The 66301-nt window shown below is 39.3% G+C and overlaps 1 long non-coding RNA gene across 1 annotated transcript; it reads left to right on the top strand.

The window, feature by feature from the left end:
- Window positions 1–9022: 9022 nt before the first annotated feature.
- LOC139164942 (uncharacterized) lies at window positions 9023–39337 on the top strand. The gene is made up of 3 exons (XR_011558716.1): window positions 9023–9181; window positions 37773–37889; window positions 38391–39337. It is a non-coding gene; the product is annotated as an uncharacterized lncRNA (long non-coding RNA).
- The last annotated feature ends 26964 nt before the right edge of the window (window positions 39338–66301 follow it).

Genomic DNA, 66301 nt, shown 5'->3' with positions numbered 1-66301 from the left:
GATTGTGGCCTGGGGGCATCCCTGATGGCACGAATCTTTTCAGGAGTGGGGTGTATTCCCTGCCCATCCACCGTGAAACCTAGGAACTCGACCCTGGGCACCCCAAACACGCATTTCTTAGCTTTCAGTTTAAGCCCAGCTTCCTTAAATTTAGCCAAAACCCTCCTTACTCGAGTCATTAATTCGTCTGTGGAACTCCCCGACACCAGAACATCGTCGAAATACGGCACAGTTCCTTCCAGTCCATATAACAGGCGCTCCATCAAACCTTGGAAGATGCCGGGGGCGATGGAAACCCCGAATTGCAGTCTGTGGCACTTAAATACCCCCCTATGGGTGATGATCGCCTGGGCCTCGGCTGTCAGGGGGTCTACGGGGAGCTGCTGGTAAGCTTGGGATAGATCGAGCTTGGCAAACACCCGACCCTCCCCCAGAGTATGTAGCAGCTGTTGCACCACTGGCAAGGGGTATGAATGGTGGGCCAATGCACGATTCACAGAGCACTTATAATCCCCACACAATCTGATTCCCCCATCCCCCTTGAAAGCAATCACCACAGGGGTCTCCCATGCAGCCTGATCTACCGGCTCTAAAACCCCCTGGGCAATTAATCTGTCCAACTCTGCATCTACCTTAGGACGGAGGGGAATAGGGACACGGCGGGCCTTTAAACGAACTGCTGGAACCTTAGGATCTAAATTGAACGAGATGGGGGTGCCAGTATACCGACCCAAATTGCTGTCAAAAACGGCAGGGAACTCCCGTGCCAGCTGTTCAAATCCCGACTCCCCCACGATAGCATTAACCCCCTCCACGGAGAGTCCCAGAGAAGAGAACCAGTCCAGTCCGAGCAGGCTGGCAAAGGGTCCATCCACCACTACGAGAGGCAGTCTACCAGCGAAAGTCTTGAAGCGGACTGCAAAACGGCCTTCTCCAATGATAGGAATTGCAGCTCCTTGGTAATCCCTCAGGCTCAAAGCGCAGGGCAGCAGGCGACTCTTCCTCCATGCAGGGAAACAGCGCTTGAGGGTGGCCCACGAAATTAATGAATGAGCAGATCCGGTGTCTACTTGCATGTTACAACGAGAACCCCCCAATTGAACCACCACAGAAATTTTCTCAGCCGAGCCGGCGGTCCTCCTGACATAAGACGAAACCGGACGAGGGCAGCTGTACACCGCGTTGCAGTCATCTCTTCTAGGGGGGGGAAACCGTCTTTGACCCCGAGAATTGAAGCCAGAAAACTCACGCTGCTCCCGGAACGGGGCAGCCGGGGATCTACGAGACCGGCAAACTCTGGCGATGTGACCTTTGGCACCACACCGCCAACATGCCACATCTCGGGACGGGCAATTTGAACGATAATGACCCCCCCCACAGCCACGGCACGGCGACAAAGGAGGACGAGGACGTCCCGTCGGTGCTTCCCTAGCCCGATTAGTAGCCAATCTGCAGACCTCTTCATCTTCTTCGCCCCCTAAATCGCCCACCTCCTCCGGGGCCAGCTTGGGTTTATTCGAGACAGTGGCTGCCTTTTGCGTGGCATTAACTGAGCTGTCCATAGAAGCCAAAGATTGTGTAGATAACTCGAAAGCACGAGCCTCCGCCACTGCAGCTTGAAAGGTTAAATCCCGGATTGCCAGGAGACGCCGCTTGAGGCGACCGTCTCTGACTCCGAAAACTAGTCTATCCAAAAGGTAGTCATTAAGGTCCCCAAACTCACAATATAATGCCGCTCTACGGAGAGCAGCCAGAAAGTCATTAATAGACTCCCCTTCGGCTTGATTTCGCTGATAAAAAGTGTAGCGACGAGCACACCTCGAAGGGGCAGGGGCATAATGATCTTGTAACGTTTTCAAGAAATCATCCCAAGTCACATCATGGATGGAAACTGGGGCAAACAGGGCACGAGCTGTTTCAAACATATCGGGTCCACAAAACCCCCAAAAATAGGACCTCTTTCTATCCCCAGAAATGTCCTGGTATCCATTTGAGATCAGGAAACAATCAAAACGGGCGACATAGGAGTCCCACGTCTCCCCTTGAGGATCAAAGGGGGGGAATGTTAAATGCACAGACATCCTGACTTACTGTCTCCACTGTCAATCTTCAGCATAGGCTCGCTACCTCATCGCCAATGTAATGGAGGCCACAGTTAACTCAGAAGTTTATTACAGAACTCATGCCAGGCCTGGCAGGTACAGACTTAAGCAATAATACACACACAGGCTTATATATAACAAGCTGCCTGAGGCAGCACCCAATCCCGCAGAGAGAAACTTCCCGCTTACATTGTAACTACGGGCTGGCGGCCAATCAGCACCCTGGATAGGGACGCCTATCGCCCGGCTCTAATCTGCGGCTGTAACTGAGCAGATACAACAGTACCCATCTTATGAACTTAATTAGTTCTGTGACCAGTTTCCTAAGTAGAAAAGTTCGTAAGAAGAAGCAATTTTCCCCATAAGAATTAATGTGAAAGCAAATAATGTATGCAACCCCATACCAAAAGTCACCACTTTTGCTATGCGCCTCTGGGAATCCCACCTCCGGACTTCCATTGCCAGATGAAGCACCCATTTTTGTGTTGCTAGGATTTCCCCTCGCCTCACCTCGCTGGGAATCTGCACCTCCGAACTTCCGTTGCCAAACGAAGCGCCCGTTCTTGCATTGCTTGGATTTCCCCGAGCCTCCCCTCACTGGGAATATTCACCGCCGAACTTCCGTTGCCTGCTGAAGCGCCCATTCTTGTGTTGGTGGGATTTCCCTGAGCCTCCCCTTGCTTGGAATCCACACCTCCGAACTTCCGTTGCCAGCCAAAGCACCCATTCTTGCATTGCTGACATTTCCCTGAGCCTCCCCTCGCTGGGAATCCCCACCTCTGAACTTCCGTTGCCAGCCAAAGAGCCTGTTCTTGCATTGCTGGGATTTCCCTGAGCCTCCCCTTGCTGGGATTCAAAGCAGCGCCGGCAAAAATGAAGGGAATCCCAGAGAGGGGAGCCTCAGGGGAATCCCAACGCTTCGGCTGGCAACGGAAGTCCGGAAGTGGGGCACTCCAGCAGCGGCGGCTTGGGTTTGTACAGTGAAAATACTGTAGTTCGGAAGAAGAGGCAAAAAAATCTTAAACACCGGGTTCGTTTCCTGAAAAGTTTGTATGAAGAGGCGTTCGTAAGACGAGGTACCACTGTACTTACTTTTCTTTCCAGAAAAAGCCTATTTGGAACCATGACAACAGGGAAAAAAAATCTTTTTAGACCTTTCTGATATTGTACAATCCACCCACCTCACCCAGTGGTCCTCTTTGAAGGAATTGGGCAGTAAAAATAGGAAATACAGTAGTACCCCTAGATACAAGCATAATCCGTTCCAGAAGGGAGCTTGTGTCTCGAGCAAACTTGTATCTGGAACAAATTGCATTAGACTTTGTTTTACCCTCCAAGATAACCAAAAGCAAGGATTCTTGCGCCACCTAGTGGACGCTCGGCTCGTATCCCGAATTTCAGCTCGGAACTTGAACAGAAATGTCTCTCCCCTCCTGGCTCGTATCTTGAAATACTTGCATGTAGTGCAGCTCGTATCTAGAGGTACCACTGTATATATAAATAAAAGGGCTCAGAGCATGAAAAAATGCATTATCATTCCTGAAATCCATATATTTCCATGCTGGCAGTAGTGAGTTCTTATCAGAACAGATAAGGATGCCGCACTAGTAACAAAAGTTGAACTGTGCGCACAGCTTCAGGTGTCTTGTGTGCGCGCATGCACATCCCAGTTTTTGCTTCTGCATATGTGCAGGAAACAAAATCTTGTGAGGGGACATGTGTGTGTGTGTGTGTAAGAGAGAGATTTCAGCAATTTTTCCTCCTGCACATGCGCAGAAACAAAAAACCCAAAATCTCCCTCATGTACTTGCAAGATTGTGCTTCCTGTGCATGCACAGAAGCAAAAACATGCTGGGATGCGCACACATAAGCTAATCAAAGCTGCAGGTGCAGCGCACTGGTAACAGCGATAATAGGAATCCACTCCTGCATGCTGGGTATGAATACTTAATGAATGCAAACCAGAAATGTGTTCATGTGAACGCAAACAGACTTCTCCAAAGGAGCAATGATAAAGCAGTAAAACACCCTCCTTCCCCAAACCCTTCATATTTACTGAGGAAGTTTTGGGACACTAATAAAGGGCAAATTATTTATACAGCCCCATCCTTTGTCATGTGCATGAGACTGGTTGGCATGAGGGGAAAATGCAGTTTGTCTTTAAACAATGAAACAAAAATGATCCAAGTTAGATGCAGCATATTATAGTGTTTATTGGAACATGTTTTAGTGCAGCTTTGCTGGCTGAGGAATTCTGGGAATTGAAGCCCACAAGTCTTAAAGTTGCCAAGGTTGGAGACTCCTGTTCTACTTGCCAAGAAACTGTGGGAGACAAAGAGCTGCAGTTGAAGCAACTGAGGGTTATTTATGTTTGGTTTGTTGCCCTTAGAAAGATAAAAGAAAGTGACTCTTACACTTCTGATAAACTATTAGAACCTTTCTGTTTCTTTTCACACTAGCAGAACACTTAGATAATATCAGCACATACCATCAACAAAGCACTGTTTATTGTATGCCTCTCCTTTTAGACCATTCCATTCTCACTTGGAAAGAAAGACAGCTGTCTGGTTTCTATTAACTGCCTCTTTTCCAAGGTTGTGGCTCTGAGCCCTGCCTTTTTAAGAAACTTCCAAGGCATAAAAACAAGCTAGGACCCCAGGAGAATGTTTGAATAAGATGAATGAGTTATTACCTATCCTGCCCAATTAAGCCAGTCTGCTTGCTTAAGAGTTTTGGACTTCATGAATGGACCTGGACTGGGATATTTAGTTTGTAATTATAATCAGAACTTCCACTATTTTTCTTGGCAGTAATTGTCCTACTTTTGTTAAGTAAGCTGCAAATGGTCTTTTATGGTATCCATACCCACAAAACACACAGAGAGAGATTTTCATTTACCTTTCTTTAATCATTTATTTAATTTAAAACTCTAAAAAAGGATTTAAATCCTTTTTAAGTTGCCCCTTAACTGCAATTGTGGTATATAGGGGGTTGTACAGTATTAGCTTTAACTATTAGCTCACATTACTCATAGTAATTACACAGATTCCATTGTGTTTACTGTGGCACTAATTTCATTATTAATGCTAGGAGTTATTGTGATAAAATATTAATTTGCATGTAATGCCATTAGCAAAAGCATAATTATACTAGAACTTCATAACTTGGTATGAGCCAACACAAAATCACTGTAGTATAGAAGTGTGCCCAAAGTAAGTACACACTAGATTTAACTTTTGAGGATAAAAATAAACAATGATGTAGCCATTCATACACCAAGAATTTATATCCAATATGCCATCAGCAAATTTGCCAAAAATCATATGAGAATCTACCTTTCCAAGTAGAGATATATGGATTAGTCTCATATCAGTAGAACTTTTAAAATTGATTTTGCTTCATATTTCTTTACATACTATAGGTAGGCAATCATTGCTCATTATCTTTTGAAAGTTTATATTTATTTACATAGTTTTAAATACAACTTTCATTTCCACTTAGTTTTCTGTACACTACTCCCTAATATATCTAGTTTTGTATCTGTAACTTAGAAACATAGAAGATGGAATGCAGAAAAAGACCTCATGGTCCATCTAGTCTGCATTTATTTATTTATTTATTTATTTATTTATTTATTTATTTATTTATTTATTTATTTATTTATTTATTTATTTATTTATTTATTTATTTATTTATTTATTTATTTATTTATTTATTTATTTATTTATTTATTTATTTATTTATTTATTTATTTATTTATTTATTTATTTATTTATTTATTTATTTATTTATTTATTTATTTATTTATTTATTTATTTATTTATTTATTCACTCACTCACTCACTCACTCACTCACTCACTCACTCATTCATTCATTTATTGGATTTGTATGCTGCCCCTCTCCGCAGACTTGGGGCGGCTAACAACAATGATAAAAAACAACATGTAACAATCCAATTTAATAAAACAACTAAAAACCCTTATTATAAAAACAAAACATACACACAAGCATACCGTGCATAACTTGTAATGGCCTAGGGGAAGGAATATCTTAACTCCCCCATGCCTGGCAACAAAGGTGGTTCTTGAGTAATTTATGAAAGACAAGGAGGGTGGGGGCCGTTCTAATCTCTGGGGGGAGTTGATTCCAGAGGGCCGTGGCTGTCACAGAGAAGGCTCTTCCCCTGGGGCCCGCCAAACGACATTATACTATTTCCTTTATTTTAACTTTTCCAATGTATATTCTAAATAAATATTGCAACCTGTAACACATTGTAACCAGGGGTGGGTTCTTGTTTTCTTTGCTGCCGGTTCGTTCCTTGATATGCTGCATGCCTGCACCGGCATGCACAGTGCTAAAAAAACAGTTGCTGTGCATGCACAGAAGCAAAACTCAAGATGTTGGTGCCACAGGTGCGAGAGAGCTGCTTTGGGGGCATGGCAAGCCTGGGTCACTGCCAGTGAAGGGCTACAAAAAGTTTTACTACCACACTGTGGGCATGACTTATTTTGTGGGTGGGGCTTGCCGGCCATGTGACCAGGTGGAGTGGCTTGATGATCATGTGATGGGGTAATGGCTTAAAGGGAATGTGACTGGCTTAAAAATGGCCAACTTGATGTCACTCACGTCAAGGGTTAGGGTTAGGGTACCTGGCTTCTTCTTGCCTCAAAGAGATACAATTTACTATTACTGAACATCCAAAATATACTATTTAATTCTATGTATATACGCCATATGTGTACATACATATTACACACAGGCACACAAAAATATACATTATCTATTATATAAACTGTATATGTATGTACCCCCCCCACACACGCACGCACAGCTCTTCTAAAATTATACACATTCAACCTCATTTACTGTGATAAGAAAAACATACTCAGAGTCCAGAAGGGGGGGAGGGGATTCAAAAATTTTCTACCGGTTCTGCATACCTGACTAAATTCTTTCTACCAGTACTGTACCCGTAGGAGCCCATCACTAGTCGCTGCTGATTCTAGCAACCCAGGCTGCAAAATTACTACTGGTTTCGTAGAAACGGTCTGAACTGGTCGAAACCCACCTCTGATTGTAAAGTATGCATTTTTTTTAAAAAAAGAAGTAAATGTTTTCACATAACCTTCTCTAAAGTAGATTTGTTTAAAAAGCTGAAATTCTTTATATATCCTAATAAATGCTCTTTAAAAAATCTCAACACCTAAAGACCCACCCATGCGCACACCCACCCACAGAAGGAGAAGCAGAGGAAGGGAGGGAGACAGAGAACGAGAAAGAGAAGCAGAAAGAGAAAGAACATCGAATATTATCAGGCTGTTTCTTTTTAGCTCCACCTTTTAAGGGCTGGCTGATATGAGCTGACAAAATAGCAAAGCTAGAAAAAGTTAGGTATACTCACTCATCCATGTTTCCTCCAAAAATGGCAAATGTCTTATAGCATCAACAAATAAAATCTGACTTTTTTCCATAGCAGGGGTGTGGAAATGGATTTCTTCAAGGGCTGGATCAGCGTTGTATTTTTCCTGTGCAGGCTGGCGGCTGGGGGCAGCGCAGCGGTTGGGGGGGAAGACAGATGCCTCCTACAGTATTCTGCCGGCTAAAAATTGGCCTCGTGACCCATTTTTGGGCCCATTTTTCAGCTGAGTTTTGGCCAGCAGAGTACTGCAGGAGACCATGGAGGGTTAAAATGAGGCATGGGGAGGGTTTTAGCCACCAGAGGCACCGTAAGCAGTCTCTTCATATTTCCAGGCCTGTCCTATGGAGTGGAATTACGTATGCCATGGGCCGGAAATGGCCTGCGGGCCTTGAGTTTGACATCCTTGCAGTAGAGGGAAAAATTTATTCACAGGGAGATAATTCTTCCCTCAATTATGGATCTAAGCACATTTCATTGCCAGTTCTTTAACCTTGTTGTGGATAGTCTCCTGGGATGCCAAAATAGAAAGTGTTTCCCCAGCGTGGATAGCGTAACAAGAAAACCAGCTGGGATATAAACAACATATTGCATTCCTAAACCTGACATTCCCCACAGATTATCTGGTGAGCTATTCCTGAATTCCTCCATTACTTCCCAGTTTTTTCTTTTTGCTGACAAGCCCTCTATCCCCATTCTCCATCAGGCTGTTCGAAAGATAGTAGGCTTTTCTAGGAAAATTTCAGGCTAAGACATAATAAAACAATTTCTTCCAGGTTCCCAACCTTGCCCTTTGTCAAGGCTGCTGAATACTGCCTTCACAATAAACAATATGGTTTTAGACTTAATATAGGACTGTTGCCTCAAAACATTTGTGCTCCAGTTATCACTAAATAATTAGCCATTATTAATTATTAGCAAAAATACGCAGGTTAAGGAAAACAGCCCAATAGCCACATTCTAATGGACTGCTAATTTGCCCATGCTCATCAAGTCACATGACCTCCTAGCCACCCCTATCCAGCCGGTCTGCCACCCCCCTCAACTGTTTGACCGACCATAAATTGCCACCTGTTTAAAAAGTTTCCCAACACCATCAGGCAACTATATCAGATTTTAAATTAAATCTTCCCAGAAAATTAGCCTGCTTAATTTATTTCCTGAAAAAGGTAGCTGGAATATATTCATCTTGAAGTGGTCCCCCCCCCTTATAATAAGTTAAAATTCTGGAAGTTGGGGCTCATCACAGATACAGTGTTATCCTGCAGTGTTTCCCAACACAATCATGCAACAACATGATATTATAGGTTTACATGGTCACTTCCAGAAAGCACTGTGGAAGAAACAGTGTTTTTGTGGATAGTGTATGTGCTGCCATGGTTACTTTACAAATGAATGAAATAAATCCACTCCCATTCATCAGTGCCATAGCAACTTCAAATGCAAGCTTGATTATTCTTGTAGTGTTGTTCATGTCACCATGGATTCACAAAAGACTGAAATGTCTCATTATTCCCAGTGGAATCTGTAGCAGAATGTCATATATTATGTGGTCCACCTTTCAGGGATCCGTTGCCTTGGGTGACAGAGCATGTATGTGCATCTTTGAGCCTACTTTAGTAAATATATAGTTAATGATCAAGCCCATGTACAGATATACCGGTAAGTGATATTCTTGAACTTTCAAAGTGCTGCACTTTGAAGCATCTTTTTTTCTTTTGAAAAACTAGTGGCAAGAGCAATGGATGGGTCAGATTAAGAATAGCTTTCTGAGTTAAAAGTCTTATAATGTAGTACTTAAAGAAAGTATCTTGTAATAGTTTTCTTCTTTTGTTGAAAACAACTCTCACCCCTTCCCAATTTATCTATTTTTTCAGCAAATATCAGTTAGTCTGCTACTCCAAATCCCCCCCAACCAAATTATTTTCTATCTCCACTTTTTTTAAAATTGTAGAATTATTACCATGCAGACCCTGAAAAATTTGCATGCTAATATTCAGCAGTGAAATTGGCAGTACTATTTTCCTAAATTTCTCTATGGATTTCAGTTGGGATTTACTATTAGCACAGCTTCTGCTTTTCCTCCCATTGAAACTCTATTTTTATAAGATGACAAAGAGTTCTGTTGCACTGGGGAACAATTTGTAACAGAATATCGGTTGAGTTTGATTTTTAAGCTTTTTTATAGTTACTTAGGCATGCTGTTTTCAAAACTGTAGTTAGTTTTCTTCTATCACATCAAGTTTTTTTAATCTATATCTTATGAGAATTATGAGGTTATGAGGTTGCAACATGAGCATCAAATTGCATTTTTTGCATAGCCAATGTCAAGGTAAAAGGCTTTTGCAGATTTTTTTGTTCAGCCCAGCTTCGAATTTTGTTGATTCGAAGCTGGGCTTTACATTTCTCCAATGCTCTCAGCCTCCACCCAAGCACTGGGTACTAATTAGTCCTGATATTAGCTTTGCAAGACGTGAATTGCAGAACAGAAAATGCAAAACAGAAGTCTTTATAAGACCAGGGAACTTTCGATCTTCTTAATAGTTCCAAGCAGCCTGGTGAGGAATTCTGGAAAGTGTAGATTGATTGGCACTCCTGCAAAGCCAGAGTTTCTCCACTGTGTCCTAACATTTGATTTGCCCTTGACATATTGTAATGATGTAACATATGGCTTGTGCCTTGATATGTGGTAAGCTTCTTGCCCTACTCATTTTAGGTATTTTTGTCTCTTATTTCACACGAAAAGGGAAGCTACTTGCTTAAAAGCAGCAATCTGAAGCCTAACCTATATTTCTAACAAGGATTCCAAGATTCACATAGATTTTATGGGCACTCTTAGGAAATAAAATGGTGGATGGCTGTTTCCTGATTCTTGGGTTGCTTTTGTCAGGATCAGGGCCCTACTTGACATAATTTTCGAGATTGCAGGCAGAAGAATTGTAATCAATGTAATGACTTAATTTTATTTATTTATTTATTCCACTTCTATGCCGTCCAACACGGAAGGACTCAGGGCAGCTTACAACAATTATACAAATACAATAAGAATAAATACAAAACAGTAAAAGAAGTCAAAGAGTTAACTGTGGTTAAAACATAACAAACTAACCCCCCCCCCCCATAAAAGGTTATTATAAAAAGAAAACATATACACAATTCTTACAGTTGGCTATCAAGCTGTGAATTTATGGCTCCCAGGCCTGTTGGCAAAGCCAGGCCTTCATAGCTTTGTGAAAGGCCAACAGGGTGGGAGCAGTATGGATATCGGGGAGGGGATGGTTTCATTGAGCCCACGATCCTGCCAACCTGCATTGCTTAGTCGATGGGATCCGGAGGAGGCCAACTCTGGGAGCTCTTATTGGTCTCTGGGAGGTATGCGGCAGGAGACGGTCCCGTAAATAGTCTGGCCATGAGCCATGTAGGGCTTTATAGGTAATAACCAACACCTTGAATGGTGCCCGGAGACTAATAAGAAGCCAGTGCAGCTCACGGAGCAAAGGTGTTATATGGGTGTACAGAGGTACACCCATAATAGCTCTCGTGCCTGCATTCTGGACTATTTGCAGTCTCGGAACACTTTTCAAGGGTAGCCCCATGTAGAGCGCATTGCAATAATCAAGATGGGAGATGATGAGGGCCTGAGTGACTATGTGGAGAGCCTCCTGGTCCAAGTAAGACCACAACTGGTGTACCAGGGGAACCTGGGCAAAGGTCCCCCTGGCCACAGCTGAAATGTGATGGTCAAAACTCAGCCCTAGGTCCAGGAGGACACCCAAGTTGCGGACCCTATCTGAGGGGGACAGTATCTCCCCCCGCCAGAACAATGGATGGACAGATCGAAAAGTCCTTAGGAAGGAGAGCCTACAGCCACTTGGTCTTGTCTGGGTTGAGTCTGAACCTGTTGGCCCCCAGCCAGATCCTCACAGTTTCCAGGCACTTGCACATCACATCCACTGCTTCACTGAATTGGCATGGGATGGAGATGTATAACTGGGTATCATCAGCATACTGATGATACCTCACCCCATGTCCTCAGATGATCTCACCCAGCGGCTTCATGTAGATATTGAATAGCAGGGGGGGTAGAGGATACACCCCTGTGGAACCCCACAAAGGAGAGGCAGAGGGCTGGACCTCTGCCCCCCACTAACACCGACTGAGAACGACCGGAGAGATAGGAGGAGAACCATCATAAAACAATGCCTCCCACTCCCTAGCTTGTGGCTTGTGGTGGCTGATCATTGCTGAAGAATATTATGACTGAAGACTTGTAGCTGTTTGTAGATAGAGATTGGTGAATATTTTGAATAGTATCTTATTTTATTTTATTTTTTATTTATTGGATTTGTATGCCGCCCCTCTCTGTAGACTCTCTTCTAGAGAGAGATAGCTACAATGTAAATAGTGTAGTTTTGCTAGGACAGAAGTAAATATTTTCCTAAGAAACTCTGCAGTATTTGTCTTCAATTGTCTTCAAGACTACAGTTCTTGATATCCTGGCCTAAGGCGACTAGCTAGCTGCTCTAGCTATCTGGATGGGCTAGCTTCCGCAAAATGCTACTCCAACAGCTTTCTGACACATAAATATGTTGCAATTGTCCACATTCACCTTGGTAGTTGTCTTGGATATTTATTTCAGCTACCCCTCTTTCTAAAGACTTTACAGCTTAAGTGTTCCTCCATTCCAAGTTTAATGCTCTCTTTAATGCCAATAGAACTGCTTCTGCTAAAATGGCAATGTATCCATCTTAAAAAGATATGTATTAAACGTATGTACAAAAAATAGTTTTGTGCAAATGTTCCAAATGCACACTTAAAGCTACACATGTGTCTGCTATTCCTTGGATCCCCTACTCTAAATTTAAGCTTATTTATGGTTTTCAAATAATGGCAGTATCTCATGTAGTGCAGCATGCTGAAAATTACTACTATTGCTATTACTATTAGAATTCTTACTATGAATAAAAAGAAATCACCGTGCACTAGTCTCTGTTTAACATTCTATCTTCATGTACTGCCAACAATGTTAAATTGCTTGAAACAGCAGAACAGTCAAGCAGTACACAAATTAAGTTACAAAGTAATCGGATTTCAATCACCGAATATGCACAGTTCAATTAAGTTATTTATTGAAATGTTTGTCTTAGCTGTGGAACTCTGCATATTTATTGCCATTCTAAATAAGCCTTTTCTTCCTCTCATTAAAATATCCTGATGCAAAAATAAAATGTAATGTTTTGTTTCATAATTCAGGTTATGCTATACCCTCTGGTATTTAAACAGGAACAAAAAGTCAATTACCTAGGAATTTGCCAAGGGTTTGATTAAGCACACATAATCAAAAAAGAATAAATTGCACTATTTTTCCTCAAGGAAGCTCTATTAAAAAGTGTATTTGGGGCAATCTTTTATTCTAGGCTTCCTTTTAAACTTCTTCATTCATGTGTTAAAATAAAAGTACTGATCAGTGTTAACCAATTCAATCTAATGGAGAAACCAAAACATTCAGCAATATTGCTTTGCAAGCCTGGAATCTTATTACTAGATTACATTATCTGAGTTCCACTGAAAATACAGAAAGATTACTTTGAGGCAAAGAACTGACATAACTTTACTCCGCACACAATGTTTTCTACTTTGTTAAAATGGTGTTTAGGGGCTAGGAACAGAATAATTAATGAGTTGCAGTGAACTAGTGACATTTAGAGAGCTGCCAAATCAAGTATCTGAGCTCAAATCTACCATGTAGCAGTGCTATAAATTGTAACAAATAATTTAGAACATCAAGGTTTAATCTTTACATTTATAAATGATGAATTTAATGGTATGAAAGAAAAATGACAATTACCTCCACCTAAGAATGCATTTTCCTGGGGAGCATTAATTCTTTCCATTGTTGATGTGCATTTCCAAGTATGCTTCAGCTGGGCAAATTTTATATGTTTTGTATTTTGAAATAAATAATCCATATTTCAGTTTCTTTCTGTCCAGCTAATCTATTGTTAGACCACCTTCAGCATCATGATTCTCCCTTGAGGCAGGCCAGGCCAGGTCTTCAGGATCTTGCATAAGGCCAGAAGGTTGGGAGCCAATTTCAAAATGTACCAAAGAGTCAGGCCATGGTAGAGAAAACTCTTCTCCTGGGCACTGCCAGTGCGAATTCCTTGATGGCATAGTGGTTAAGTGCAGGCAAACTCTGCTGATATCCTGGAATTTGATCCTGACAAATCCACCCTTCTGAGGCCAGTAAAATGAGGATCCAGATTATTGGGGACAATAATGCAAATAATACTGACATTGTAAAGAATGGAATAAAGCACTATGGGATGGCATATAAGTCTACAATGCTATTGCTCTGCTATACACAACATGCTTTCGGGGAGTGGTCGGGCAGTAGGAAAAGCAAGTAGGATGCTTGGCTGAATAGCTAGAGGTATAACAAGCAGGAAGAGGGAGATTGTGATCCCCTTATATAGAGCGCTGGTGAGACCACATTTGGAATACTGTGTTCAGTTCTGGAGACCTCACCTACAAAAAGATATTGACAAAATTGAACAGGTCCAAAGACGGGCTACAAGAATGGTGGAAGGTCTTAAGCATAAAACCTACCAGGAAAGACTTAATGAACTCAATCTGTATAGTCTGGAGGACAAAAGGAAAAGGGGGGACATGATCGAAACATTTCAATATGTTAAAGGGTTAAATAAGGTTCAGGAGGGAAGTGTTTTTAATAGGAAAGTGAACACAAGAACAAGGGGACACAATCTGAAGTTAGTTGGGGGAAAGGTCAAAAGCAACGTGAGAAAATATTATTTCACTGAAAGAGTAGTAGATCCTTGGAACAAACTTCCAGGAGACGTGGTTGGTAAATCCACAGTAACTGAATTTAAACATGCCTGGGATAAACATATATCCATTGTAAGATAAAATACAGGAAATAGTATAAGGGCAGACTAGATGAACCATGAGGTCTTTTTCTGTCATCAGTCTTCTATGTTTCTATGTTTCTTTCTCTTACAGCAAGGTTAGGGTGGACCTGTCCCATAGGGATGGGATGGTTCTTCAAGTAATAACCAACACCTTGAGTTATACCTGGAAGATCACAGTCAGTTCAGCTCACAGAACAGTGGTGTAACATTAACCCCCAAAGATGGTATTCTGCACCATTTGAAGCGTCAGATGCTCTTCAGCTATAGCCTGATGTAGAGTGCCAAGGGTGAGGTGACCAGGGATTGAATAACTGAACACAGGGACTCCTGATCTACTAAAGACTGCAACTGGTGCATAATCCAAAGCTGTGCAAAGTGTCTTATAACTGTGACTACCACCTACTCTTTGAGCAGGAGTTGTGAATCCAGGAGAATCCTCAAATTTTAAATTGGGTCTTCAAGATCCAGGATTTTGATACTAAAGGTATCAAAATCCTGGATCTTGAAGCTCAATGCACCCAAAGCCATTTGTTTTCCCCAGGGTTCATCCAAAGGCTGTTATTCCCCCATCCAGGTCTCAAAGTCTCCAGGCACCATAAAAGGGTAGCAACAGCATCACTTGGATCACCTTCAGTGTATATATAGAGTTGCGTATCATTGGCATACTGATGATACCTCAACCCATGTAGATGTTAAAAAGGAATGGAGAGATTATTGAGCCCTGCAGCACACCATAAAATAACAGCCAAGGCTCGGATCTCTATTTACACCAATTGGGACCAACCTTGGAGAACTAAACCAGCACATAACTGTAGCCAGCCAATAAGGATACTGTGGTTGATGGTATTGAAGGCTGTTGAGAGGTCAATAAGGTCAAGGAGAGTAATAATTGTTTCAATATTGTTACGTCTCTCCAAGATCACCCACAAGAGCAAAAATGTTGTCTCTGCCTCATGTCTGTACCTGATTCCTAACTGTAAGAGGTCCAGATAATTTATTTCATTCAGGACCTTCTGGAGCAATACCTTTTCTACTGTACTACCTTCCATAAAAAGAGAAAATGGGACACTGGATGATTGCAGATTGGCTCAAGCAATTCTTTTTAAGGTCTGGTGAACCAAGACCTTCTTAAAAGGCCCCAGGAAAATCCTCTCCTGCAATGAGGAATTTAATACTGTCTGGACCCACCTGCTAGTCACCATCCAGGTGACTTTAACTAACCATGAAGGCTATTAATTTAATTAACAGATGATTGACCTCATCAAGGACCCCATCCACTTCCTCGGGTCCAACAAAACTGAACTGATACCAGGTAACTGGGCAAGATTTTTCCCCTGCATCTCATGTGGACGTGCACCATCCATGCGTTCGAGCTGCAGACAAATCTGAATGACTTTAACCATCTGGTATTGAACAAATTCCTCTGTATGGCCCTGAAGATTTACTTACTTACTTACTTACTTACTTACTTACTTACTTACTTACTTACTTACTTACTTACTTACTTACTTACTAGATTTGTATGATCACCCATGTCTTCCTGACCCATCAGAGACCAGGTGATTTGGAATAGGGTGACTGGGTGACACTCTGCAGATGCAATAAGGACAGAGAAATTATGTATTTAAATATGGGCCACCCATATTACCCCAAGGTAACTCTTTTGCTGCTCCTACAGCCATGATGTACAGTTGAATCATCCTTCATTTTTCTCCAGCACCATTCTAGGATTAACCCTTTTCAGAACTCTCAGCCTTTCTGTGAACCAGGAAGCATTGGGTGTGATGTGCCAAGATTGCCCACATAGGCATGATTCTGTTCAGAGCCTTGGCCACCCTTTGATTCCAGGTCATTATTAAGACTTCAGCAGGGCCATGCAACAGTATGTCAGGATATTTCCAGTCATCTCTACAATGTACTCCAGCCCATCAGTTGCTGGAGGTGGACTGCTAGAATGAATGCAACCTCCCTGGTTTTTTTCCTACTATCTTGAATTGGACTAGTGATGATCTGGGTTAGGCCCATGAACTCCATGGTGGTCATGAACTCCTGAGCCATTGGCAGATTGAACTCCCCCAGAACCATGACAGATGACAAATGTTTTTCTGAATTCCATAGGCAAGGAAAAGGACATGTTAATTAAGAGTTTGATCCTGACTTAGGAAGAATCATCTACAGGGTGATTAATATGTGGGGTGGGAATAAGCCAAGTATTTTTGTACCCAGCAACAATGTACAACAAGTTGACAAGAACATGGACATGGTCTTTCTCTCCTTCCCCTCCACTGAATAAAATTAATTAATCACTTTTGGCCCTCCCCATAAAAATATCCTTGATGAATACCCCTTACATTATAATAATTTAGTATGTACAGGCAGAGTAATTAGGAGGCTCTGTGGATATATTAGAATATCAAAGGCCTATTGTTCAGATAATTAACTGCATGCAGAACTATGTAAAGTTCTTTGCATAACAAACTTGGCTTCAACTTGCTGATCTATCAGGGCATTTTGCTCAAAATTAATTTTTTCCTGCTGAATGACGTCTTCTAATGATAGTCTTCACTGAGCATGCTTTGTCTAAAATAACTTTCCCTGTTCTAAGACCAGTTCCCAGAATTCTTAGCAAGCTTGATCATCAACCAGCATCATGAATAGTCTATGTGAGCATAAAAAAGTTTTGGATAATACTAATATAAGCATAATTATAAGGGATTAGATACAACTTGATTCCTTGCTCCAGTCCTTATAGTCATTTTTGTAAAGGTCTAATGATGCCATGATTAAGTTTAATTTACACAGAATTAGTAACTTGTGGATTTCCTTTCTCTCATAAATTGAGTATAGGAATCTTTTAACAGGAGGATCCACATATATACAGACCAACTATATTGTCTTATCTCAGATTTTGAGAAGCATTTCTTACAATCAGTCTATAGATATCCCCTAAATTATGCTAACCATTAAGCTTATTTTAAGAAGCTAGTAGATGACAGCATGCTTAATTTTGGCATTTCTATTGCTACTATTTGTTGTGATTCAGCCTGAGGCTCCTCAGGGACCGGCTGGAGCTCTGCCGGATCCATGCCCAGAGGAGGAGGACAGTGAACAGGAGGGGGAGGACCAAGCAGACGGGGGAGAGGAACGTCAGGAGGAGGAGGAGGGAGAGCAGCCTGAGACCCCCGGGGGGGGGGGCTCTCCCCAGCTAGTAGCCTGGATTCATTGGATGAAGACACACAGGCTATAATAGACATGAGGCAGAGACGTGCAGCTCAAAGAAGGGGCCAATTAGAAAGATATTTCCATCCCTGAATTGGCAACAGCTGGGTTTGGGTGTGGTTCTCCTCAGCAGGGTTGAAAAGGCAGGCCTGCCCTTACAGTCTCGTGGAGAATTATCAACTGGGAGTCCTGTGACCTTGCTTCGATTCTTGGCGTCTCTGATCTTGGCTTGTGGCCTAGAAGCCTGGAAGACTTGGGGGAGGCGTGGGTTTTATTATCTCCAGAGTTGTTTTTGCCAGCAAGAATCCTGTTTTATTGCCTGGCCTTCGTGAAACCTCTGTGAAACTGCATCATGTTCCTGTCTGTAAGAACAGTTTTTGTTACCTGTGTTTGCTTTCCAGTATATAAACTGCCTTTGCTTTTTACCAGTGTGTCTGGATACTCTTTTTGGTTGGTGTTGGTGTCTGGGGGGACCCAGACAGAACACTATTACAACTATATATGTGTCAGAAGCACCCACTAAGGTGCTTCTGGGTTGAGAAGTTTAGCTAGTGACATCATCATTGTCCAGGAGACAACCAAAGCGGCTCTTTTCATGTTATTCTCCCACTGAAATGGTACCTATATATCGACTTGCATTTGCATTCTTTCAAACTACTAGGTGAGCAGAAGTTAGGGCAAATTGATGGGAGCTCATTTCATCACACAGATCACTCTAGGGTTTTGAACTGCTGAATTGTTGACCTCTCAATTGTGTTTTGACTCAGCGTACTAACTCCAGGAGCCACTGTGGCCCCTTATTTCTGCTACAAAAACACTAGAGGAAAGGGAGAGAATGAAAAATAAAATCTTGGTTTTGAGACAAAGGTGAGCAGCACTTGGGTCTTCTGGTGTTTTATATCCTAAAATTCCTTAGAAAAATCAAGGAGCACTTTGGGACTGATGCACAGTGAGAAATTGCATAGGAACAATCCGACCCAAAGCTTCTACTATACAACCTTTATAAGCTATGAAAAAGGTCTCCATTGAACTACCCATCAGATGCTCAGTAGAAAAGAAGGGTTTCATTTGAACTGTATAGGATCTATAAGTCATCTGAGACAGACTAATAGCTCTCACATATTGGGATGGATGACCACCTAGCACCAGTGATACTAAAGTAGTGCAACTGAAGAAAGATGAGTATTTAAATAGATGCACCATAATGTGCCTTGGGATAAACACATTTCCAGGCATTTTCAATAAGGTATTCTCAAAGTTATGACATAAATAGAGCATAGTGCTATCAGTGTTATGCAGAAGATGATAACAATCAACAACAACAACAACAACAAAAAAGCTTACAGGAAGTCCTGGTGGTCTATGAAAAAACAAGTGGAAATTGTTTCCTTCCTCAAGCCAACTTAACAGGTACAATTATGAGATCTGTATTTACAATGGCTATTAAAATTAAAAGAACAAAGAATATTTATTAACATTAATTTATCAGAGTGTATCAACAACAGATCAGAAATACAGAAAACATGGTGAAAGTCTCTTTTTCTCTGTATCTCCTTCTTCTGTCTCACATAGATTTGATGTGCAAATAGAAATCTGCAGCTTTTGGCTTTGGATAATTCAATATTTCAGTCAATGGTGAATGCTTACTTGTATGCTTTGTGAATATGTTAGATTTGAAGAAAATTGCAATTAACATATTTTTGCAACAAGGAACAGCAATTTGGGTGTATCGTATTCTGCTCTAGGGATGTTTTTATAGTAATAAAAAGTATTATTAAATTACAGTATTATAGTATTAAATTATAATTAATAAAAAAATTCAGAAAGAAAAAAATAGAACATGCAGAAAAAATATAAAGGAAAAAATAAGAACAAGTATAAACAATAGTAAGGAAAAAGAAAAGAGATATATGAAGAAATGACCTCCCACTTCATAGCGAGTATAAACAATTTTAGTAATGTATCACCTCATTTAAAATATAACAAATTATTTCTTCTTCCCATATCCTACCTCTTATCTATAAACAAATCCTTAAAGCTTTGTTTTTTAGTTCTGATAAGGAAAAGTCCATTAAGAGTTACCAGAGATAGCAACATATCTGTTTTAACCTTGATAAAATAAACCAACTTCATATTCATTGATTTAACTTTTAACAATCTGGATCTTTAGTTTGTTTAAATAATGTCCCAGAATTTGATTTCTTTTCATTTTGTGAACTAAAAATTTGTAATGTTTAGTTCCTTCTGGTTCTCTCTATTGCCCAACCTTCAAAATTTCATCCTATCATTTTTAGAGAATTCAAACAAAAACATTTCCCCGAACTTGCCTGTTTTTGTGGAATAAAGCTCCAGAGCTCTCTTAAACCATTTCCTTGTCCAGAAAGGAATTATGAAGAAGCATTATATTTGCCTGTTTTTCACTCTGCCTCAGTAATCGACTCTGCTGAAAATGGACTTTGTCATTTCTTCCCCAGAACTCCTCTGTTTTGGGAAATTGAATGCATTGTACTATATATTCCAGCCAGAAGATGCTAGCAGACAGGGTGTGTGTGTGTTTCCTCCTCATTTGAACCAGTTCCACAGTACTTATACTAACTTGGTGGCCTGGATCACTGGAACCAGCAATGACCCAGGCCTGCCACGCCCATGAGCCAGTTTTCTCAGTGGCGCCATAGGTGCTGCCATCTTGTTTTTTGCATCTGCACATGTGCAGAATGTTTATTTTAGCACTGTACATGTGCAATGTGTGTGTGTGTACATGTGCAATGTAGTACGTCCCTGATGAAAAAAAACAGTGAAAAGAAATCAAAACCCCTGGTAGCAGACATATTTTCTTTTTCTGCCATTCCAATTTTAAAGGAATACAAAACCTGATGTAAAAGGGAAATTATCCTTCTAACAGCAATTTCAGCCAGAAGGAGGAACATCATACTTTTTTGTTTGTAATTTTACTTCAACCTGGTAGGAATTTCAACATAGGATCTCTGTGGAAAAGTTGAACAAGGATTCCTTCCTTCCTTCCTTCCTTCCTTCCTTCCTTCCTTCCTTCCTTCCTTCCTTCCTTCCTTCCTTCCTGTCTGCAAAACAGACCTTTTCTTTTTGCAAATTTGCCAAAGCTTTTTATAGAAGATATAGTATATATGGCTGTCCATGAAAAACATTATTGTTTTTCCAATATACACACATACATTCTTTTGTCTTATAGATAGTTGTGCTGAGGCATCTCATAGCCTGCTTTTCAAGAGACATAGAACCATATGGTCTTCTTATTTCTAAGGGAAATTACTATATAATAAAAATTTGGCTGCTACATCTCTGCTGGGTCATAACTTATCAGCTGTTGGTTCTTCTAGCAAATAAATACATTAATCCACTTTAGTTTGGAAATAATTAAAGCAGTTATGTGATGTGGTTGCAGTGGAACATATTTCATCAGGTGTGAAATGAGGCATGGTAGCATACAGAGAAATAATGCTTGCCTCACACTTTGGGATTGGTCTTGCTTTCATTTATAAAAAATATGCAGAGCACAAGAAACCTTAAAGCCCAGGTCTATAGCAGTTAAGATCAGAGTTGAAAAAAAAGAAGGGGGAAAAAAACCCCCAACCCCAAATGTTAAATAAGTTTCTCTTCTAATGTTTTTCCCATTGAGTCAAATGAACCATGGATTTGGGATATATTAATATGTGCATGATATATGCAATTTAAATACTTTTATCACTTGCATTATATTGGGAATTATTAAGATTTGGTTATTAATTAGGATTAGACTATGTTAAAGAAGTTACTAACCTCTCTTGGCTGCTGATCAGTTTCCGGTTAAATTCAAAGTGTTGGTAATGACCTATAAAGCCCTACATGGCATCGGACCAGAATATCTCCTCGATCGTCTTCTGCCGCACCAATCCCAGCGCCCGATAAGGTCCCACAGAGTTGGCCTTCTCCGGGTCCTGTTGACTAAACAATGTCATCTGGCGGGCCCCAGGGAAAGAGCCTTCTCTGTGATGGCCTTGGCCCTCTGGAACCAACTCCCCCCAGAGATCAGAACTGCTCCCACCCTCCTTGCCTTTTGTAAATTGCTCAAGATCCACCTATATCGCCAGGCATGGGGGAATTGAAACATCTCTCCCGGGCTTATATAGTTTATGTATGGTATGCTTATGTTGTATGATTTTTAAATGATGGGTTTTAGATAATTTTTAATATTAGATTTGTTATATTGTATAATGTTATTATTATTGTTGTGAGCCACCCTGAGTCTTTGGAGAGGGGCGTCATACAAATCTAATAAATTATTATTATTATTATTATTATTATTATTATTATTATTATTATAGTTTAATAAAATGTAAGCAAATTATATTACTACTACTACTACTACAACAACAACTACTACAGCAACAACAATAATAATAAATTTTTAAAAATAATTTTAATTTAACTTAAAGAATTTGGTTAAAGAGAAACTTTTAAGAATGGGATGAAGTTTAACTCCCAAGAGAATGGATTCCATAGGAAAAGAATAAGTTCATGGACTGGGAACAATGTTCTCTGCATATGTGAGACAGCCAAAGATTTTATGGAAGCTTTGAGAAGGGTTGGAAACTAGTGGACACAAGGAGTGCAAAAGGGATTAATCTCCATCCCTCTTCTTAGTAATAAATAAATATGCAGATCTAAACTCAGTACCCTATAACCTTGTTATTTTGCAGACACATGTTTTTCTTCTGTATTCTAATTTCCATTTTACAGAGGATGTCTTTAAAATCTTTGATAGGTATGGAAACAGCTTCATAAGGCTGACATAATAAACAGACTTCATACTGTTTACACAACTGTGCACTTTACACTGTGAAAAACTCACTTGAGAATGAAAGTAAAAGCCAACTACATTCAAACACTATCCTTTTAATAAAAGTTCATTTAGCAATAGAGACCAAAGAGTGATAAATTTACACTATAATCTATATTATATTCTCCAGCCAGCTGTTTCTTCTGTAACCACTGACTGATTTGATCTCTGAGTAGTGTATTAGGGCCCTTCTCAAAAGCTTGAGCCAACAAATGAACGAACGAACAAAGAACGAACAAACAAACTTTATTTAAATTGAAATAACATTAAATGCACTTTATATTATTGAATACTCTCAATTTCCAAAACATTTCTCCCCTTAGGGCTTAGGCCCTATTATAAGTTACAATTTGGTAACAAGTCTGGGAGATCATTGGGGATCTACCACTATGATTTGAAAGAGACCATATGTGACTCTAGGATTATTAGGGTTAAATATCAACTTAATCAGCCTAAGAATACTTACATGATGAGAATTATATCCTAGTCAACTTAATGAGAATTATTGCTGATCAAATAAAACAAATATGGATGACAAATCAAATAGGAAGCTGCCCTTTTTATAAGAACAGATTGGATTAGAAATCCTTTTTCATTTTTATTCATCTTTTGCTTTCTTAAATGAATTGGGGAATTCCAACATTTATATGTGTTTTTCACTTCGCAATCTTAAGAATATATAGTATTCAAACTAATTTCAGGGAAATGTTCAGAATATGTTTCCCTAAATCCCTAAAATTGCTTCTGATTGTAAAAAAAAAAGAAAATCTATATACGTAGTTCCAGTAGTGTTTCTTCACCTTGACAATTTGAAAGTGAGTGGACTCTAATTCCCAAAATTCTACTCCAAGCATGATTGGCTATGGAATTTTAGGAGTTGAATTCCACAGAAATGAGAAATGCTACTCTTAAGTCTCAAATACACTGTAGGTTGAACAGCAGTTCTAATGTTATGATGCTATTATAGATACACATATACCAAAGTCCCTTCTAACTCTGTTATTCTAAATTCATATGTCTAGTTGTGGTACATGCACCAAGACAAATTCCTTGTGTGTCCAATCATAGAAACATAGAAGATTGACGGCAGAAAAAGACCTCATGGTCCAGCTAGTCTGCCCTTATACTATTTCCTGTATTTTATCTTAGTATGGATATACACTGATACCTCGTCTTACAAACGCCTCGTCATACAAACTTTTCAAGATACAAACCTGGGGTTTAAGATTTTTTTGCCTCTTCTTACAAACTATTTTCACCTTACAAACCCAAGCCGACACCACTGGGATGCCCCGCCTCCGGACTTCAGTTGCCAGCGAAGTGACTGTTTTTGCACTGCTGGGATTCCCCTGAGCCTCCCCTCCATGGGAAACACCACCTCAGGACTTCTGCGTTTTTGCAATGCTGCAGGGGAATCCAAGCAGTGCAAAAACAGTCACTTCGCTGGCAACTGAAGTTCGGAGGTGGGGTTTCCCAGCGAGGGGAGCCTCGGCGAAATCACAGCATCACAAAAACACAGAAGTCCGGAGGTGATGTTTCGAGGAGTTCCGTGTTTTTGCGATGCTGCATGGGAAACACCACCTCCAGACTTCCGTTCTGTTCCCCTACTGGGATTCCCCTGCAGCATCGCAAAAACACAGAAGTCCAGAGGTGGGGTTTCCCATGGAAGGGAGCCTCAGGGGAATCCCAGCAGCACAAAAACGGTCGCTTCGGCTGGCAAAAGGGGTGAGTTTTGGGCTTGCACGCATTAATCGCTTTTCCATTGATTCCTATGGGAAACATTGTTTCGTCTTACAAACTTTTCACCTTAAGAACCTCATCCTGGAACCAATTAAGTTTGTAAGACAAGGTATCACTGTATGTTTATCTCAAGCATGTTTAAATTCAGTTACTAGGGATTTACCAACCATACTTGGCCAATAAAGAATTCTATTCTATTCTATGTTATGAAAAGCATGTTAAATCACAATATAGCTTATTTGTTTGTTTGTAGCAAATTATGTCATTAATGGATTGTATTTCATTAACCTAAGTTTGGGCTTTACCATGAAGATTAAAAAAATAAATAAAAGGAGGCAGAGGCCACTACAGAGACCATAGAATCAGGGAATAACATTATTAGTAACGACAACAAGAACAACAACAGTTTTTGCCCTTTTCAAACAACAAGCATCATTAAAAGAATGTCCACAAGAAATACTCGGAATTTGGAGTGCAGTAGAAAAACACAAGCATGTTTTATCTATGGAGATTCTCAGTCATCCAGGTCACGATTGTCCTAAAGGTGCTTTTTCAAGAAGCAACTGGAGCTGAAGAAGCTTCTTGGATGAGAAGTGAAGGATGAACTTCTTAGATGAGCTGAAGAAACTTCTTGGACGAGAAGCAAAGAAAAACACAGAAAGTCTGGTTTGTCAAGTCAAGAGCCTATTGAAAAAGCTTTGGGACCAGCATGGTTTCTGAGAGAAGAAAACCTAAGAGTTAGAAAATCGGTTTTCAGCCAAAAATTAATTTAAACACATTTAAAAGACAAGGACCTACAAGAAACAAGTGATATATAAACATTTGTATACACACACACACATACACATCACCCTATCTCCTGGGTTTGCTTTTTGTTATATTGAATGGCAAGATTAGAAGAAAATGTCTTTTAGGTTAAACAAATACAAAGACACTCTTATGATGAGTATCATTCTCAAAAATGCCTTGCAATTCCTTAAAACATTCTTTCCCTTGCTCCTCTCAAAAATGCTTTTATTTTTCTCTCTTATGCTGAGGATGCTTGAGATTTTTTTACTGATTTTTTTTGTGGTTCTTTTTTTTATTGAGGTGGTCAAGGACACTTCTTCTGATATTGTTTTCAGTTACATTTTTTCCCATCACTCCAAAGTCCTTTCTGGATTTATGAGAGCTTCCCTTGTGACTTTATTCAAACATGGATGACCAAGAAAGCTGCAGACTGCAAGTGAGGTGACTGGAGTGCTAAAGATTGAATATTCATGCACACACCCTGGCTACCAAAATTCTATTTTGAATGAAAATTCAAAGGCAATTAATCTTTCATCTATGTAAATGAGAACTGGAGAAGAAAAAAGAAGCAGGGAATGGTTTGAATCTTTCTGTTCAAGTTTGTTTTTTATATGGTTGTTTGTTTATTTGTTTGTTTATTTGTTTATCTGTTTATCTGTTTATCTATTTATCTATTTATCTATCTATCTATCTATCTATCTATCTATCTATCTATCTATCTATCTATCTATCTTTCTATCGATCGATTGATTTGATTTGTATGCCATCTCTCTCCGTAGACTCGGGGCGGCTAACAACAATAATAAAACAGCATATGACAAATCTAATATTTAAAATAACTAAAAACCCTAAAAACCAAACATACACACAAACATACCATGCATAAATTGTATAGGCCTGGGGGGAAAGGAATACAGTGATCCCTCGATTTTCGCGATCTCGATTATCGCGAAACGCTATACCACGGTTTTTCAAAAAATATTAATTAAAAAATACTCCACGGTTTTTTTGCTATACCGCGGTTTTTCCCACCCGATGACGTCACTCTCTTCCTTCCTTTCTCATCTTTCTCTCTCTCTTTCTCTATCTTGCTTCTTCCTCTCTCACACTCTCTTCCTCCCTCTCTCATCTCTTTCTTTCCTTCTCTCTCTTTATCTCTCCCCCTCTTGCTCTCGAGCGGCGGGCGGCGGGCGGGCGGACGAGCGGCGGGCGGGCAGCAGCGAGGAGCCGAAGATCGGGGTTTCCCCTTTGCGTGGGCGGTGGGGAAGACCCAGGGAAGGTTTCTTCAGCCGCCCAGCAGCTGATCTGCTCGGCAGCGCTGCTGCAGGAGGACCCGTGTCCGAAAGCCGGTGAGAGGGGTGGATCGGGCGGGCGGGCGAGCGGCGGGCGGGCGGTAGCGGCGAGGGCACCGGATGCGCTGGGGGGGCGGGGGCAGCCGACATTCAAAGCAATCTTTGTCGGCTTCCGCACTTTCATCGCTCCCCGGCTCCACCATCTGCGCATGCGCGGCCATGGAAAAAGGGCACGCATGCGCAGATGGTGTTTTTACTTCCGCACCACTATACTGCGGAAAATCGATTATCACGAGAGGTCTTGGAACGTAACCCTCGCGATAATAGAGGGATCACTGTATCTCAATTTCCCCATGCCTGATGACAGAGGTGGGTTATAAGGAGCTTACAAAAGGCAAAGAGGGTGGGGCTAATTCTGATCTTTGGGGGGAGCTGCTTCCAGAGGGTCAGGGCCACCACAGAGAAGGCTCTTCCCCTGGGTGCCACAAAACAACATTGTTTAGTCGACGGGACCCGCAGAAGGCCAACTCTGTGGGACCTAACTGGTCGCTGAGATTCGTGTGGCAGAAGGCGGTCCTGGAGATATTCTGGTCCGATGCCATGAAGGGCTTTATAGGTCATAACCAACACTTTGAATGGTGGCCGGAAACTGATCGGCAACCAATGCAGACTGCGGAGTGTTGGTGTAACATGGGCATACTTAGGAAGTCCATGATTGCTCTCGCAGCTACATTCTGCACGATCTGAAGTTTCTGAACAATTTTCAAAGGTAGCCCCATGTAGAGAGAGTTACAGTAGTCGAGGCTCGAGGTGATGAGGGCATGAGTGACTGTGAGCAGTGACTCCCGGTCCAAATAGGGCCACAACCTGTGCATCAGGCAAACCTGGGCAAATGCCCTCCTCGCCACAGCTGAAAGGTGTTTCTGTAATGTGAGCTGTGGATCAAGGAGGATGCCCAAGTTGCGGACCCTCTCTGAGGGGGTCAATGATCCCCCCCAGGGTGATGGATGGATAGATGGAATTGTCTCTGGGAGGCAAAACCCACAGCCACTCCATCTTATCAGGGTTGAGTTTGAGTCTGTTGACACCCATCCAGACCCCAACAGCCTCCAGGCACTGGCACATCACATCTACTACTTCGTTGACTGGACATGGGGTGGAGATGTACAACTGGGTATCATCTGCGTACTGATGATACCTCATCCCTCATCCCTTGGATGATCTCACCCAGAGGTTTCATGTAGATGTTAAATAGCAGGTGGGAGAGGACCGACCCCTGAGGCACCCTACAAGGGAGAAGCCTAGAGGTCGACCTCTGACCCCCCACTAACACTGACTGCGACCGACCGGAGAGGTAGGAGGAGAACCACTGGAGAACAGTGCCTCCCACTCCCAACCCCTCCAGCCGGCGCAGAAGGATACCATGGTCGATGGTATCGAAAACTGCTAAGAGGTCAAGAAGCACCAGGACAGAGGAAAACCCCTGTCCCGGGTCCACCAGAGATCATTCATCAATGCGACCAAAGCAGTTTCCACGCTGTAGCCAGGCCTGAATCCTGACTGGTTAAGAAGGTAGCGGGTCAACCTAAACAGAGCGGCCAGGTGGGATTCTGCTGATGCAATCAAGGTGGCATGATACGCGCATCTTGCCGCCTTGAGCGCCATTTTGTAAGTCTTAATATGAGCTCTTACAAGTGTTCGATCGGATTTGGACTTACTCTTCCTCCATCGCTTCTCTAGACGTCTCTTCTGGCAGTTCAACTCCCGGAGCTCCTCGTTAAACCATAGAGCTCTACGGGGTCTAGTGCCATGGAGAAGTCGCAACGGCACAATCCAGTCAAGAGCCTCCGCTTCAGCCTTGTTCCAGGCCTCAGGAAGAGACTCTGCCAAACTGTGGACGAGTGCATCTGGGTCCATCAGGCATTTGGGGTAGAACCACCTAGTCGGTCCCGCCTCCTGCAGGGAAGGCTTGGAGCCAGGAGGTCAAGTCGCAATAGAAAATGGTCTGACCATGACAAAGGCAACACTTCTAAGCCCTTTAGTCTCAGATCATTACTCAATTGCTCAGAGAGGAATACCATGTCGGGTGCATGCCCCTCCTCATGAGTTGGACCCTGTACTACTTGAGTCAGGTCCATGGCTGTCATGGTGGCCATGAACTTCTGCGCTAGCCCAGAGGTTTCACTGAGCGATGGTAGGTTATAGTCCCCCAAGACAAGAAGTCTGGGGAACTCCACCGCCAGCCCGGCTACCTCCTCGAGCAGCACAGGCAGGGCTGTTGACATGCAGCTGGAAGGCAGGTACGTGAGTAACAAGCCCACCTGAACCCCTAAGTCCAACTTCACTAGGAGGGACCCACAACCCGCAATCTCTGGAGCAATGAGTCTACGCAGGCAAAGGCTCTCCCTGGCTATAATAGCCACTCCTCCCCCCTTCCCTGGGGTCGAGGCTGATGCCATATCTGAAACCCGGCTGGGCAAATTTCAGAGAGAGGAACTCCTCCCTCTGGGCCCAGCCAGGTCGGCCTCCTCATCCAGGATTAAATCCTGGATGAGGAGAGCTTTATTATACTCTTCATTCTGCACAGTAAATGTCTTTTAATAACCTTAATTTGCTTGTGAAAGAATATCTCCTATTGCTCGAATGTGAGCTTGAGTTGTGTGCCAGGGGAAAAGCTGTTTCCTTCCCCTCCTGGGAGTCAAAATAATATAACAGGCATTAATGGTAAATTAAACTTTATTAAAAAAATCTTTTTTAAAAAAAGGGACGTGAAACTTCCCGTTCCATTTTAACAAGGCTCCTGTGAAAACAATCACCGTTGGAGAAAATAATCCTACAGTTCCACTAAAATCACAGACAGAATTTTAAAAATAATCTCCCAGTAAGATTGAAGCAATTCACATAAGAGAGCTGAGTGACTGTGCAAGGTTTAAAAACCTGCTCTTGTTTGGAAATATTCCAATGTAATGAGATTCTGCACTGCACAGAAACAAACAAACAAAAAACCTAAGTAAATCACTAACCATGTGCAGAGAACATGAAAATGAGAGACAATAATATCAGGTTCAAAAACTTCAGGGAACATCAGGGCATTTAACTATCAGATGTATACCCATGAAAAAATGCATAAATCCCAACAGATAATTTTAGCTGAACCTGTTTACTTTTGCACAAACAACAGCTCCTTGAATTAGATGTTCCTTCTTCATTCAATGTTATCTTGGTTTGCTGTTAGCTTTTAAATTGTATTCAAGTTTACTTTAAGATTCAGGGGAACTAATAAAGCCCCACTCATCTTTAGCATCACCTTCCAGCACTGTCTTATGTTTTCCTTCCCAGAATTTTTTTTTAATCATTTGGCTCCCAGTAGGCTTGGATTTTAAAATTACATTATCATATTTTGGCTGAAAATCTGGATGACTATTGCATGGCAGTAAAGAGATAATACTCTCACAAGTCTACTGCCATGTAGTGGTTATCCAGATTTTGCAATCTAGCAAACAATAACTAATAACTCTAGCAAAGCAGAGCTGGGGTGGCGCAGCAGGTAGAGTGCTGTACTGCAGGCCACTGAAGCTGACTTGTAAATCTGAAGGTCAGCGGTTCAAATCTCATGACCGGCTCAAGGTTGACTCAGCCTTCCATCCTTCCGAGGTGGGTAAAATGAGGATCCGGATTGTGGGGGCAATAGCCTAGCTCTGTTAAAAAAGTGCTATTGCTAACATGTTGTAAGTCGCCCTGAGTCTAAGGAGAAGGGTGGCATAAAAATCAAATAAATAACAAATAAATAACTAAATAACTAAATAACTAAATAACTAAATAACTAAATAACTAAATAACTAAATAACTAAATAACTAAATAACTAAATAACTAAATAACTAAATAACTAAATAACTAAATAACTAAATAACTAAATAACTAAATAACTAAATAACTAAATAACTAAATAACCAAATAACCAAATAACCAAATAACTAAATAACTAAATAACTAAATAAACTAACAAACCAACCAACCAACCAACCAATCAATCAATACTAAGAGAGTCAAAAGAAAAGGTGGCCAAGCAGAGGATGGAGACCAGCAGAGGATGGAGGCGAAAGCAGGGAAACTTTTTAAGAACAGTCAAATATAATGACTGTTTGAAGAGAGTTAAAATGCTTCAGCAGAATTTTGTCTCTAGAGACTTTTTCACATCCTACAACTTTAATATTATAAAGACTACATCTACCCTGAACTCACACACCTAGTCTATTTTCTAGATCTGCTGCATGTGGCCTTTGCTACAAATAATTGACAAAGGAATGCTCGCAGACCCAAAGCCTCAAAGCTTATCAAGTATTAACTTAGAGTAAGAACCACTTTAATAAATCACTATAGGCAGGCCGATTCACAGAGGTCACCATCTGCTTATTAAAGCTTTGCTTTAATCTCTGGGCAATGGAAGAATTTGTACTGCCTGCTTTTTTTCCCATTTTAGAAATCGTCTCCTTCTCCCTTTCTTTTAGAAACTATGAAGTACGGAAGAACTGAGGTAATTTGGTGAAAGTATGTTTTATGTCCTTATTAATATCTTCAGCCAGGCAAGACAGCCCCCATCCGGTGCTAATGACAGCAACAGCCATTTGAAGATGGGTTAATGTATGAAGAAAATGACAATGCTACAAATGTTATTCTAGGAACTTAATAATGGGAATTGAACGCAGAAAGTGACAGGCTTAAGAACATATAAATCCAACTGTACCCACCAATTCCTTTACCTTGGGGACTATTTCAAAAATAGCTTACGAGTCACTGCGCCAGTTGCAGCTATGAGAAAAATAATATTTCCTGGCAGACGTTTGAGGAAATAATAATCTAGATGCTTCTGTTGGGAGAATAGGAACAAAATTATCTGCAGTGTTTCCTGCCTTTTATGAACCAGTGAAACAGTCAATGCAGAACTTGCAGCAAGATTTTCTTTATGTGGTCACTTTATATTATGCCAACCTTTAATTTTAACAGTGCTTCAGTATCCTGCCACACTTAAAGGTACATCAAATAACCTATGAATCTGGGAGGGAAAGTAGAATAGAATAGAATGGAATAGAATATAATTCTTTACTGGCCAAGTGTGATTGGACACAAAAGGAATTTGTCTTTGGTGTATATGTTCTCATCATACATAAAAGAAAATATACTTTTGTCAAGAATCATAAGGTACAACACTTAATGATTGTCATAAGGGTCAAATAAGCAATGAGGAAACAATCAATATTAATAAAAGTTTTAAGGATACAAGCAGCAAATTACAGTCATACAGTCATAAGTGGGAGGAAATGGGTGATAGGAATAATTATGATTATGATACAAACTCTGCTCTTTTTATACTGCATTGTGACACTACATGTAAATAAAAGTAGCAATAGCACTTAGACCTATATACCGATTCACAGTGCTTTACAACCTTTCTAAGTGATTTACAAAGTCAGCACATTGCCCCCAACAATCTGGGTCCTGATTTTACTGATCTCAGAAGGATGGAAGGTTTAATCAACCTCGAGCAGATGAGATTCAAACTGCCGAACTGCTGGCAAACAGCATGATGTGATGCAGTGGTGAAATCCATTTTTTTAAACCACCGGTTCTGTGGGCATGGCTTGGTGGGCATGGTGTGGCTTGGTTGGTATACTGCAAAATCCCAATTCCCTCCCTACTTCTGGGGGAAAATCTCCATTCCCACCCCACTCTGGGGCCAGTCAGAAGTGGTATTTGCTGGTTCTCTGAACTATTCAAGATTTCCACTACCCCTTCTCTGAAATGCACAAAGTTTCTGCTACCGGTTCTCTTTTTTTAAAAAAAAAATATTTTTATTGGTTTTGCACATTGAAATTAACATAAAACGAACATAAAATGGTGCACAGTGCATGTGCCCACCACCCGACTGACAAACCCACCACCATCAATTCTTTTATTTCCTTAGCTCTACTTTGCATTTGTTTACTATTGAAAGAGTGATTGGAGTTTATTACTACCGGTTCTCCAGAACCTGTTAAAACCTGCTGGGTTTCACCCCTGATGTGATATGTCTATAGCTACAAAGGTTAGAATCATGCAAACCATAGGAGGTCCTATGACACTCCATGGAACTGAAGTTTTTCAAGAAGCGGATTAGGAAGAGTATTGATGCATTTGAACTTTGATGTTGGAAATAAGTCTCCTGAAAACAGCCAAGGAAACATCAAACAGATCATCAATCAACCCAGAGTTCTCACTTGAGATACAAATAACTAGGTTCAAATTATCTTACTGTGAACATAATATGCAAAGACATTGGAAAAGATGGATGGCTTTGGATATAGTGGTGGTAACTGCACTATTGGAAGAGCTGAAAAACTAGATTAGGGACAGAACATAATGGAAGAAATATATCTATGTAGTCACTTGGAGTTGATAATGACTTGATAGCACATAATCAACAATAAATCAATCTTTCCTTTCAGACTTTCTTTTTATGTTTACAAGTAAAATTCTAATATTGTTCTAATTGTTCATGATTATTTCTCTGTAACAAAAATGGGTTCTATTGATCTTTTGCTAAAAAATTGACAAATTTCAAAATATGTTATTCTTTAAATTATTATTATAAAATTTAGCCAGCTATGTAATATTAATTTTTTCTTCTTACAGAATTCAAGCTGGTATACCTGACAGTGTTTTGAAAGATAAAGTAATATATTTACAAGTACATTCAGAGCTGGCCTCTACTATTGGGTGGATTTGCCAGGATGTTAGAATCAGAAATTAGGGACATATTTTGTACAAAGCATTTCATATTCATTTATTTACTCATTAAATCAAACACTGGATATGAATCAATGAATACCACCTAAAGGCTGCTGTATAGATTTTGTAGAAATCTTCCAAATCAATATAAAACATTGATCCAGTATAATGAATCCTGTCCTAAATCCAGCAAATTTATATGCAAAATTTAATTCTTCAGAAGACAGAAGACTTTACATTTATTTTGCAACCAGTACAGTGGTGGGATTCAAATTTTTTATTACTGGTTCTGTGAGCATGGATTGTTGGGTGTAGCTTGGTGGTCATGTGACTGGGTAGTCATGGCTGGGTGGTCTTGTGAGTTGGTAGGCATGGCCAACTCCACATCACTGATGTTGAGGGGCAGCTTGCCCCACCTCGCTTGCCTGGCCTCCTGAGCTCTTCTGGTCTTTGTCTATTAAATTGTATACTACTACAATGTGGTTGATTATCTAATGCCTGCCTGTACTTCTGTATTCAGAACTCCCACAGATTCTTAGTTCTATTATTCTCCACAATCTTCTGTGGAAACTCCTTGATGGCCGGCTGGACAATTCTTGGAATTAATATCCATACTTCTTTCAGATGAGAGATATGATCTACCCCTTGGGTTCTATCCCAGTGTGGTAAATCCCTGCTTCTATGGATGTGGTGCTTAGTGCCTATTCTTGTGCTGTTGTGATCAGTGATCAGTGTTGCCTTTTACATACACACCACTTCAGGAATAATTATAAAAATTATGATTTCTCCTTCATTTCTTTACTAGTAGTAGAAACAAAATAAGCAACCATAAATGTCACCTAAAGTTTAGGGGTGGTTCTAACTTACCTCACTGCAGGTTCGCTTCTTCCCATACCACTTGGCATGTCTTGTGGATGTATGCCCATGTATGCACAGTGACAAAAAAATCCAACACTCCCCAAAAAGCCAAAACCAAGATGGTGATGCCTATGCCATGCTGGAAACTTGGCTTCTGTTAATGTGCAGAAAAAAAACCTGGAAAATAATGCGGGGGGAAAAAATAAAAAAATAATTAAGAAAAGATGGTGGCTTTCATGGACCGGCACTAACCAAGCTGGGCCTGTGATGTCATTGTGACATCACCAGTGGTTTGCTATCAGTTTGAGCGAATCAGTCTGAACCGGGAGAAAGTTGGAACCCTATAAAGTTGGATACTGATGCATATTTATTGTGGTGAATGCTTTTGCAAAACAGTGGCTAGGAAGACTTACCACAGATAAGTTTACAAAGCACCTATTTCAAATAACATTGTTTATTCTTACTTTCCCTCTTGTAAAATGCCGCTGCATTTTAGGTTCAAATGCAAAAATATATATTTTGGAGAGCACAGAGAAAGGAATGCTGCATCTGTTTGCAATTCTTTAAGGCAGCTGTATTTTTCCTCCTGGGATTATGCAGCTTCCTGGGATTATGCAGCTGCCTTTCTTCCCCAGAAAAGGCCATATTTTATTTAAGGAATTGCAGACAAATGCATACCTGTTCACCATAGCAATGCACAGTCCTACACTTATAATTTTTCTGCTTTTTCAAGACAGTTTAAATAGCTTGGTATTTACTTTTCCTAATCATTGTCATAGCTCTTTTGCATTGCAAATGCCAGAATCATGGATATAACATCCATAGAAATAACTTGCTGTTGCTTCTTTCCAAAGAAAGGCAAGTTGCCTTACCAGCAATTAAGAACTTAAAAGAGAAAAATAATTCCCTAGTTGCTATGCTTTTGATACTGGGTCTCATGTTGTGAAGTTACTTGCTGCTTGCTGGCAGATTTTGAGTAACACAGACTCTATGTAATATAGCAAGTTCTGTTTAATGTAGTGACAGCAAAGAAGCTAAGTAATAAAGTATTGGCAGCATGGCAACAAAATGTGCAGTAAATGAGAAGTGCTAATTTAGTACAAAATTGATGTTAATGAGCAGCCTATAAGATAAAGTGATGATAGGATGACTGTTTTTATCTAGTTTTTTAAAAATAGCAAAGGTATTTAGAGTTTGCTAAAATCATAATATTGCAACAAAGTATTATTATAAATGATTATTTTATCCCACTCCTGCACTCATGATGGGTTTGGTACAGATGTTAAAGCTAAAGAAAAATATAAGATGATAGTGGCCACTTTTATGAAACAGATAGTTATAATGTAGAAATGGGAATGTTAAAGGTATGACTTGTAATACTTTTATGTTTCATGCACCTATTTAAAGATAAAAGCTTCATCACTTAAAATGAATCTCAATTCCATTCCTAAACATATCCATTTTCTTTTAGCATCAATAAGCAATAGCATATTTCTAGCATCTTAAACCTAAAAGTTGAAGCAAGAATCTGTATAGCATCTCTAAATATGTGGTTAAAGCTTAATTTTTCCCCACAAGGTCTTGCTCCATTAATCCTTCACAATGAATTTTCCTCCTCATGGATTAAGGCCATCGAGTTAAATCTTCACAAATTAGGCTTCTCACGAGCTTCAATACTCGAGATGAACTATGATCTAGCAAGACAAACCTTGCGATAAAGGGTGGAGGACATCGAGAGGCAGGAGGACTTAAATAAAGCTCTGCTGTTTCTGGCCCCAAATGCCACTAGATATGTTGTGGCTCCTGCCAGATATTTAGACAGCTGGAATCAGCAAGCCACCGAAAGGCATTTGCTCTTATAAGGTGCCATGCGCTTCCATCTGCCATTTTGTACGGCAAGTACAAAAGAATACCATCCACTGAAAGATTTTTCCCTTGTGGCTCAGGAGAGGTGGAGACTGAGGGACACATGCTCTGGAGATGCTCCTTTTATACAGACATTAGGAAAAAACATATTTTACCACTAATTGCAAGGTATCCTGGCCACTCAGACATTACCTATGTCCAATGGCTGCTTAAAGATGAACAGGCCATAATTACAGCACAGATGGCCAGATTCTGCGCAGCAGCAGTGGGGATTCGATGCAAATGTGTGCCTTCATCATAGCGAGATATGTACATCTCTTGTATATTTACAATGGGTCAATTTTGGTTGCTCAGCCAAAAGTCATGAATTGTGTAAGTCATTTGTCTGCAGATGTCCAAGATCCTCAACACCTAGCATGTCTTTGTTGACTTGGGTGATGACCAACTTTGGATGGTCAACGTACTGTTGTAAGTCAAGGATTACATTTATCACCCAAGAATCTGCTACTAGGATCAAAGAGATACTAAAATGTCTAGATTCTAAGAATCTGAAATAGTTCTTGGATGTTCTGTTTTTCTGGTTTATTCTTGTTTTTTTTAAAATAATAATAATAATAATAATAATAATAATAATTATTATTATTATTATATTGATGGTCTTTGACTGTAATAAAGGTCTATTATTATAAACCTTGTGAATTAAGAGATGTCTTTTTTGCTGAGCTTTTAGCACTTTTACTGAAGCCAGAAATTTAGTACATTTTTAAAATAAAAACCTCTCCACCTTGTCATAAAAAGGATCAAAAAGAGGTGTATGGTTCCAAGCTGCTTTCAAGGTATCAATCATGTAAATTGCCGCAAAAATAATGTAGTACTCTCTGCACCTGATAGACAAAAGACAAAAATAAAGATGATTTGATCTCAGCATTTTATCCCATTAGATAGAGACTGGAATGGGACAATTTGCCACAACCAACTCACTGTGGCCAACTCGCCATAGCCAACTTGCTGCAGGACAAGTTGCGGTGGCTCAGTCTGGTTTGTCTCGTTTGCCAACTCTAGAACATGCAACATATAATTGTCCATGTGAGAAGCAATCCGTGTGTAGATCTGAACTGCACAATTCTAAAGATTGGCCTTGAGCTTTGTTGATGGTGATTGCTAATGCCAATCGAATTGATAATTGCAATCTCTTAAATTGAAATGGCATATCCATTGGAATCATAGGAACGCAAGGAATAAGGACATCTTCATCTTTGAAAGGTCCTGTCAAGACGTTTGCATGTTGCATGTTGAATGGCAATTTCAAAGCAGAATGAGCAGTTCTTCCACTTGGTAGCAATGTTGTAGCAATGTTGAATTGCTGCCAGAATCAATCTAATTAGAACAATAGGTCCTTCATTCATGGAAAATGAAAGGATTCACCATACAGCTTCATTACTGCAGTGTTTACCTGTAACAGGTGTGATATCTATATAATAGTAGGTATATAACAACACATGTGTATTTGAATGCAGCATTGTGTCAAAATTTCAAAGCAATCAGTGAAGTTTTAAGCACCTGCATGTTTTTACCTGTCACAGATGTGACATCTATATAATATAATAGTAGGTATATAAAAATACAGGTATATTCAAATGCAATGTTTTGTGAAAATTCCAAAAGCAATCAACGAATAAGGTCCTGTTTTAAGCACCTATATGTTTTATCTGTCACAGGTGTGACATCTTTATAATATAGACATATAAAAACACATACATATTCAAATGCAACATGGTGTCAAAATTTCAAAGCAATCAGTGAAGAACCTTTGGAGATTAAAGATTTTGAACAAACTAATATTTACACTTTTAATATTTACCATGTGCCGTTACATTTCATTCTGTGTCTCCATTTGTGTCCTTTCTTTAATTATTCCATTCCACTGTTTCTTTGATATTAGGGTAACTTTTGTCCTGCATTGAATTGCCTAGTCAAGTTGGCTTTATCAAGTTGTCCCACAGCATACTAGCCACAACAAGTGTGGCCATGACAAGTTGGCAATGACAAATTTGCCATGGTAAGTTGACCATGACATTATTTTAAATTTCAAGAAACCCATCATATAAATTGTATAATAGTAAGTGATGTGTTAGTAATGCAAGGCTGTAAAAGGAAATCTTGGCTGTCATAAATAAACAGTTTTTAATGGAAATTGTATTCATGTAACTATTTTTAAAATTTAATTATAAAATTATCTTGATATGGATATTTATCATTATATTATATTTGTCTTACATATAAATTGGTGGCATAGCATTCAAAATGTAATTGGAGAAATCAAACAATTATATTTAATGTATGAATGCCATTTTGAACCTTGATTATGGCCAGATTCATGTTCACATATCACACAGACAAGTGAGGCACACAAATAAAAACGGAGAAATAATGATATAATTGGATGATCTAATGTGAAAAAGAAGTAAAAATAGCCTTTTGTAAACTGTTCAGCTTTTGCAAACTGAAGATGGTGCTGTTGATTAGCAGACTATAATACAGAATCTTCTATTTTTTCCAGAAAAGAGACCATCAATTTGCTATCACTGCAGTCATTCTTTATTGAACTTAAAAGATGCAACCATCTGGAACTTATTCTAGGATTTGACTTCAGTTACTTTGATGCTCAACAGTGACCCACAGAGAGCTTTAACCATGTTATTCTCCTCTTTTTAATGTGCAAATCATAGAAACAGCCAGCAAAAATAATCAGAACAATGCAGTAGACAGTGTTTTGCTGCAAGAATTAAGTGATATTAAATAAACTGTTTTTAAAAATATTCTCCAAATCATTTCACAAGGCTAGAGGAAATTGCAGCTGAACCACGGGAAGAATCTGTAATGTGAATTTAAGAATACTGAAAGGAACGAATGGCTCCCAGGTGTAGAAATGCCGGGTGGCCTAGTCTATTTGAAGACGTAGAGGGAGGTGGGGAATATATAAGATATTCCAAGGAAACATAACTCTTTGGTCAATTCACACATTACTTAGGGGCCTTTCCCCCCCATTCATGGGAGTTATTTATACCCACACAGGCACACTTTCTGAAATGGTTTTGAGAGATGGTAGAAATTATGTCTAAGTGCCCTGGGTGACTAACTGTAGAATCATGCTGTTGGTCACCAAATAGCTCCCATGAGTGAAAAACTAACCCACAGTAATATGTGAATCAGTCCTTCAACTGAAATGCTATTTTAATATGGTACAGCACTCCCATAAGGAGACATTGAGAATTAAAGCAATGAATATACAGCAAAGCATTGTCTAGTGTTTCTTGTGGACTGGAAGAAAGGGTACCCCAGATACCATAGCAATAACTGAAATACACAAACAACACTGCTAATGTAATAAAAAGCCCCTTTTGTATCTTGAAGATATTCATTCAGGTGGGGGCTACAATCTGATTTTAGATAGGTCTGGACTTTGGTAAACAATAATGACTTAATAAACATTTATGTATGCAGTGATATCTCGTCTTACAAATGCTTCGTCATACAAACTTTTTGAGATACAAACACGGGGTTTAAGATTTTTTTGCCTCTTCTTACAAACTATTTTCGCCTTACAAACCCACCGCCGCCGCTGGGACGCCCCACCTCCGTACTTCCGTTGCCAGCGAAGCACCCATTTTTGCACTGCTGAGATTCCCCTGACGCTCCCCTCCATGGGAAACCCCACCTCCGGACTTCCGTGTTTTTGTGATGCTGCAGGGGAATCCCAGCAGGGGAATTCCAGCAGGGGAATCCCAGCAGCACCAAAACGGGCGCTTCGCTGGCAACGGAAGTACGGAGGTGGGGTTTCCCAGCAAGGGGAGCCTCAGTGAAATCACAGCATCGCAAAAACACAGAGGTCCGGAGGTGGGGTTTCAAGGACTTCGGTGTTTTTGCGATGCTGCGATGCTCTCTTAACCTCCCACAATAGGGCAGAAGATATCGCAGAGGGTGAGCAGATGAAGAAAAACAGATAAATAAATCATCTGTTCTTTCCCTTCTCCTTCCCCACCGCTTCTCAGGATTGGGAAAGGAGCAGCCCTGGATGTCTGCCACCTCTAGCGTGTTAGAAGTAAGTAAGATATGTTGGAACAGCATGTCTTAACATGAGCACCTTTAAATCCAGCTCCTAACATTTTAGAGAAGCTAGAGCAGGCTGTCAAACTCCTGGCCCATGGCTCAGGCCTGGGATTAGGAATGATTGAGTGTATGCATGGTTTTGGGGTTTTTAATGTATTTTATATTTATTTTATTTTATTTTATTTTTTTATTTTGTCCAATACACAATGAGGGTTTTAGTGGGTATATATCTATATACACATAGTAAAATACATGATGAAGGTTATACAGGAGATACTCATAGTAAAATATGTCTAAGAAATAATAGAAAAGAAGATATAGTAATAGAACATATCAATGAAAGAATATAAAAAGAGATATAGGAATAGAAGAAAGGTATAGGAGATATAGGAGAGCAATAGGACAGGGGATGGAAGGCACTCTAGTGCACTTGTACTCGCCCCTTACTGACCTCTTAAGAATCTGGATAGGTCAACTGTAGATAATCTAAGGGTAAAGTGTTGGGGGTTTGGGGATGACACTATGGAGTCCGGTAATGAGTTCCACGCTTCGACAACTCGGTTACTGAAGTCATATTTTTTACAGTCAAGTTTGGAGCGGTTAATATTAAGTTTAAATCTGTTGTGTGCTCTTGTGTTGTTGTGGTTGAAGCTGAAGTAGTTGCCGACATGCAGGATGTTGCAGCATATGATCCTGTGGGCAATATAACAATAACAACAATAATAACAATAACAACATTAGCCACCCAGAGTCCTGTTGGAATGAGGGAGAATATAAATATCACCAAATAAATAAATAAATAAATAAATAAATAAATGAGTTATGCACTGCCCACGCCCATGTCCTGTTTAGAAAAAAAGGGGAAAAGTCCTGATAAATCATGTGATGCCACATTGATAACTTGAGTTTGTCACCCCTCACCTAAAGAGTTCAATGGCCTGAAGAAAGCAAGAAAGTCAAAACCAAATCCCAGGCCACAGGTAGACAGGGAAAGGCCTCTGTATTAAGAAATAGAATTGGAGCTAAGGAGAAGCTGCAGAGAAATAAATATACTGGGAGCAACACACCACTGTTTAGAACTATTTGAATTAATTCCTTCCTTTGAAAAGTGTCTAAAATTTGAAAAAACTGATTGGATGAGGGATTCAATCAAAGCTTCACCAAACAGGAGCAGCAGCATTTTTATATGGATTGTGTCAAATTTTGGACCAAGATACCCCAAGGAAATCAGTGGGACACAAAAAGCCACTTATTAGAAACATAGAAACATATTGATGGCAGAAAAAGACCTCATGGTCCATCTAGTCTGCCCTTATACTATTTCCTGTATTTTATCTTACAATGGATATATGTTTATCCCAGGCATGTTTAAATTCAGTTACTGTGGATTTACCAACCACATCTGCTGTAAGTTTTTTCCAAGCATCTACTACTCTTTCAGTAAAATAATAATTTTTCATGTTGCTTTTGATCTTTCCCCCAACTAACTTCAGATTGTGTCCCCTTGTTCTTGTGTTCACTTTCCTATTAAAAACACTTCCCTCCTGAACCTTATTTAACCCTTTAACATATTTAAATGTTTCGATCATGTCCCCCCTTTTCCTTCTGTCCTCCACACTATACAGATTGAGTTCATTAAGTCTTTCCTGATAAGTTTTATGCTTAAGACCTTCCACCATTCTTGTAGCCCGTCTTTGGACCCGTTCAATTTGGTCAATATCTTTTTGTAGGTGAGGTCTCCAGAACTGAACACAGTATTCCAAATGTGGTCTCACCAGAGCTCTATATAGCAGGATCACAATCTCCCTCTTCCTGCTTGTTATACCTCTAGCTATGCAGCCAAGCATCCTACTTGCTTTTCCTATCGCCCGACCACACTGCTCTCCCCTTTTGAGACTGTCAGAAATCACTACCCCTAAATCCTTCTCTTCTGAAGTTTATGCTAACACAGAACTGCCAATACAAGATGCAATGTATTTTTCAAAGATGCAATGTATTAGAGTCTGTATTAAAGAGTTAAAATGAATTTCCCCAAAAGAAAATGGATAAGATTCCATTTTGCCCTGTGTAAAATAATTAGTTGTTAGTTAACATATCAGTATCAATAAAAGTGATGTAACAGAGTGAGCAAAATATTATAGGTTAGCCTTAATTTCACATTACAATAAAATAATACTTAGGGTCATCCAATATAAATTAGAGCCCAACATGGAAAGGGAGATGCCAGATATTGCAAGCTGGCTTTAGAAAAATACCAAGAAATGTAATATATTATTGCTGATGCAAACTAGATAATTAAGAAACTCAAAACATACTCCCCAAAATCAGTCATATTGATCATGTCAATCTGTGGAATTTGCTTAGAAACACAGGAATCTCAAAATATGTCATTGACTTTATGACATTGACGTATGACTTTATGAAGTTGTCTCTGGACAGTGTATGGTGAAACCAATTGATTGGCAAAGAAATGAGATATAAAGCTACCAGTATATATCTTTCTTTATTTAACATGTATGCTAAATATACATTGAGATAAACTGCACTGAAAAATGAGTGTGAAGTTCTGGCATTTTATATAAGCTCCAGGACATGTTCTGCTGAGTTTTAATTCTATTTTATTTTATTATTTTTGATATTGTTAGAAAATATTTGTTAGAGATCACTTTGATGAATACGATTGAAAAAGAGGGTCAGAGTCTTAAAGAGTGTGTCAGCGTTCCAAATAACATCAGAGAAATAAATCAGAGTCCAAACCTTGGCCTTCTTCCAAGTTCCAATTTAGAGAGCCATTTTGGTTTTGGTCAACCCAATACTAACTTCTCCTACTCAGGTTAAGGATCATCCCTCATCCCCACACTCACAAGTTCATCACTTTGACCACTCCAGTTCTCTCAACATCCATTATCCTCCTCTGTATTTCTGGCTGGTGCTGAACAAAGAATGACATTGAATCTCTGGAAAGAATTTGTTACGGCTAGTATTTCATGCAACCACCCCTTCCCAATTCCCACAGTACTATTCTACTTGTGGCAGGCCAAAGTCTCTTAACTCAAAATGATGGCTTCAGCATGACAGAGTGCTTCTCTTTCTCATTGCTCAAGAGGGATCTTCTCAAATACAGTGGAATCCACTTGGGTTCCATTTGATTGAATTTACTTGGCTTATTTTTATAAGTTTTGTATTGAGGTACATAATTAATAAAACTAAATATTTAAATTGCTTAATAAATATAAAATAACAGAATGTGCAATCCATTAAAGTCATAAGAACATCTGAGACCTTCTTCTCTGAAACTGTACACTGTATACTTTCACGTATAGTATACATTATACTTTCACATATAAAGGCCTTGCATGGTCACCTCTTATTTCCCTTTTTAAGACATTATCTATTTAATTAATCTAAAATTAACATCACGACCAGTTGTTTCCACATTTAGTGTGTATGAAGATCTCTTTTTGAGTTCATGCAAACCTTTGTTAAAAAATATTTTTTATTTCTTTCATTCACACCAACAACCTATCCTGACATTAGCTTTTAGCTTTAAGCTCTTACAGTCATTCTTTGAAAAGTAAATTAATATGCACTGTTAAAGATTCAGTATGGATATAGTTTTTTTTCCATGATAATTTTCTCTTTCTTTTCTTTAGTAATGCAAAGCACTCTTGTCGTTTATTTGCCACTAATGCTTATGATAAAAAATTAAATTACTGGTCAGCTTTTTCTATTCTTCCCTTCAATAAATTTCCCTCAAAGGATCTGTGCTGGAGAACAAACATTTAAATGGGGCACAGACACTTTACTTTTATACACAGTCCTCCTATATTATTCATTGCAATGCATTTTTAATGGAACAGAAAGAAAAGTAAAATATATTTTAATTTCTGGAGCTAGACAGACAAGTGATCTGAAGAATCATAAATTTGCCAAGGCACCAGGAAAAATGGAACAGCTCTGCCTTCCGGTAACCTTTGTGCTTTTAAGAATAGCTTGTGAAAACTCTTACTGGTTAGAGTTTTCCAGCAATGTTCATGCAGATTGGGCAAACATTGTTGTTGTACAAGGTTTTAATAGATCTTCAATGCCATTTCCCCTTGTTTCTGGATATAAGAGAGATTCACAAAGGTGAGTTTAAAATAGTATTATGGGGTGTATGGCTAGACATGAGGATGGCATGCTGAGTTTTTCACTCTTCTCCTGATCCAGCTGTTTTCTTTAATACAGTTTTCTTTAGTCAATATTTTATCAAATAATAAGATGAGTACAGCAGGATGTTGAGGAAAGAAACTCTGTGCAAAGTCAAGAAGATTAAAGCCTATTTGGACGACTCAGTTGAAGAGCCACCCAGCAATGAAGAAGAAGCAATGGAGGCTGTCAGGCCAAAGCCATTTTTTAGAGTTAGAAACTTTGGCCTGCCACAGTAGAATAGTACCATGGGAACTGGGAAGGGTAGTTGCATGAGAGGGGAAGTTACTAGCCACAACAAGGTCATCCTTTGTTCTGCACCAGCGGATGTAAGGAGCAGTTCCGTGAAATCCCTGAACTTGGAATGGTCCTTGTGATGAACTTGTGGGTGTAGGGATGGGGGATGAACCATAACCTGGGTGGGGTATTGGAAGGAAGTTAGTATCGGGATGGCAATGGTGTGACCAACATGGCTCTGATAATAAATTGAACCTTGAATGAGAGAATTGGACTGGAATCTGATTTATTTTTCAGATGCATTGCTACAGAGATCTTTTATGGAAGCAATTGAACAATTAACAAAGCAGTTTTAAAAAGAAATGAAAACAGTACAGGACAAATCTCCTGTGGAAGCACCTAAAAACTTGGCAGATATGTCAGAATAAATGAATAAACAATTTTACAAATGTCACGGCAATAGCAGATATTGCTCAGACAGACAGCAATGCTTACAATATGGCTAGAAATAATACTCTTGAGATCAACAAGGCTCAGAAGAGTATTTCTGAAATAAAAATTGAGTTGGCAGATTTACAGGATCATAGTAAGAGAAGTGATATAAGGATTAAAGGAGTGGCAGAAAAAAACCTGAGCAAACAATTTGACTACTTCTCTCTAAAATTAACAAAGTGCACTTAATAGATAAAGATATTGAATATTCCCATTGGGCATAGTCTTCCAGGAACACACTGAAATCTTGAGATGTCTTAGTTATATTTGTAAACTCGAATATAACAGGCAAAATTCTAAGAAAAACAAATGAACTAGAGGAGATTAAATGGGACTATGAGAAAATACTGGTTTCCCATGGTATCAGTGTGGCTCCATCACTGTGAAGAAAGGCATTCAAACCATTGGCAGAAAAACTTTTGCAGAATGTGATTCCATACAAATTTCCTTTCCTCTCTTTACTTGTTTCCATGACACAAAGACAACAACTTGTTTCCAGTTTGACTGTGATACAGAGCTTGTTGGCAGAGTTGTTTAACAAGAGATGAAGGAATCTATGATTTGCCCTTTAAATTGTGGAAAGCAGAAGAGCAGAAGATTAGATAAGAATGCAACATTGAGCTCTGGAGTAACAGAAATTATATTAACTATTTTACTCTTTTTGAATCTTTAGGTTTAGAGGAAAGGGGAAAACTATATAAAAAAGAACTATAAAATTAATCCTTTAACCATAGTTTTACCTACATTATTGTTTTGTATAGTTCTTTTCTTTTCCTCTTTCCTCTAAACCTAAAGATTCAAAAATAGTAAAACAGTCATAGAAACATAGAAACATAGAAGACTGACGGCAGAAAAAGACCTCATGGTCCATCTAGTCTGCCCTTATACTATTTCCTGTATTTTATCTTACAATGGATATATGTTTATCCCAGGCATGTTTAAATTCAGTTACTGTGGATTTGCCAACCTCGCCTGCTGGAAGTTTGTTCCAAGGATCTACTACTCTTTCGGTAAAATAATATTTTCTCACGTTGCTTTTGATCTTTCCCCCAACTAACTTCAGATTGTGTCCCCTTGTTCTTGTGTTCACTTTCCTATTAAAAACACTTCCCTCCTGAACCTTATTTAACCCTTTAACATATTTAAATGTTTCAATCATGTCCCCCCTTTTCCTTCTGTCCTCCAGACTATATAATTTCTGGGTTGTAGGTTGCTTATTCAAAGAGAGAAGAAATCTCAGTAAGCGACCGCTCGCCTAGACCATATAGAAAATCCTTAAAAGATTCTCTGCATAATTTTTGCTGTTTGTCTAAAGATCACAAGGGCATTGGATATGGTGGTATGGTTTAGTTTAGATGAGGTGGTGGGAGGGTTAAGCAGGGAAGGTGATCACCAAATGATGAAGAGAGAATGGGAGGAAGGCAACTATATAGTGAATAGAGTACTATTAGATGACATATTATAGATTTTATGGGTACTCTGCTTTCAAAAATTTCCTGGATGTGTAATTATTTTTATTGTATAGAAAAATTATGTAGAGATGCTTTAAAAATAATGAATAATAAAAAAGATATAAATGCATACAAGTGAACAATGTAAACATTTACATTGTAACATTTCTCTAAATGTCAGAGAGAAAAACAATTCTTAACTAAGTTAAAACATTTAAACCCTATGTTGCTGTTACAAAAAACATACATAGATTGAAAGACAGATATGAAATGCAACTTTTTGCACAAGGATCTAGTAAGTCAAGAGGAATTGCCATTCTTTTTAAAACTCAAGTTTGAAAAAAATTAAAAGATGCAAGAGGGAGTAGTAGATATTGTATATATTTACAAAAGTGGAACTTGATAATAAAACATTAACTCCAGAATCTATATATGCTCCTAATCAGAGTCAAATAAAAAATTATGAATAGGAAAAAAGGTAACATTGATAATTTTATAATAGGAGGGGCGTTTAATATTGATGCATTAAAGATTTTAAATTTAATGCAAAACCATGAATTCATAGATAGGGCACTAAGAGATTGGAGATGCTTGGGAATGGAATGCCAATTGCTCCAAACATTGAATGTTCCCAAAACACAGACTGGAATTGGACTGCTCATGGGGGAGGGAACAGATTCAGGGGAGGTATACTTTCATGCAGGAAATTTAGTTTTTGCATGACTTATTGCAACTAGCAGCCATTAGTGAAAGAAACTATCCCTTCAAGCCAGTGAAGGGCTACCAAAATTTTTACTACCACACTGTGGGTGTGGATTATGCATTTTCTTTCAACATCTTTCAGTGCAAATTGGGTGCTCTGGGGTGGAGCTCCATTTTCACTACCCCATTGCGTCCCCCCCAGGCAGTAGCCCCCCCTGCTTCAAACCAAATGGAGTCAAGGATCTATCTTTCCTAAGGGGACAATATGACTGGGGTAGGTCCGCTGCTACTAGTTGGTGTGAACTAGCGCACTTGCAGGACATTTCTGCACATGTGCAGAAGGATCCAGGATGGGTGGGCGGAGCTTCCCACCATTGCTGCTACTGGTTCTTAGATATGGGCTGTACCGGTAGCAACCCACTGCTGCTGACACATGGACTATTAATAACTCTGCAACAAAAGCAAATTCATTTTATCCATGTATATATAAATCACATAGTTGGATAGACTTTATGTAGATATCTAAAACTTTTTTGAATCTACAACAACTTGTAGCCATTTTTATATTCCATCACACTCCAGTGATTATTATATTTAAATTAAAAGAGATTGTTCCATTTACTTAGAATTGGTGGTTTAGTTATATACTGTGCTAGAATGTAGCAGCAAAGCAATGACTAAATTGGATAATTTTTTTCAACAAAACAATACAAATGAGAACAAGTTGGGATGCTATGAACCCAGTTTTAAGTGGTTGGGATATAAATCTGATGAGCATGATTTATCAGCATAAAAGGCAAATAAACTTTATTTGGAAATTAACAATTTGTTACTAAACTACAATAGAACTGAATGAGATAGTAATTACTGGTAGTAAATAAAAGGAGAGAGAGCTAATGATTTGGAGACAGATAAAATATCTTCTTATTCTTGCTTTGAAAAAATATCAATAATAATTGCACTTATATACAGCTCCAAGGTGCTTTACAGCAGTGTTTCCCAACCAGTGTGCCGCGGGACATGGTCAGGTGTGCCGCGAGCCTGGCCTGGCTGGAGCTTCCCTGGTGGTGATGGCAAGTGAGCTTTTGGGGCCCGGTGGGAGGGCGCCGGCCACTGTGTGCCCGCACAGCCATTAGGAACCCCCTCCCCCGGCAGAAATTTTTGAAGTGGCGCAAAGCCACGCAGTCCTGAATCGCTCCCTTCTCCGGCCAGCAAAGTCGGCTGCCCAGGAAAGCGTCACATTTGAAAAGCGTGCGTTTAAAAAGTGCGCCGCTTTCCCAGGCAGCCGGCTTGCTGGCCGGAGAGAGAAAGAGAGAGAAAGCAAGAGAGAGAGAGAGAAAGCAAGAAAGAGAGGAAGAGAGAGAGAAAGAAAGAGAAAGAAAGCAAGAAAGAGAGAAAAAGAGAAGGAATGTAAGAGAGAAAGAGAGAGAAAGCAAGAGAGAGAGAGAGAAAGCAAGGGAGAGATAAAGAAAGCAAGAAATAGAGAAAGGGAGAAAGAGAGAGAGAGATAGAGAAAGAAAGCAAGAGAGAAAGAGAGAAGGAAAGCAAGAGAGAAAGAAAGAGAGAGAAAGAAAGCAAGGAAGAGAGAAAGAGAGAGAAAGAAAGAGAGAAAGAAAGCAAGAGAGAGAGAAAGAAAGCAAAAGAGAAAGAGAAGGAAAGCAAGAGAGAGAGAGAAAGCAAGAATGAGAAAGAGAATAAAAGAGAGATAGCAAGAGAGACAGAGAAAGAGAGAGAGAGAAAGCAAGAAAGAGAGAAAGAGGAAAGGAGGGAGAAAGAGCAAAAAAGAGAGGAAGGAAGAAAGAAAGAAGGATGGAAAGAGAAGGGGAAAGAAAGAGAGAGAGAAAGAAATAGGGCAAAAGGGAGGAAAAGAGGGGGTTTTTGTCCAAACATTTTTTAGCCCCCCCCCCCGCCCCCCTGCTCACCGTTCCCCAGGATTTTGTAAATGTGAATAATGTGTCACGGCTCAAAAAAGGTTGGGAAACACCGCTTTACAGCATTCTTTGTGTGATTTATAGAGTCAGCATATTTGCCCCCAACAATCAGGATCCTCATTTTACTGACCTTGCAAGAATAGAGGATGAGCCAACTTTGAACCTTGTGGCTGTGGGCAGAGTTTGCCTGCGAATTCTGTATTCTAATCACTACAGCACCAAAATATTATGAACATGACAATAAAAATTCCAGAAAAACTGAAAAAATGTATGAGTTCAACGAAAAAAACTAAATAAATTAGATAAACTAATTAATTAATATAAAAATCAGTTTGGTTTTTTATCTTTAGTACAGTGTTCCCTTGATTTTCGTGGGGGATGTGTTCCGAGACTGCCCGCGAAAGTCAAATTTCCGCGAAGTAGAGATGTGGAAGTAAATACACTATTTTTGGCTATGAACAGGAACACAAGCCTTCCCTTAACACTTAAATTACAATTTTCCATTCCCTTAGCAACCATTTAGATTATTACTGTCCACCTTTATTTATCAAAGTTGATTAAAAAAAATATTTATTAAAGGCGGATGAAAGTTTGGCGATGACATATGACATCATCGGGTGGGAAAAACCATGGTTTTTGGGGGGCGGGGGGAAAACCGCGAAGTATTTTTTAATTAATATTTTTGAAAAACCGTGGTATAGACTTTATGCGAAGTTAGAACCGGCGAAAATCGAGGGAACACACTAGTTCATTTTCAATTTAAGGTACTGCCCTGGACAGGGGTGGGTTCTAGCTTGCCTCACTGCTGGTTTGTTTCCTCCTGCATCACATAGTTATTCCTTGTGGGCATGCTTGTGCTTTGCATGCACATACACATTGACAAACCCCTCCAAAAGCCAAAAGCCAAAACCAAGATGGCGACACACATGCAAAGATGGCAACACACGACCGAAACACAGCTTCTGCACATGCTCAAAGAAAAAAACCCCTCCAAAAAATTGAAAATCAACCCCCCCATTTTTTAAAAAAGATGGTAGCCTCCATAGATTGGCCCCAACCAAACAGGTTTCGTGACATCAATTGTGAATTGGTCCCAGGAGGAACCCATCTCTGGCCCTGGAAATTCCTGCATGTTTCCATCTAAGCATTAGCTAGATTTTGCTAACGTGGGTTGACCAGTTCCATGTCAGTGGAAATTTGCTATAGGTGTATAAATATTCTAATTATATAGTCAAGAAAATGACAGATAATTTGGGTACTTAAGTATGGGGACATTTGGGAAGCTCAGATATATTTTATGCTCTAATTAAAGGGAAACCTGAAATTTTGCAAAAAAACCTCTTGTTTGGAAATGAATAAAATATTTATAGCTGGGGTGTTAATTTGGGATCCAACTTTGGTTCAGAATTAGATTTCAAGGAATTGAGCAATTTGCAAGAAACTTACCACTTGTTTTGCCACCTCAGCAACTTATCTCTTTGGAATATATTCAGGATAAAATAATAATTATAGAGAAGGGGGCCTAGACAGAAAACTTCAGAATGAGGTTAGCTATATTCAGACTCACTAAAGAGCTCACATATCTTATTTTAAATGGAAATAGGCAGATATTTAATGATTTTAGTCTATTCTTCCCTGTAGTCTGCTTTTCAAAGAACTTTGTTCAAAACCGGTCTTGATGTATCTTTATTTTTAGTTCTTAATGGAACTTTTATTAAAGTCCTGTTGTGTGAAATAACTTGTCTTTGTAGTATAGGGGACATAAAGACAATTACATATGTGCTTTTATACTGCTCCTATTACCTTGATTTTTCTTTTCCTGACACAGTTTAGAGGTTAAAACAGAGGCTTTCTTATTGATTTTCTTCTTTCAGACAAAAAAACATTTATCACATAAAATGTAGCCAGGCTTTGCATTGCAGCAATTAAAATTCTCCACAGATAATTACAGGGACAGGATATGGTTAGAAACATTGAAGACCCTTTCCTTTTAATCATTTCACAATTACTGATGGACCTCAAGCTGAGGTCAGCCTTCTCAATTTGGATTTATTACAGCCTATTTCTTTTTATTCATGAAAGAAATCTTTATCCTATGAAGGTTCTATTGTTCTTAAAATAATTTTAAAATGATTTGATGGAGTTAGAGACAAGTCACTGCAGGTTGCTAAGATGCCTGACTGCCTTTCACACTGTTTATTGCTTTTTATGCAGTTTTCCAAGCAGGAAAAGGTAGAAGAAAGTAACAACATTTTTATTGGTGAATTCTCCTTGCCAATCCTTAAGAACATCCTATTGATACAATCAGAGGTGGGCTGTAAGGTGGAATGGTGATGTGTACTCGCCCCCATGGCCCTGAATGCTAGTGGAGTCGAGCGCAATTGTGCTACTGCACTTGGGCAGGTAGCAAAATCGCACACGGGCTCGCAGATGCACCAGCTAGTTAGAGCTGGGGGAAAAAAAAGCTACATTCAGAGTATAAGATGCACACAAATTATCAGCCTCTTTCAGGGAGGAAAAAAGGTGCATCTTATACTTCAAAAATATGGTACTTACAGGAGGTGGACAAAAAAATGGAAACACTCTGACTTTTTGGCATCATAATGTTTGAACATGTTCAAATCAATCAAAACTTGACATATTTTAATGTTTTTTTAAAATATGTTATTTGATATGTTTTTTAAACTACCTTTTTTTAAACAGAAATTTTAAGAAATTGGTTATAACCTTCTAGAAATGGCAGACCTCTCAGACTTTTAAAGATGCCAAATTGTTGGTGCTCGAATGGCAGGCGCTAGTGTAATAGAAAGTGCCTGAATGTTTGGCATTTCAAGAGGTAATGTCTCAAAAGTAATGACTGATTTTGAAAGAGAAGGAAAAGTGTCCTCAGCCAAGCACAGCTCTGGTCGAAAGTCAAAATTGTCTGAGAGACTGTCGGATTCTAAAGCGAATTGTTATAGTGGATCGCAAGACCACAGTTCCTAAAATCATTGCAGAGCTCAATAGACATGTACAGAACCCAGTTTCCAGAAAAACTGTTCGAAGGGAGCTTCACAAATCTGTATTCCACGGAAAAGCTTCAATTAGAAAACCTCTGCTCTCAAAGACAAATGTTTCAAAGCATTTAGAGTGGTGTAGAAACCACCAAAAATGGTCCCTCAAGCAGTGGCAAAATGCGATTTTCTCTGACGAATCATCGTTTACCAATTTTCCGCTCTCCGGCTATGTTTATGTTTAGAGACAATCAAAAGAATCATTTCATCCAGAATGCCTTCTCCCAACTGTCAAACATGGCGGAGGTTCAGTGATGATCTGGGGTGCTATTTCTTGGAGATCTGCCGGGCCAATGATGGAAGAATTAACAGCCATCACTATTTAGGAATTTTGGCCGATCAAATTCATCCTATGGTTCAAGTACTGGTTCCAGAGGGAGGATGCCATCTTTCAAGATGATAATGCATAGAGCAAGAATTGTTAAAGAATGGCACGAGGCACTTTCTAATGAAATTCAGCATCTCATCTGGCCACCACAATCACCAGACCTCAACATTATTGAGCATTTATGATCGATTTTTAGAGATTCAAGTAAAAAGTCGATTTCCACCACCATTGTCTGTAAAAGAATTGGAGGGTGCTTTAACTGAAGAATGGGCTAAAATTCCTTTGGAAACAATTCACAATTTGTATGAATCAATACCTTGGAGAATTGAGGTTGTATTTGCTGCAAAAGGTGGACCAACACCATGTTAAAAGATATTTTGATGATATTTCAAGGTGTTTCCATTTTTATGTCCACCCCCGTACCTATTGAGCAATGGATGATTTAAAAAATGGAATAAATCATTCAGGATTTTCCTACAACTATAGGAAAGTTCGGATCCTAAATTGCTTTGCATGCATAACAATGTAGTATACATACGCATGCAGTTAGAGCATTTGTTATGATTTTGGATTAATTTGGATATTTTAAAGGGTTAGTTACCGTTCTGCATTGTAGGTCTGCTTTTCAAGGGTAAAAAGTATTATTGTTGCAATATACTTGTCAGTAGGGATGATGATGGATGGGCAATATATGTATGTCTTTTTTCTTCTTTTCTACTGCACATTTTAAAATGTTTTAGCTACTTTTGTTTTGTTATTGTAAAATACATTTTTTCTTATTTTGGACCTTGTATTTTAACTTTCTGAATAAAATAAAAAAATATTGTTTTGGGAGAGTAATCTGTTTTGGGCTGAGTGTCTCACTTGACATTTCAGTGGCATGCTAAAGACTCACTCATAAAGGAGTAAACCAGGACAGAGTTGTTGGCGGTATGGAGATTAAAAAAAAGAATAAATGATGTAATTATAATAACAGTTATATCAATTATAATATTATATGATCTGGTATGTACTGTTGCTCTGCATATATTTAATATTCTGTTGCATCGTTACAATTACACACCTAAATTTCACAGTTGGGAGCACACATGGCCCAGGAACAATAAGTTGTATATTTAGTATAAGCAATTAGATTTCACTGGATAAACACAGATACAAAACTTAATTTAAAGTCCAGGCACACAATGGATTATTTATCTTTTTAAATTTTTTATGAAAGGAAAACCCAACAGATTTTCTCTTTCAAACAACTTGCACATAGGTTATTGTTCTGTCTGGGTTCCCCCAGACGCCAACACCAACTAAAAAGAGTATCCAGACACGCTGGTAAAAAGCAAAGTCATTTTATATCTTTGAAAACAAATACAGATAACAAAAACTGTTCTTACAAACTGGAATGCTATGAAGCTTCACAGAAGAGTCACGACGGCCAGACAATACAACAGGCTTCTTGCTGGCACACACACCACTGTAGATAATAAAACCCACGCCTCCCCCCAAGTTTTCAGTCTTCTAGGCCACAAGCCAGAATCAGAGACGCCAAGGATTGAAGCAAGGTCACAGGACTCCCAAAAGATAACTCTCCACAATACAGGAAGGGCGGGCCTGCCTTTTCAACCTTGCTGAGGAGAACCACACCCCAACCCAGCTGTTGCCTATTAGGGATGGAAATACCTGGCTAATTGGCCCCTTCTTTGTGCTGCCCTTCTCTGCCTCATATCTATGATGGCTTGTGCGTTCTCATCTAATGACTCCAGGCTACTCGCTGGGGAGAGCTCCCCCCTGGGGGTCTCAGGCTGCTCTCCCTCCTCCTCGTCCTGACATTCCTCTTCCCCGTCTGCCTGGTCCTCCTCCTCCTCCTGTTCCTCATCCTCCCCCTCTGAGCATGGAGCCGGCAGAGTTCCAGCCGTTCCCTGAGGAGCCTCAGACTGAATCACAACAGTTATGCTCTCCTGTACCAGTGAGATCTCCTCATATTTCATTCCTACGCTGACTCCCTTATTTGAGTGGCGCACACCCACAAGGCTTTTGAATGAAGACTGTTTTTCCTCTTTAGAAGCTTCTTTTCTTTAAAAATTACAAATTGTACCAAGAAGCCTTCAATATTACTTCTATGATACATGTGCTATGCTTACCCTTTGGCAACTGCGGAGTGAGATTAACAGCAACAAGAACAAAGTCCAGCATGGATCTATGTAACCCAGTGTCTCAAAGCTATAACACAAGCATTAATATGTAAAGCTAGTTCCCAGATCTTTCATTTATAGACTTTAGGGAAACATAAAACCACCGTAAATCATGTTTTAGTTCTATTTAAAATTGAGTTCCTGCCATCTAATATACCATTCCACATTATGCCCTTTGGTCTTCCATTCCAAAAGAATATGTGTATGTTTGTGTTGACAAGTAAGAAAATCAATATATTGTGATGGTGGGTGCCATTTCTACTATAGCTACAGGGATAGAGGAACTACTGTTGAAAACTGTTCTGCAATCAGGCAATAGAATTATAGTTTTGAGCCGTATTAATTCTAATAGTTGATTTAAAGCTCCAGTCTATGGAAGCAAATTGAATTTGTAATTGTAAGCCACCTAGAATCTCAGAGGAGTTGACTGTATTTCAAATCAAATGAACAAATAACAACAATAATAGCCTTCATAATAACTAGGAATGATTGCCATATCCCTAATCACTGAATGGTAATTTGTTGGTTAAAAGAATATTGGCAGATTTCTAATAATTATAGCAAAAAAGAAATAATGCTGCTAAAGATATCTTCAATTTGTATCCTTCTGTTTTGTATCTCGCATTATTGTTTATCATTTGATCTATGTGCCTGGTGTGAGTAAACACTATTAATCAAGTTAATTTCTTCCCAATAATTCTTGCTACTTTGACCTCTGTAACCTGCAATCATATCTCCACCTATGGCATGATGGAAGGACAGCAGCAGTTCTATGACAATTATGACAAATGTAAGATTCCAACTTGATTTTTATAAATAAATGTTTAAAGCTGTTCAGTTTCTAAAATACTGAACATGTAATAAAGTCAAACACACAAACAAAGCAAAATATGCCAAAAATTGTATCAAATAAAATAAATGGAACATTTACACAGATAGCACAATTAAAACCAACCTGACAGTGAGAACAATTATTCAGTGGAACTGTTTGCTCCAGAAGTTGTGGAAACTCCGTCATAAGAGGTTTTAAGAAGATATTGGACAGAGATTGGTCCAAAATATGGTCTCCTATTTGAACAAGGGATTGGACTAGAAGACCTCCAAGGTCCCTTCCATTATACTGTTATTGTTAATATATACAACAGAACAACGATAAAGGTTGATAGCACATTTGATATTCATAGGAGGTTCAATAAGAACACCAAAATGTATATTTACTTCTCTTTCAGCAAACCGAATTGGACATGTTTGTTTCCCTCTTCTTATGCTAATCTTGCCAAGCTTGATACTACTGTGGTTGTTAAGGAGAATAAAGAATAGGCAATGTTCTTTCTAATAGTTAGCTTTGGATGCTGCGAGGGTTATCCAGAAAATAAGGTTACAAGGCATGTAGCTCTTGCGGGGAATGTTCGCTGGGGAAGTTGGTATTACTATTGTGTAGTTGGAAGCCAGCAGAAGAGAACAAGCAGTGCTCATCGACTGGCATTGCCAGTGTCTCATCGACTGGCATTGCCAGTATCTCATTGACTGGCATTGCCAGTATCTCATTGACTGGCATTGTGGTGAAGGTTAGAAATGAGCATCCTCATTCTGTTTCTTCCAAGTGCAAGTGCGCTTTGTAGTATACTACCTGAATGCTCAGGCCAAGAACGCAGCTGCAATGGGTGCCCAAGATTTTTCTCACCAAATGCTGAGTTTTGAATTTTTTGGCTGAAGGAGAATGGGTATGGCGCCACTGCATTGATTGATGTTTGCTCTCTGGAGTATGGTGATAAGCCCAAATTTCATCTCCTGTTGCTATACAGTTGAGAAAAGCCTCGCCTTCAATCTCAAAACGATCAAGAAGTTATTGGGCAGCACTGATTCTGACAATTTTGTGTACTTTAGTAAGCATCTTGGGAACCATAGCAGCAGTGTTCATGTCCTTAGCATTCAGGTAGCATATTACAGTGAGCATTTCACACTTGGAGGGACACTCCAATCTCTAACGCTTGGAATCAGGACGCTCATCTCTAACATTCATAGCTTATCTGGCAAATGATTTTTCACCTGGCAGGAGCCTTGGTGCAGGGCAGGCAGAAAGTGAAGTCCCGGCAGATGGGTGGCTGATGAGGACCACATGGTCCCATCCACTCCTTGCTTTGGCCATTTCAGAGGACTCCCCCACCGCCTGCTCCGGTAATTTTCTTTTGGAAAAATTCCTTGCTGCAATCCCAGCCGTTCAGTTTTTTAAAAAGCTGAGCACCTGGGATTGCAGCAAGGAATCCCAGAGTGGGCAGGGGAGGTGCCTCCATAGACACAATTGCCTTCCTTTGTGATTGCTGCCTGCTCGGAGCTCCCTCCTACACCACTGCCAGGTCACGTTTTAGTGGCGGTGGGGGCAGTGGGGGCCTGGGGCATGGACGTGACATTCCCTGGAGCAGTAAGGCAGCGGCGACAGCAGCAACTGCTAAGGTGGCCTCGCGGCTTTTCTTAGAGGTGCATGGTGGGCTGGCAATGGAACGGAGAGCTCACACACAAGACGGGTGGATTCCCCGCCTCCTCCCTCAGGGCGAACCTGTGTCCCCCGCCGCGAGCTTTAAAGAGAAAGGCAGAGAGAGGGCAAGGCAAGACCTCCAGTTTGGGCAGCGCCATCAGCCGAGCAACAGGAACGACCGCCGCTTTTCCCCACAGGACACACACACACACACACACACTGCTGCACGCTGCTGAAATCGGAGGTCTCGCTTCGCCCTCTCTTCGCCTTTCTCTTTAAAGCTCACGATGGGGCACTCAGCCTTCTCCCCCTCCCCCAGAGGTGCATGATGGCCTGACAGTGGAACGGGGAACATTTAGAGGAAAAAACCTTCATAGCCGGAAGATTTCCCTGCACTTTCTTTGCTGCTGCGCTCCCCCCAACTCAGTGACTTGAGTATAAGTCGAGGTCAGTTTTTTTTTCAGCACATTTTTGGTGCTGAAAAACTCGACTTATACTCGAGTATATACGGTACAAATATCTTCCAGGATTGTCTCTTAGTTTAAATTAAACCCTGTTTCTAAGCCACAGTGAATGACATAAAGCAAAAGGCATAGGACCTATTTATCTGGTTAGTCTGAAGATTGCTTTATAATATCTTCCATTGCTCTATTTTATTTAACATTTCTAGTATTTCACTTGTAAAAATCGAATGACTGAGCAATAAACTAGAAACAAATATCCTCTGATCTGACACATTAAAACATTTAAAATTAAAGACTTGGCTGAGCTATACAAATAAAAGGGGACTTGGAAAATCAATTAAGATGAAACGTGATGAATTGTACCTTTATGAACAGCTGTGTTTACTAGCTCCTGTGTACACTAATCAAGAAATCAGATTATCCATGTTACTATAAATATATTCTGTAATGAGAAACCAGGATTAAATTAAAGCTAGAATCATAGAAGAGAGTGAATTAGTGTTAGAGGAGAAGTAGCTAATACATCCTATTGGGAATGATAGGTTATTAAGAATTTCCCACACAAAGGTATGTAAAGTTATGAATGCAGTCAGTAGATTTTTTTTCTGAATGAACCAACACAGCAATATTTCCATTTTCTTGTTATAAAATATTGTTCTTTTCTATGGAGGTAACAAGCTTCTAAAATATCCCTTGATAAGCAATAAAAGGAGAAACCTGAAATGAATTTTCAGAATCATTTTCTGTCCCCATCATCCAGAATGCCTGTAAAAATTTGGCTGCTATGTTATTATTAATTTTCTAGAAATAATTAATAAGTATGTGAGTAACATATTCATAAGATGTTGATAATGGATTATATTTAGAAATACTCAACAAGACTTTTGACCCAATGAAAGATGGGGGAAGGTGATTCCTGTCAAATGTCTCTTTCTTTGTGTGTGTGCGTTCACATGTGTACTGCTTGTTTGACTAAACATCCCTGATGAAAATCAGTAAAATAACATCCTTCTTTGTAAATAACAATGTATATAGAAATAAAGTCCTAATCATGAGAAAAGGACAGCTGGATGAAATTCAGGGTCTTGTAGACTCTTGACTATATACATTCCTATTAACATGTTAGGTCAGCACAAACGTTGGCAGTACTGTGGGAAAGACATAAAAATTGTAAGATACGTTTTTTAAAAAGTTAGGAAAACACAGGAAACTACAATCCCCTTCCTTCCCAAAGTTGGGAAAAAGTGTTTTTTTTTTTAAAAAAAAATCAAAGGAAAATGTGCTTGATAGTAACTAAGACTTCAACGATGGCTGACCAGAGATGATCCTCAGAAAAGAAAGAAAGATTTCTGCTTTTCATGAAACATATTGAAGATAGATTTCAGGAGATAGTTTCCTTAGATTTCATGCTAGTTCAAGTCATCATGTTTATAATTTCCTTATATTATTCATTAAATATTCCAAGTTTAATCAAGACAAAGTAGTAAGCATCTGTTGTGCTTCCTGATTTGGGACAATATTTTATCTGGTGCATATCTATATACCTAGCTATAACTTCCATATTGTGTTTTCTGAAGAGCTTCTACAGAACTACCAGGGCAGCCACAAACATGTTTTATTCTAGACATCATTGAAACCACAGATATTTTTGACACTCTCTTCACCTATGTTGATTTATGTTGGTGCTATAAGCACTCAGATATTGCATATGAACATCATTAATGGTTTTTTAAAGCATTTTTTTCAGCAAGCCATATGTTAAAAAAGTATAACATTTGCAGGTGCACTAGTGTCACCTTTTACAGCAGTAGTGCTGTCTTTTAAAAAATTAATTTGCTTACAAATAAGGAATATTTCTCTTCAGAGAAACTAAATTTAAACTGGTAAAAAAGAAATATACTGTACTGTTATTTTTCTGTCTTAAAGCCAGTATATCCATGTCACATTCCCTTTTTCTAAAAATGTGCTTGTATGCGCATGTTTTGTGGAGGCAGCTTTTGAGAGTTTAATTATTCTTTTCCAACTTTTTGTTATAAGAATATACCTCCTAAACACTCAACTATAGAGAGAGTAGCTCTAGACAAGCTGTCTTCTCTTCTTATAGTCCTCGCACTGCTTGAGGCAGAAACATTGTATTGATTAAAGAAATGTCAGTGCAAAAGTCTTTTCCCACAGTTTTGCATATTCCACAGGAAAAAGATAACAGAATATGAGATTCCTTCTGGAGCCCACTGATTATAAATCTGTGATGCTGTCATTGCTGCTAGAGCCTGAAGATTAGTTTTCCCTTTCCCCTCCCTCTGAGTAATATCATGTTGATCAACATCACTAAAGAAATACCACGATCTGTTTTACAGATGGTTGCGCTATTTTATATGCTGACACATAGGGGTGGGCTACTGTCCGGACAGAGCGGGGAACACAGTGGGATAGCAAAAATGGAGCTCCACCACAGAGCATCCAATTTGCACTGAAAGATGTTGAAAGAAAATGCATAAGCCACACCCACAGTGTGGTAGTATAAAAATTGGTAGACCTTCACTGCTGAGCATGAGGTGTTTTCTCTCATGGCAATGAAGTGGCTTTATGCCTAGGGAAATATAATGGTCTTTATTCCTTCTTGATTATAAAATGAGTTCCCTATTTACCACTTTTAGAGGATTTTTACTTTCCTCAGCTGGAAAAATCAAGGATCAACCTCCCTCCCCCACTCTCTCTTCCTTCCTCCACCCCATTCTGTTTTCTTCTCTCTAGAACTGGTGCAATTAACTTATATCACCTTAAAAGTTTTTCTCACGCCACATTGCTTCTGCTGAAGCATGCTGTAATTACATTCAACACAACCTGTCCTGGGGCATACTAGTTTCATACCATTTTTGTATCACCTTTTTTTTCATTATTCAAGCAAAGCAAAATCTTTAGGAGGTGATTAGACTAAAATTGCTACTACTCAAGGTGTGACATTTAGTGGGAAATGTAGGCTTTTCACGTGTTTAAAATGAATTCAAAGGCCTTTTGTAAAGGGAAGGGGAAAGCATTTAATTCATTTGGCACATACTGGTCATGCTGTAAGTGCTGGAGCATCATATCCTGGAACAGATCCTGGGGAAGCTCCAGACAACTGGCTGGGATTTCTCCTTTTCAGTGTAACTTGAGTTTGAAATCTTCTCCATGACTTTGAAGTATAGCTTCTGTCATCATTCTGACTGGTCATAATGCCATGCTAGTGATTCATTAGTAGTAGCTAAAGTTTAGTGCTAATGGATTTGATGATGAAAAGCTCACTAAACACCTACCTGTGATCTTTTCTGACTTTCTAAGTGAGAATCAATAAAGGCCAATTTGAGAAGATGAAACAACTGAGCCTAACTATCGACTCCTATTCCCACAGGGTTTTTTCATTATTAAGTTATAAAAAGCAAACTAGAATAAACAGGGAAAATGAACATCACAGAAAGAAAATGGTTAACATAAGAAGCTAGCTGTACAGAATGACTATGGCTTATGTTAGAAAAGCAAAGATTATATGAATAAGAGAGATATTTCTTACAAATACAGTTCTTCTGCTTATATCAGTTCTCACCTGGTATGGTTGCTATCTCTGATTTATGTTAGCAAGTTTCCTTTGTCTTTTATAAAACCTCTGGGATGGTTGATTCATGTGGCTAATGCATAGTAAACTCTGCATAAAACTACCCACCAGACATTTTATTACAACAGGAGAAAGTAATTATGAGGTAAGGAAGATGATAGGTCTTCACTGCATCATTCAGGAAGTTGCTGTGTGTCAAACTCACAGCTCGCGGGCAAGATGTGTCATGTCCTGGCCACCTCCACGAAGGGGGGAAAAGTTGTGATACATCATGTGATGATGTGACACCATGAGGTTGACAACGTTGATCTATGATAAAATGGCTTGAAACTACAATGACAGGACTGGCAGATTAAGGGGCTACTCATAAGATACATTCAATGGCATTGTCACCTCGTGCAGGGGATATTGAGCAAAATAGCTAACTTTAGTAGAGATCATATGATAGGGTTCCCTGTGTACATACTAACATTTTGGAAGTGGCTTTCTGACATGTTCACAGAAAGGCAGTGATGGGCCCCAGCTTCAACGGTGGGGAATGTGGTTCTGGTGATGGCCATGTAGAGCGTGGGCTAGCACCACTGGTGATGCCGGGCGTGCACGTGCCACCAGCGCTTACCTGGACTTACGCCTGTCCTGTCCTGCTGCGAGTGCTGCCTTTCCCCGCCGTTCACCCCTCACTTGCCTCTCATGCTGGCTCTCCCACTGCCTGTGCTGCCATTCACCCCAAGAGCGAGAGGCGAGTGAGGCAAGTGGGAGGGGGGGGGCAAATGGTGGCGGGAAGTGGCGAGTGGGCACTTACTTTTTTGCCCATTTCCAGGGGGTTTTTTTCTCTTCTGCACACGGGCAGAAGAAGAAAAGAAGCCTGGAAATCGTGCTTGCGTGTGCATGCGCGCAAGGGGGGGGGGGAGTGGGGGCGCGCTCCCATTCTGTTCCGGTAGTGCCAGGAATGGTAGCCAGTTCCTGCAGAAAGGCTACCTAATAAAATTCTCATTATGGTTTTGTTTCTCAATGCAATTTGGTCATTCAGTTCAAGCACATCTACTCTTGTTATTGATATTATAATTTCTAGACTAGCATCATGGATTGAGGGAGATGAAGAGAGGTCAACTGTTTCACCCAAGTTCTCCTTGCTTTTGTTACAAGCTTTCTTTTTACTTTTTGCCTGAGCTCCTGCCCCTTAATTGCTCATGACATGGGCTCACATGACAATCCTTTGGGGACCATCCTTCATGGTACCAATAAGAAATCTATGTTTGGAGGAGACAGCATCAAAAGTGAAGTGAGGAAAAAAATAGCTATCTCCATTTCTATATTGTACACTTTCACTTACAACTCAGAACTGGATTTCACCTGACATTTGCAGATAACTTTTTCATAGTTAAAGAATAGTTTTCTGTATTATTAATACTGTGGGACTTTAGCTCTCACCCTAGTGCTAGCAGAACTTTATGAAATTATCCAGTTGTTAAATTCTGAAAAAGACATCTTTTAAAGATGTACCACTATCCTGTCAGTAGCCCATCTTTTTGGCACATGGAAAGATGAAGTTGTCAGCATAAAAGGTCAGGAATTTACTGAGATTTCATTTTTGACAGAGACTGTTCCCACAAAGTTGTCAACATAATCACTATTACTATTTTATTATTGTTACTATATTTTGCAATTCCAACAATTTGCTTTCTTCTTTATTCCTGGTCAGCAGCAGATGGTGGAAATTTATTTCTTCTTAAACCATTTTTATTTCAGAGGCTTTCAAGAATAAAGGCAGAGTGATTTCCCTTGCATTTCTGTGCTTATATGGATAATTTGAAACATGTAATATTAGTCCTATTTTTTTTAGTCTCTTCGGTTGTGGTTTTGTTTTTAGAATATTATATCCTAAGGTTCACTTATTCCAATCATATGAATAACATGATCAGATCTCAGTTATATCTATGACATATTTATTTTCCTATAACATGAATTCAAGCTCAGCTTGCTTATTTTCCTTCCTCTGAGTGTTAACATAATGGCAACAGTTCATAATCTTTATGAGATAATATTCCCCCTGATTTTATTTAATTAAATGGTTTATCCAAACCCAGTTTAGTTATTTTTTTCCACTTATTTTATAATGCTTTGTGACATCTTTCAAGTTGTATTTGCATTCCCCCAGTTCTTCAGCATCTTGTCTTCTGTTCTGACTTCCCCTCCAGCACAAGTGAGGGCCTGAAAGTGATTTCCAAGTTTTCAACAAAATATTTTTTTTCACTCTCCTCTGCTGCTCTTTATAGAATAGAATAGAATAGAATTTTTATTGGCCAAGTGTGATTGGACACACAAGGAATTTGTCTTGGTGCATATGCTCTCAGCGTACATAAAATAAAATATACATTTGTCAAGAATCATATGGTACAACACTTAATGATTGTCATAGGGGTCAAATAAGCAATGAAGAAGCAATATTAATAAAAATCTTAGGATATAAGCAACAAGTTACAGTCATACAGTCAACATGGGAGGAAATGGGTGAAAGGAATGATGAGAAAAACTAGTAGAATAGAAGTGCAAATTTAGTAGAAAGTCTGACAGTGTTGAGGGAATTATTTGTTTAGTAAAGTGATGGCGTTCGTAAAAAAACTGTTCTTGTGTCTAGTTGTCTTGGTGTACAGTGCTCTGTAGTGACATTTTGAGGGTAGGAGTTGAAACAATTTGTGTTCAGGATGTGAGGGGTCAGTAAATATTTTCCCCGCCCTCTTTTTCACTCGTGCAGTATACAGGTCCTCAATGGAAGACAGGTTGGCAGCAATTGTTTTTTCTGCAGTTCTGATTATCCTCTGAAGTCTGTGTCGATCCTGTTGGGTTGCAGCACCAAACCAGACAGTTATAGAGGTGCAGATGACAGACTCAATGATTCCTCTGTAGAATTGTATCAGCAGCTCCTTGGGCAGTTTGAGCTTCCTGAGCTGGCACAGAAAGAACATTCTTTGTTGTGCTTTTTTGATGATGTTTTTGATGTTAGGTGACCATTTTAGGTCTTGAGATATGATAGAACCTAGAAATTTGAAGGTCTCTACTGTTGATACTGTATTGTCTAGTATTGTGAGAGGTGTAGAATGGCTATTATGGAGAATGGCTGCTTCTGTCTCCGTTACAGCCTTCTAATGAATCTTCATAAAACTGAAGTGTGGCTGCTTGTTCCTGCAATCCTCTCACATTTTCTCCTTCAAGCATTGCTATGTACTTGTTATTGCTGGAAATATGTAACAGATTATTACTAGGCAGAATACAAGGATATGCTGTCAATTTAGTGAGGTGATTCATTAGAGACCTACCCTTTCAACTCCTTCACTGAACTCTCCTGCCAAACTTCTATTAGCTGTCCTTGTTTGTAGAATTTTTCTCTCCTGGAAGTGCAGTCGTCTCAGTAAAAACTGTCCTGTCCCAGTGTCCACTGTTTCTAATTAAATAGACCAAAAAAAGATGTAGAACAAAATATTAAGGTTTGTTTTTTTTATAAAAGTTTTTATTTACAAGTATACAAAACATAAAAGACAATAATAACAGTTGATAATTAGTGCCAGGTACATTACAATATGTCTGAATATAAAAATATAACAATCAATAAACATATAGACTTACAAAGAAAGGATAGAGAAAGTAGAGAAAGGAAGAAGGGGAGAGAAAAAGAGGCGAAGCAAAAGAGAGAAGAGAAAAAGAAAGAAAGAGAAGGGTGGGCAAATGTACAGTGGAGCTGTGTTAAGAGTATGAACTAGTTTTAAATTTATTAGCTCATTCCCTTAGATCAAGATTTGTAGTATAGATAGGTAGAAGCAAGCGTTGAATAAATCACGGTATAGAGATTTTGGAACTAGAAGTTAAATTTCATATTTATATATCTAATATCTCTTACAACTATTGGGGGAAAAAAAGGAAAGTTTTATACCAGATTTGTGTCTGATCTAATATATACCGACCATTCCATTGTTTAAACAGATTGTTCTCTTATTTTCCCCCAAAATATTAAGGTTTTAAAGGTTTTAACATCAGCATATAGGCAAGGACTGTCCATATGATAAAAAAAGTCCTATCAGATAACAATGTTTGCTTGAAACACCAGCAAATAGAGAGAATTTAACAATTATTTGATTGCTTCTAAGACTAGAACTTTAAGGGAACCACTGGTTTCTTGCTCTCAAATAAATCTAGAACAAGAGCCTCACATTTACATCTTATACTTATGATTAAAGGCATTTGGTTAGAGGCACATATATTATCAGAGGCATCAAAATACAGAGAGAATGCCTTTTACAACTGCTGCAAATACAAGAGAAGAAAAATAAAGACATGGGCTTGACTCAAAGTTTTAAGCTACCACAGACACATTCTTTGAAATATAACACAGCAGCTCTGTCACATTACAGGTGCCAAGTTTGTAATTGTTATTCTAAGAAATTCTGTGCTTTGCTGTGAAAGGAAGAGAGGGAGAGAGAGAGAGAGAGAGAGAGAGAGAGAGAGAGAGAGAGAGAGAGAGAGAGAGAGAAAGGACCTCCCCACATTCTTGAACATGCTACTTAGTTAAGGCATAAATTCTATAAGCATTTGAATAATTGACAGCGGGTGGCAGTAAAATTCCACAGTCAAATAAGCATCTACAAAAATATAGCTAAAGAGAGATACAATAATTTGAATAAGAATATACGTATAACACAGAATCACAGAAAGGCATACTTTCTTCTTTCTGTTCCTCACAATTGACTAATTGGAACAATCCAATTTAGCATTAGCAACTGTGACTAAAAGAAATAATAAGAGAAATTAGGTTTTAATTTTGTGTAAAGATTTGAAACCCAGGCTTATTGCTGACTCTTATGGTTAATTAATTGGTACCAGTACACGAGTATAGAGTAAATTGAGTCCCTCCCCCTTGTCTTAAGGATGCAAAGCGGGAATGCTGTTGTACTGGCTTGCATAAACCTTTCTTGCCCAATCTGAACTCCAATGAAAATGTTAGAATATAATATAGTTCTTTATTGGTCAAGTGTGATTGGACACACAAAGAATTTGTCTATGGTGCATATGCTCTCAGTGTACATAAAAAGAAAGATACATTTGTCAGGAATCATGAGGTGCAAGTAGTATGGGTACGGTCAGGTACGCAGTACCGGTAGCGAAATTTTGGTCAGGTACATAGTACATAGAAATTTTTTGATCCCCCCCCCTTCTGGGCTCTGGGTATGCTTTTCCTATCACAGTAAATAGAAACATAGAGACATAGA

This window comes from Erythrolamprus reginae, chromosome 3, assembly GCF_031021105.1.
Source record: "Erythrolamprus reginae isolate rEryReg1 chromosome 3, rEryReg1.hap1, whole genome shotgun sequence".
Classification (NCBI taxonomy): domain Eukaryota; kingdom Metazoa; phylum Chordata; class Lepidosauria; order Squamata; family Dipsadidae; genus Erythrolamprus; species Erythrolamprus reginae.
Note: the sequence above shows the minus strand (reverse complement) of the source record. Positions and strands in the feature narration are given on the sequence as shown.